The sequence below is a fragment of the Tigriopus californicus genome, chromosome 4, assembly GCF_007210705.1.
Source record: "Tigriopus californicus strain San Diego chromosome 4, Tcal_SD_v2.1, whole genome shotgun sequence".
In the NCBI taxonomy this organism is placed as follows: domain Eukaryota; kingdom Metazoa; phylum Arthropoda; class Copepoda; order Harpacticoida; family Harpacticidae; genus Tigriopus; species Tigriopus californicus.
Window position 1 is genome coordinate 1,248,994 of NC_081443.1, and position 71,318 is coordinate 1,320,311.

Sequence of the window (71,318 nt, forward strand, 5' to 3'; positions counted from 1 at the left end):
TTTGAATAGCGATATCAGCGTACAAATTGCCAGCTACAGAGATGCACAAAAGCTTGAAGACCCTGGCAGTGGAGATTGATCGGGACAATTCGATTTTCCTCGCTTATTCGAAGGAAACCACGCTTTTCGAAATCGATACTACTTGCAGTTTTGAAATGACTTGATGCTTCTTTAACAATCATTAGAGGCAAATCAAACGATAAGGAAAGGCTCTCACTCTCGAGATCCAGAAACTCAAACGTGATGCATGATGATGCACAGCAGAGATGAAAGGTCTTTGCTTTCTCGCTCTAAATTTGTTGAGAATTTACAACTCATTATCAAGACTTTCCATCGATTTTCAGCCTTAAAAGCCGCTGGGAACATCGTCTTGGGCAGAGATGCATTGGTAAGTCAAAATATTTTTTTCCAAGATAACTCCATCCATGGTTTAAGGCTTTGAGATTAATGACGGTTCACTTACGAAATCTGGATGTTAATTTCATTTAATCTTATTGTGCCATTGCACAATCAAACCATGTACAGCCGTTGAATTCCTTCCCAATGGCTGCTCGTTTAATCGATGCTGATCTAAAAAATGCTGAAATTTATTGTTTGACCTTCTGAATATGCAAAGACAATGATCCCATCAATCGTTTCTGATATTTTCAAGATAATCATCTGACAAACAATCAGAGGCAAAAAATACTTGTAAGAACGATATTGAATATGAAAGAATATATATCTGCGCGAAAGGCTTAACTTTTACCCCAGTTTAAAATGGAACTAGTTTGGTTTTTCTTCTTCGGGAAACCAAAGATTTGATTTCCAAATTTGGAGTCCCTGCAAGCATACTGTAATGGTGTTCGAGGGATATCTAAGACATCTAAGACTGATCAATTTATAGTACCGTTTTGTATCAACAATACAATGATATCATTAGTTTGCTTGATCTCTATCCAATTTCAACGAGTTCTCACCAATTCCTCATTTGTGAAGTTCAAGAGGTTCTGAGAGTACTATATTTATTACCGACCAATATATCAACTTTCGTAAACAATAGAAAAGGGAAAAAACTGGGGCTCTCTAGTAGAAGAGTACAAGCATGTAAAACGACCCATGACGGGCACAGCCTCCAAGATCCAAGAAGCCAAATTTTATAAGAATGGAAATAGTCGGAACCAGTTTTAGGTGACAATGCGTGCTCTAAATCCTGCCGATATATTTTTTCGGAATTTCGCAACGGAAAGTCCAAGTAAATCATCCAACTTCAAACAATTGTTCCAAATTCAAACGAAAAAGTAAGAAAAAAAACACACTGGAGCAAGAATCTACATGACATTGCCTCTCCTTTTGAAAAAAATCGTCGGCAGGATTAGAGCACGCATTGTCACCTAAAACTGGTTCCGATTATTTTCCTATGTTATAAGATTTGGTTTCTTGGATCTTGGAGGCTGCGCCCGTCAGGGGTCGCTTTTCATGCTCGTACTCTTCTCCATGCTAGAGAGCCCTAACATGTTTTCTGAGTTGATTGTGCAAAAGTAAACTTGAATCATTACAAAATCTTGAATTCGTAACATTAATATCATTTATATTTACGTTATGTATGTTACATGAGTATAATTGCTGTAAAAGTGATAGAATGACTAAACGGCAATTGTTAGCTTGTACATTGATTAAGTTCATTGACCGGTTGTATCAAAGGTTATGTCAATTCCAAGCTCAGGACAGAAAATGAAAAAGTTAGCCATATTGAGGTTCAAATATATCGGAAAAGGCTCGTTCATTTGATAAACGGAGTTGTGGTGATGTGGGACTAACCTCATTTGAAAAAGAATGCAAAACATTGCCTCGAGTTTTGGTTATATTCTAGTTCCCGTCCATGTTGCAATTGTTTAAGACGAAAGAATCGAACACTGACGGAGGAATATATCATGAAGAAATATGAAAAGGAAATCACAAAGTGAGAAAAAATATACAACACCTAATATTTACTTTTCTACATGAACCGCCATTTCCATTGAGAGCACTTTTTAAGGTATTTTTTGGAGCATTACTTATGAATTTCCTTTTTTAAAGTATCGCTTCAAATTTGCAAAGTTAATCAGAACAATAAGATGTCAGAAAACTAGATTTAGCTGTGGAAAATGCATTAGTCAGACTCACAAAAAACATTGACAACACTTTTGATATAAAGTAGTGGTAAGCTGAGAAAAATCAAATCCCGTAGAAAATTTAAAGTGTTCAAAACCAAACAGTTTGATACAAAATTTTAATATGAGAATTGCATCTGAGTCTTTTTTTTGTTTGCTTGTCGCCTTTCAAGGAAATTTGTCTACTAATCATGTTTTGGGGGGCTTCCTTACCGTTACTGGAGATGAAACTCTCAGCAGTTCAAGAAGAAAAGCCTAATTTATTTCACTTAACTTTTTATTCATAGATTGTTTGATTCTCCAACGATATAGGGTTGGCGGGTCTGGTAACTTTTTACAAAAGTTGTCCAAGTCAGACTTAAAAGATTTTACTCGATCAATTCAACACCCTTCATAGTCCCTAAGAAAATTAGAAGTAAGCACATTAAATAATGAAGGAGCCCGAGAAAGAAGAGGTGTGGACTTCATTGTTTTAACTAGCCTGGATTCTTGAGGGCTTGAAGGTGCTCTCAAAATGCACATTAAGGCTCGATGGTCACTAAAATTGACCCTAAAACCAGGGTGGGGACAAAGCTCAGAAATGCTCTTGAAAACGTACAGGATCAGATACCTTTCATGCCCTCTCTAGATACTGTACAATCCCAACCTTTCTAGCCTCTTCCAAAGCGAGAGTTCTCTCATAACTTCAACGTTCCTGAAAATATGCCTATGGACCTGCTCGACCTTATTTAATAGGAGCAATAAATCCAAGTATCAAAATCAAAGTTGTTCCTTATAGTTTAGCACGTCAGCAAAAGCCAAGAAAGCTAGCTGTATTTGGGTATTTCCATCAAAACTTAAAAAGTCATTTTAACCACTGCGTCTGTATATCTTTTTTTTATGATTATGAGACCCTTTTGGCCTAAATATTTTTATCGCAGTTGGGAAAAATGCAAAAAAGTTGAGAATATTTGTATTTCGGTGCTAGGGCTGGAGGCCTGAGCCTCGCCCGGCCAGCAGAACCAGACAACTCATTGTCCTTGTACGTATTTCCGATAAGCATTGTCGTTTCTGTATCAGTTTTGCTTCTTCGTTTGTGGGTGTTGTTAACCTCTAAAAGTTTCCTTAAGAAATGTTGGGGAGGAGAATAGAACCAGCAACGCCTCTCATGATGGGAGGCTAACCATTGCACCACGTCTAACGTTTTTTCCCCTTGTAAAAAGGACAACTGCTTTTTATAGGTTATCCATTGAGGTTTTTTCTCTTTATTAACAAGAAATTAAAATTTCTTTCCGGCACTGTTTGACATAAGGACACTTTACAGTATTTATTGGTACGGATATCATGGATTTTCTTCTGGAGTCTGGTGATGCTGCTATGGGTGCTTTTGTCCACACGTGGTTTTGGCTTTTATCTGGATCAAGCCCATGATGTTTTCATAAGTTTTCATGAGCTTTGTCCAAACCCAGGTTTTAGGTTCAATTGTAGTGATGGTAAAAACATACGAGCACCTTTAAGCCCTCAAGAGTCTAGGTTCGTCAAAGTAATGAAACCCTCCTTTCTGATTTCTTGGACTCCATTTTTGTTAAATTTGCTTCCCTCAAATACTCGACGGAAATAATTTGTCGCTAATGCAATAACATAACGGGATCACCCAAAAAGCAACCTGCAACAGTTGCCACCCTTGATATTTTTTATATGAATTGACAAGGATGTCTCTGCAAGATGCCACTTGTGATGTTATATCCGCATCTTACTACTACTAACTAATGGCATTCTTAAACACTTCTTTCTTCATGCCCGTTGTTGTTTAAATCTTTCCTAATGGATTCTCATAATGTACCTTTGGGTAGTGCTCAGGTTAACGGAGACAATAAACAATATTTGAAGTCAGACTTGGACAAATGTTTGATCAAAATTCCAGTTCGACCCCATATTCAAGCGCTAGCCAGATCAACAATTCCAATTCGTTGGTGAATCTGACATTTTATGAATATAAGGCTAAATCAGATTTGTTATTTTTTGAGGATTTCATTCCCATTACCCCAGATATTGCGTTCATGTTAAGACAAGGACACTAAAGCAAAGAAACGCCACCTTTTTGTGATCACCAAACCTTTCCCTCCAAGTAAGGCCTAAACTTTTGCTGCTGAAATTTTTGAATGTCAGTTATTGGCATAATTATTGAACAAAATATGTGACTAATATCATTTTCGTAACCATTGATGGTATGTGCTTAAAACCAGGCATTCAGATAAACTTAAAATGACTTTAAACATGTCTTAAAGTACAACAACTGAAAAGTGCTAATTAGCTTTTCTTGATAAAACAAGAATTTGCTCAAAACACAATCAATAAATTCTCTTTTGCCAAAAAATATTATTTGCAGAAAATTCTTTCAGACACATCTTGACCAAATTTCAAGTAATTTGACGCATTTGTTATGAAACTATGGTTCTCACTCTAGGAATTGCCCTCAATCCAAAAGTAGACATACTGTAGCTCTGAGCTACATATTGTTCTAAACTCATTTGGATGCTTCATAATTATGAAATAATAATTTTAAGAGATATGGCACCTGTTTTATTTGACTATTTTGGTATTTTGGATGCTTTTGCAAGAAAAACAATATATTGGAGTCCAAAGTACAAATTGAGATCTAGTCTACTGTACTTTGATATTTCTCTGTGCCCCTTAATTAATGCCTGCCTTTTATGCAAACTTCCTAATAAGTAGAAATTTAAACTCTACAAAAAGATAACTCATTCATTTCTCACCAATGCAGCCTGATGTTTTTTGTCAAATGTGTGGGTTTAGACAAAATTATCAATTGTCCATCCAAGATATTCTAATATGTTAACATTTATGTACATGCACTTTTATTGCTTATTCCATACATTTTTTTTTATATTTTGTCAGTGTACATTACCCATCAATTAATAAAATGACTCTTGATGATTTTCTATCTATGTGTGTTTTCGAGCCAATTTTGCGCAATATTTCACCAATTTCAATCAAAAAACGATTTGATTGTTTTTTTTATTAATTTGATGTTCATTTATTCTTCTGACTTTCAAGATTAATTCAGAAATATTTAGTATATGGGCGGAAATATATATCAAGGAGATCATTATTTAATTAAAAACACTTTAATCTACAATGCAGTACGGACAATCTTGTTTTTTTCATACTGGAGTTAATGTCTTGATTCAACGCAATGGCCTAAGTTGGCGGTGAGGGGAAATCCGTGTCGTTTCCTCTCTATACTCGTTTGGATTGTCTGAGTTGGAAATAAGTGCCCCTATGCCTAGGGAGCAAACACAGTATTGTCAGATCATTCATATATTGTTTTGTCCAGGCCTAAAACTTCAGGACCAGCAGTTATATTGTAATCTTTCAAAAATCTTTCAATTGGGGATTTTCAGCGGTTCTCGATGACACTCATGCATGATCTTTAAATGAGCCGTCTCTTCGTTTGGAAATCCAAGCTGTAGAAGCGAAATCAATCACCGGGTGTCATTTGAGTACGTGTAAGGTAAATCACCTTTGTTTTATTGCCAGCTACAATGATTATAAATGCGTTGGAAGAAAAAAAAAGAAATAAGGATACATTTTTTGTTGGTTTCAAAATTGTCGATATCACTCATGCTAGTCGTTAAAGTCGTATTACTTCGTCAAAGATTGTTATGTTTTAGTCGAACCGTTAACTTAGGATCTTCGTCATTCCTTTGATTGGAGTGACTATTCGTGGTTGAGTCCGTGTCTCTGACATTATTTAAGATGACATTCACGTTGGGTTTGTTCAGTTTTCGGTTTAAGTCAGCCAATTTGGCATTGTTTCGCTCCTTCGTCGGGGAGAACTCTTGGTACACATTGATATCGGCGGGTTCATGGTGAAATGGAATGTCTTCAGGTTCCTCTCCATTATCTGACACTTCATCTGGATCGATTCGGCAAGCTCCATCCGCCCAAGAACGAGCTGCTCTGGGTGTCCCTTGTGCTTCCGCTAAGAGTTCATCTTTACCGAGTTTAAAGTTATCAATATTGGTATTCTTCTCGGGTCGTCCGGCTTGGCTCCCGGAACCACTCGGCATATGGATGGCCGTGGCGTTATTGGGCAGGTTTTTGATTCCATCGTTGTCGCTCAGGTAAGGATCGGCATTGGTGACGACCAAGTCATGTTTCTGAGCCATGTCCCTTAAGGGTGAATGCATGCTGTTCTCGATGTATTTCACGGAGCGGTTCTGCAAGTCGTCTTTGAGACGTCTCATCCGTCGGCGATAGTAGATGGCCACTAAGATCGCCATGATAATGGCTAAAATAATGACCAAGGCCACAATTAGCCCCAAGGAGCTATTGGAGGAATTCGGGTCCTGGTTTGACAACGAGGCAAAATTGATGATTTGGGTCCCGCCCTCGCAATCCAGACCGTCCTTGCAAACACATCCGAGCTCGGAGTCGCACCGATAGAGATCCGAGGCGCAATTGCACTCGCCATCTTGCATCTCTTGGAGACACTTGCCGTTGAGATAGCCAAACGGGCAATGCATCTCGCACAAACGTCCGTAGAAATTGGTCTGGCAAAAACAGTTTCCATTCTCGTGGAAACACAGAGCGGTGCCATTCTTGGCACACTCGCAATTCTGGGCGCAATCCTGTCCGTATGTTCCTTGAGGACAATTGATACACTCGCCCGTGACGTGATGGCAGGAGCTGCCTGGCCCGCACTTGCATTTCTTCGCACATCCTTGGCCGTACTTTAATCCCGAGCATTTTTTCTGACAATGGAGACCTTCATAGCCGGGCAAGCATTGGCAAAGGCCGCTAGTGGGCTCACAATGACCGTCATTTTCACAATTACATGGCTGGGAACAATCTGGTCCCCAATTGCCATTGGGACAACCGACCAGATTGCAAGCTTTCCCACTGAACCCCGGCAAACAGGCACACGTTTCAGGTTCCACGCATTTCCCATTGAGGCACGATTGCGTGCACACGGGGGAACACGTGCTTCCGGTCACCTGGTACCCTTGGCAGCACTTGACCACATTGATGACCCGCTCAATGGTCTCCTCCCGCCATTTTGGCATGTGCTTGGTGACCCATTTGGGGCACTTGGGCGGGATATTGAAGCAAAGCTCATACTCCAAGAATGAGGCCGTGGTCAGGGTGGAGATGTTAACTTTTTTCTGCGACACTTCTTGCTCCGTGCACACATTGGGCCCGTTCAAATTGAGGGTAGTCTCCTGCTCGGCCGCAAAAACGGCTATGAACCAACAAAGACAGACAATCCAGAGAGAGAAAGAAGCCATTTCCGCGCAAGATAGGGGTTGGTCACGATTTGATCACGATTTTGATGTAATGCGAGAGCATTTTGTGTTGTTGATACGTGTGCAATTTTTCCAGCAATTCCGTGGAGAGCAAACAGTCACAGGGCAATCAAGTCAATAACGTTGAGATTGTGGCCAACGGACAAAAAATGAAAGCCTTATCAGTGCCAAAAAGAACCGAACTTTTTACCAGTTCGCGTCTCGTCCAAATGAAGAGGAAGAGGCTTTGACACCTAATTGGTCACGGCACTAAAACCGTCCTGGAAAGTCACCAACGAACCAAAACTGGCCCGAGAAATCTTTCAATCCGTTTTCTCTTTGTGACGCAGTCCAGCAACATGATGATGATGATCTTCACTGACAGAGTCAAGTCCCCCAGATCGATCGTCAGCAAGTGAGGACGCGAGACGGGAGGACGGGTTGGAACGAACAAACGAACGGGCCCAACGGCCAAGGCGGATGTACCCCCCAGATCGATCGTCAGCAAGTGAGGACGCGAGACGGGAGGACGGGTTGGAACGAACAAACGAACGGGCCCAACTTGTCAAGCAAGCCCTTTTCCTGGCAAAAGCTGAGGAGCAAAAACAGAAAGAAAGAACTGAGATCCGCCGGACTGGAGCGGAGAACGAAGGCCATGCCAGTCTGGACTGACTGGACAGATTCGGGGGTAGGAACGGTAGGAGGTAGAGCTTAGGAGTCCTGCTTGCTTTGCTTGAGAGAATCTTTGCCTTGACGAAGGAGTCGAAGGGACTCTATCCGTGATGCTGACTGGTTGCTGGCCTGATCGAGGGCTGCAGTGGATATACTGCAGAATTGAATGCGACGTGAATTTGAAGGAGTGGCAGGATGGAGGACATTTGCTTGACAAGCACTAACTAATAGAAGAAATATGAGAATCTTTATGCAATAGCATTGGGGAACATATGCCCTGTAGCTAAGGGAAAAGAAAAACCACCACGGCTGTGATTCAACAAGAATATTTTTGTAGACCTTGGAAACAACTGCGAATGAATTTGATGATGTTGCATTAATTTTGTAGATTTAGCTCGGAATAAAAACATGTCGAAAAATATAGCCACTTCAGCAAAAATTCAAAACTAATAAAACGAGATTAGGAGTAGGAATTTCTGTTGCTCAATTTTCGCCGATTTCAGCTTCAAAATGGCCCCTATTTAGCTGAACTCAAAACCCCAACCACTACTCACAATTTTAAGTCACGTGGCCAAGAAATCAGTTTGGAGTTGCGGGCATTACGGAATTATGGAAAAGAGCTCAACGCTAAATCAATCGTCGTGTTTATTCTGATTAACATAAACTTTGGAACCATTGAAACAACTCTATCACGCATCCTAAATGATGATCCCCCTTCATACATTTTCATCTGACTTCGACTGAATGCATGGCCCATTGTACTAACTAATAATGTAGCCATAATATTTGTTCAAAAATAAATATGTTGATGCCTTGATTATGTGTTCGGCGTCGTTATGTTTGCGTACTTCTAACGTTCTTCCAGAAATCCTACAACACCCTCTATCAAAGATGTTGAGAATTATCGGTCGTTTCTAAGTAGTATGTAGGTACATAGGTAGACTAGACGCGATAACTCGCCTGTTTGACCAAAATGACCTAGATTTAGGTTTTGCCTCCGAAGGTGGAGTTCGAACCCACGCCCTCAGGGAAACCGTGTCGTGCCCCTATTGGGTACAATAGACCACTCGGTTACCATGAATTTTACGCGTTGTGCGATTTTTTGCTCTCTAATCAAGTAAAAATGATGTTCCACGTATTGTTTGCGGTACAAGAAGACAATCATCTGTGCCGGAACCAGGCATAGACCAGTTTCCCTTTTTGTTTCTCTGTCTCTCAAACCACTATTGCAGTGGTTCTTGCTTTGTCCAGGGGCATGCAGAGAGTTACCGCGACCTTATATTTAAATGAAAACCTTGTTTAGTCAGGCCAGCGTGAGTGCAAAGAGCACTTTGGCATTGGCATTCGGTGCCAAAGTCGCTGACTAGATAAAAAGTGGATTTGCCAGCGCTCAGTGTTTACGCTTTCAGACCACGTCATCTTTTGATAGGATCGAATGACAAGAATCCTAGAAGCTCCCGATGCAATTTCCTTGACTGGCTATGGTTACAATCGAAACATTTAGATTTGAAGGCATGGCGAGGAAGTGAGTCATCCTATGAAATTTGGATTTTTCCTCAGTTGACTGAATTCTCGGAAAACAGCTTTGGATGCGAATGATTGAGTACGTCCAGATGCGCACACTTCTGATCCTCACCATGGAAATAGAGACTGTTGACATTATCCTCATTTATTACATCACAAAGACATTTGAAAAATCATGTACACGGATCTCCTCCAAAATCGGTGAAATAGGAGTGGCGAGGACGAGCACCACCCTCTACTTGATGTATTTGTCCATGAATTTCCGATGGAATGTACTACGAATGGCGTCGTTAATAAAGTTCTTCTCTTGTTTGTCTGGCTCAGCTCTAGAGCAATTCTTGAATACCACATCGTCATCCCATCGACGTTTGACCCTCAAATCGGATTTTCCCGTCGAGTCCGTGTAGCGCTCTTTTAAAAGCGGATTTCCGGTCAGAATGTTTTCCATTCGAATCTGTTCGTCCTCAACTCGGCGCTCTTCTTCCTGAAAATATTTAGCTCAAGCTTAAAAATATGCCCGATTTGATCAAATTTGGAGGCACTTGTGCACATGTTATTCCAATACGTTCATACGTAAGAAATTATAGGGCTCAATGAGCGATGAATGAATTATCACAAAAAAAATGGGGGAGAGCAGACATATACAGTACATGTCCCAATCTAAACATTTGAATAAGAAGATCCTGGAGCCGCGACTGTGTGCCAGTTACAAAACACATTCAAATTTGCCCGAGTGAACCGAAAAAAAAAGAGCTCATACAAGCTTATCTATACGACCCCGATGAATCTGACTGTTATTTGAAGCCTCTGGACAGTTCTTGCCAGTACATCTAAGCCTCCTTGCATATAAGCCCTGGTTAAAGCAGAGAGCATGATATTCTATAACCAGTAGAATGAATGAAGCGGGAGCATAGAAAAGAAGACTAATTCAATTTAAGAGAGAAACACGTTCATTGGACTCGATTTTCGGTTAAATTTGCGCCCAGCATCTTTTTTTTTCTAGATTTACCTTGCCATAGGCACGGACGCCTTCAAAGATGGGCTAAAGACGTACGTGAAAATTTATTTATTTCCCGAACCGTTTACTGAATCCAAATTGAATGCATCACACAAACCAAAGAGATGGCCAAATAAACAAACTTGACAAAATTTGGGCCCAAAGTTTTGATTAGGGAAGTCCAAAGAGACTCAGAAGTCATATATTAATTACTACATACCGGTAGGATTCGAATTTTCTGCCCACCCTTGGTCATGTGCGTACGATTTTAACGATGTAACTTTTGAACAGATGATTTTAAAACTAAGTTGCAGCAAAGTGACTCTTTTAATAAGAACGATATGAATTTCTTGAACTCACTTTCTTGAATTTGTGACAAAAAGAAATATCGAAATATGGCCTTAAATAAAAAATGTTTTTAAACGTAGTTTTAGATTGAAAAACCTCTAAGGGTAGGTTTGATTTTGCTTTGCAGACTTATAAAAGTTAATGTTCATAGCAATACAAGCTTAATTGTCACCGTGACATTGGTTTTAGGTCAAAAATCATGCTCCCTTTAAAGTCGACTTGGGTTTTGTTTCGTGAAAATTACGTTATTTTTTCTACTGCATTTCTTGTATTTTGAAGACATGCTAAAATATAAGTTATCCTTTTCAGTTAAGTAAAAGGAATACTTGTTTCGTCTTGATCTTCCATTCCCAGTGGCGGTAAAGAAGTCCAAAAGGAAGGTATTCATCTATAACGATGAATGTTCTTGGCTCGCATTTCTTACATTTTGCATCACAATTTACCAATGAAATAAAACTTTTCTGTTATTCAAAGTCATTTTTTGCCATGATGCAGTTTTGTTGATACGATAGTCGAGTCAAATGACTGCCAACTGATACACCTTCAAAGAATTAAAAGAATATTGCATGAAGAAAATGATGGATCTTTATGCATTTATAATTTCCCGCAATTCCTTCATGCTATTCGCCATTTTAGTTGATACTGTGGTCTGTGATTATCGAGCTATGCATCCAATACTTTTACTGAGCTTTCATGAAATTGCTTAGGATGAGTTTAATGAACGAATCAAGGTCTCGGAAAGAGCAAAATTAACTGACCTGTTCTTGCTGTTCTTCAGCTTTCTCCTGTCGGATCTTGTTCAACTCGGCCATCAACAGGGCTGTATCATCATCCGAATCCGAATCATCTGAATCGGAATCCTCCAAGGGATCATCGGCATCAATATTTTGCGGGTCCAAACGCGGCTTCTTGGACCTGTTCCATAGAAAATAAACTAAGTTAACAACGTTCCCTCGGCTTTCTCGTATAACAAACGCTTCAATCTTGTTACCCTGAGCTCGAGGCCTCGAGGGCCTTGGGTGCACTCCGGGTTCGATCTTCCCGACCTTCCCGGCCTTCGCGTTTGGCCAAACGCTCTCGATCTTCCAATTCTCGACGGAAATCCCGACCACTCAAATCGTCGGTGGAGCTCTGCCCACGATCACGATGCTTGAGCGAGGTATGCGATGGCCTGGTGGAAGTAATATGAGAATCTTCAGGAGGGAATAACATGGGCAACAATAGGGGCACTACTTACATGTCCCGAGAGGAGTATTGCTTGGTCATGGCGGACAAATCACGCTCCCGGGCTCCGGATCCGCCCCGGGCCGTGTTGAAGGTTGGTCTGGCCGCTGTGGTCATGATGAAACACGAATGAGGAGGTCAAAATCGAAAAGAGATCGTGGGGACAATCCTTCTTCTAGGAAACCCAGAGAACAATCAAACAATCAGCTGCGTTTTTGTTTATGATGGATTTTGGCAGTGATGCTAAATTGGAAAAAATAAATGAGTCAGTGTTTTCTTGTTTTCTGTCTTGGTAACTTTTTCTTCTGAAAAAGAGTCTGGTTTGGTTGGTTTGGAATCGCTTTCATCAGCAATATTATTATGATGAAGTATGAGCCAAGTTGAGGCTGGTTAGCTCATTCGAAAATCAACTCAACTTTGAAACTGACCTTACCAAGATTGAAACATGAGCTTGGAAAACTGGCCACGGTGATTCTTTGGCAATTGTCTCGTTCAAGGTCATCTGTAACGTCTCTCAAAGATGGACAGCCGGGTATTACAAACTTCGACATGGGAATGTTTAGGAAGTAAATTTGTAATTAATGAATCGATGGGTGGATTACCTATAAAACTACGACACTTGGCTGTCCCATGGCTAGCCTGTTCAAGGCGGGGATGGCTTATACAGGAAAAGATGGGAGGGTGACGCAATGGTTGGAGTTCAAGCTCGATAAACTTTCAAGTCTGTGCGGAAAAAATATTCCTTTACATTTATTGTGCGGTGAAACGCACTTGGGCATTTTCAACCTTCCCATTTGTGCATACTAAAGTTGTAGGCTTGGAGTGACTTTTTTTAAATGGCAAACAGTATATTAGGTTTGGTCCGCCTTAGGATTTTTCCGAAATAATGAATATTCTACTCTTGAATATCTTAGAGTGTATTAAAGCTTAATCTATACCGTGGTCACACCAAAAGCCAATGTTGCTCTGAATTACTGCCCAAGGTTGAAGAGTTTGTCCGTATCAAAATATAATGCTTCCAATTTCAGTCACTTTAAGCCGGATTTCGAGCATGAGTGTATTGTTTCAAGGTGACTAAAATTCACGGAATGTTCTTCACTCTCATTGATTTCTCACGAATAACATAACAGAAACCAGGAGACATGATTTCACTTTTACATCGCTTAAAAACCTCAATTTTGTTAATCATGAAAATCAGGCTGCTTATTGTAGTATTTCATCGCCAAATGAATTGTACTCAAGATAATCCCTCCTCTGAAGACAATTACTCACCCTGATGATGAGTGGAAATCTCCAACAAGGCACTCAGTGATTCTATATTTGGCGCTTGTAAATGAAGTTTGCGCTTTTTTCTCAGTCTTGTGTCCTGAAATTATGAGCCTGGGTTATTTCTTTAAAACCCGGCGCTTCTCACATCCTTTATTGAAATATGCAACTCATCTTACTAAACTTTTACGAACTATGAAAAAAGTGACAAAAAAGGTCAAGTGATCATCTGATCATCTGAATGTTATAAATGAAGTTTATTATTGTAGTGGTGATAACTAATAAGCGAGAAATTAGAGTTGAAAACCAGACACAGCAAGTCAAAACAGGCTTCCATAACGCATTTCACTGTAAAATTAGCTTACAAATCATAAAATTTATATTTAAGCGTCATTTTTAAATAATGTCGCGCTTTTGGGCAATTGTTGTGCGCTTTTCTCCGCACACCTTCTGGATGGACTGACAGCACTTTTCCTTCTCATATGATCGGCCGTCCAACTGACTCAGTTGCTTGAGCAGGCGTGAAAGAGAAAGACGGACCAGGGAGTCCCCACCGCCAAATCCTCACTGATCTCGATCATCCCTGCGGTCAAACCGGATCTCGAGCTGGCAGTGTTCTCGACGCAAGTCGGCTCATTGAGTTTCATCTGCCATTTTCCATTGGTTCGCCATTGAAGGTGATTCGGGCCTCCACCCCATCAAATCGGCACTCCATTGACTGACTGAGTGAGAGGTATTGCATTGGTTTGTGCCCATCATGAGTCCTACGGCTGCATCTACACCCTCACCCACGCCCTCGGGCTCAGGGGAAGAGTCCTGTGGGCTGGTGCCCACCGGCACACTGGTACCCGCAGGCAAATACACGGTGGTGTCTTGGGATATGGATACTACGGGCCGTCGTCTGATTGATGAGATCTGTCAAATAGGAGGATTTTATCAGGGTCCGGCTCAAGAGGGTGAGGAAGCTCCGGGTTCATGCTCGACGGTGAGCTTCTCGCAATATGTGATGCCATATAAGAATCTGAATCCGGGGGCTCGGCGGTCATCTGGGATCCGGGTGGTTAATCTGGGTCGATATCGGGTCCTGCAGCATGTGGAGTCCGGTGACATTCTCAAGACCAAGTCGGAAGTGTTTGCGCTTCAGGATTTCATCCAGTGGTTGACTCAAGCTCAAGCAGCCTGTCAGAGTGAGGGTGTGTTGTTGGTGTGCCACGAACCCGCTCGAAAAGTACTGGTTCCATTACTCTTGGAGGCCTTGTCCAAGTACAAGCTCACTGAATCATTTAAAGCCGTGGTGAAAGGCTTTGCTAATGGCAGTCACGTCGTCAAGGCCTTTGGTGACAAGGATAAGATTACTTCTTATAGTTTACGCTCGCTCTGTAAAACTGTGCTCAATGATACTAATCCCAATACTAACTCAGCCTCAGATCGGTGTCAAGTGCTCTTCCGCATTCTGAATCAGGTTGCTTCAAATCAGTCGAATGAGCCACTTGCGCGCCACCAAGTGAGTCAAGTGGCTGTGACTGTTGATTCGGAGGAGGAGGACCTGGTGTTGCTCAAAGCCAAACTGGATACATTGGCCAAGCTACGCCCTATCTTTGAGTCTCAATTGAAGCAACGACGGAGTTTGAAAGAAAAAGCCATGACCTTACGGTCCTTGGTCGCTGATGCGGGCGTGGACATTGACGAGCTAACCCGAGTTTATCATGAACAAAAGGACGAGGCCAAGAGTGTGTTGCAAAACCGCATCGAAAAGGCCTCCGAGAGTGATATTGACAAGCTGGTGGAGCTCATGAAATCGCACTTTCAGATGGCAAATGGCGAGACGGCCAAGCCAGCCTTTCGCCAACTCAAGCGACCGCCATTCAAGTCAAACCATTACTCAGGGCAGGGTCCGCGAATGCCCAGAGGCGGTGGTATGGGAGGTCGTGGGGGCTCAACTCATCCCCGGAAGGAGAGGCCCGTCAAGCGGCATAAAGTACCCTCCACCCCTGCTCAAAGTGAGGCACAAGCTGGAATGGCACAATAAGATGACCCTCCTTAGACCCCTCCTGACGCCCGTGAAGTCAGGGTTAGAAAAGAAAAGAAATCAAGTTCTACCTACCCCCTATCCCCTTCCCTTCCCTCCCCTCCGTATCATCAACCTCCTTCAAAAGCTTTGTTCCTTGTTATGTACTGGGCAATCCAGTAAGACCAGAAGGACCAGTCTGGTCTCTCCAATCTTTGTTGTTTTGTATTTTTCCAAAATTTAGACAGCCCACCAGGCGTTAATCACCAATCCAATGAATGAATGATTATCCTGTTCACAATGGCTCGTTCGATCAAATTATCTCCATCATTAGTAATAAATGTATTCTATATTGAGATGTCACATCCAGGGCTTGAATTGTTACCGAAAAAAAAGTAACGCGATACCGTTACTGTTACTTTTTAGAAAAAGTGAGGCGTTACCGTTACCCATTACTTATGCAGAAAGAAGAGGATCTAAAACTGCGAAAAAACGCTTATGCAATTTTTTAACGTTTAGTAAATATGGCGTGAAACAAATGAATCCTGAGATTATTTATGTCATCCCATCAATGGCAAGCAAGCCATTGCATTTGAGAGGGATTTTAAAAAAAAGATTCGCTCGTTAAGTAGAGAAGAAAGTAACGGTAATCTTACTGTAACGGCGTTACTTCAAACCCTAGTCACATCTACGAAATCATGGTAACTAAATTCCCGGGAAAATGGCCCTACTGGCCCTCGCTGTCAATGCCTGTCAACCATCCGGATTGTCTGAAAAGAGCAAGCAAGCCTGAGTGTGGTACTTGGATTGAACTAAATTCAAACTCACCATTTTTTCGCGAGTTCCAATTCCGAAGTTGATTTCACCCCCACCCTGAGCTTCATACAGATAAAATAAGGGTTTAACAACTTTGGTTTGAGACGCTCACCAGAGCTCTGGCAAAGGTAGTTCTCCATTTTATTCTCTTTGGTAGTTCAGCTCGAGGGGAAATCAGATGAAACTATTGAATTGGGACTAATGCCCTGCCGAGAAGCTTATGCCCTAGCTAACCTTTCTCTGTGCAAAATGAAAGCTTCTTCAAGAGAAACTGGACACTAAATCCATCCCCCAATCTTGCAATAGGTTGCTTGCAGTTATTGCACCATGTCGAATATTTCAGAGCATACTTTATCAGCAAATATTTAGCGATGTCATGCGAGGCTAAGCCCAGCTCTCAATTAAAGATATCTACTCCAGATACCAGACCCTTCCATCACCCCTCCCCGTCGATTTCATCCCTGGTTTTGAGGGCTATGCCACCCTCTGGCCTTTTAAGGAACTCTATATTTTCCATTAAAGACGTCCTCATTGAATGTTGTCATTTTAAGTGGGTTCCAAGCATCAGTTTCCTTTGTAATTCCTCGAAAACCTCTTCAGCTCCAGGCATTAATTGCCTCATAGTGGAGTATTTCGAAACAGGCATGGCGAAGCGGTTTGGGCTCGTCTGCTTTGGAACATTTTCCGAATTAGTCTTGTCTGAGGAAGTGGGTATGTCCTCTGGAGCAACAGGACCATTCGTCCTAAATTCATCATCTTCAACACATTCCGATTGGTTCTCGGTAGTGCCTTGGGTGGCTCCATGACCTGTCGGGACGATGCTAAGAAAAGACTCGCTCATTCCTGTCACATGGCATATACACGAATGGCAGTCTTTTCCTTACTTGACCCTTCGGCAAGCACAAAAGATCCGCTCAATCGTGCATGTAATACATGTACATTTGAAACCCATACTCCTTAAGTTTTTTGAAGGTCGTCAGGTATTTGGAAAATACTTAAAATATTTAATCAAATAATGTCGAAGATTGTCATTTTGACACGCTTTCAAAGACAGTTTCAAATATCAGCGAACGTTTGATTTTTCAAAAAGCAAAATTGAATTTGCACCGAAACCTGATTTATGATATTTTAACTTTGTCCGGATTCGAAATCCCTACCCTGAATATATTGATTTTGACTTTTTGAGTATGCCTTTAGCCTCTCAAGTATCAAATTTCCAAAAGGCGTGAGGCATGTTTTCCACGGAAGATTCATACTGTTGAACTGGTTCAAATTTGGAAAATAAATCGCTTTCCAATTATGCATTGGCATTGGCATGGCCAAACGAGCATGGCCAAGAATGCGCGTAATACAGTGTTAACTTACATACATACATCGAGGAAGGCACTTACATACTTGAACAAAAACAAAACGAAAGTCGATCAAAAAGAAGGAATATCCTGAAAACTGATAGACAAATTGATGTGTGCAGGTATAGAAATCTACCACGTAGACTCGATACAAAGAATTTGGTACGAAGGAAAAGTGGACACAAAGAAAGACTGGTTAAGGCAGATATCTTATTCCACGATAACCTTTTGGATGTTGAGTGTCGATGAAAGAAATGTTTTTCTCCGACCAAGATGTTTAACTGTTCAATATAAATGCTACAACACAGCTATAGTAGTCAAACGTGCTAAAAAGATAATTTTCGGTTTGGGGTGCTAGGGTCGGAGGGTAAACCCCGCGCTGCCAACGAAGCCAGCCATCACATCATTCAACTTCAAATGTCGATGAGTGTTTGTTATAACCGGTATCAGATTGGTTCTCAGCCTGAGGTTGTGGATAACGCCTAAAGGTTTCCTTGACAAAAATTGGGGAGGAGAATCAACCCGGCGACCTTTATTATGCTAGAGAAACGGCCCTACCCACTTCGCCATGTCTCGACATTTTTGTTTGTTTTTTTACAGCCCCCAGTTTTAATGCCTCAAATTGCCGTTGTGGCGAATTGTCCTAGAGAACCAAAATGCATTTCTTTAGACCTTGGGCATTCATATTGGCTTTGCGTAGCCTGCACAAAAAGATTATTTTTGAATTCCCAACCTTAACTTATTTTGAAACCTATACTGGCACATTAAGGATTGTATTTCATATTTTATCAGCAGATATTCATTCATTCATGATTCGAATTATCTCGAAAATTAGAAATCAATGCAACACACATTAGATTGCTATTTTAAACTCTAGTTACGTAAGTTCCCGGAAAGAAACCTTCTTGACCCATGTTATTGATGCCCCTCCACCAACCGGATTCATCTGGAACAAGCAACAAAAGATGTATAACCCACGCCTAAGTCAACAAGAGATCAAAGCTCTGACCCCAAAGGAGCTCACCTTCTTCGACTAAATCAAACTCTTCTCCAATCGAGATATCAATTTCATCCACATCCTGAGCTTTATACTCGTACAAGGCTCGAACTTTGGGCCTGGCATTGATTTGTTTCAACTTTGGTTTTGGCCGACCACCAGCCGGTAGAGGTCTTTGTCCTATGTTTGTTGGAATGACAAGGGCAAATTAACCTCAAACTTTTTTTACCCTGATATGTAAAGCGTTGTCAAAAGTAAACAAATCATCGCTAGATGTATTCTTCGTAAATGAATCTGGTTACTTATTTGGCGTCTAAAAGTTTTCTTTCGAGAAAGGTCTCGGCAGAGAATCGAACTAAAGGCCCATTTCATCTTAAGAGACTGCAATGAACCCCTACCCCTCATATCCTTCAACCAAAAGACCAACTTGACTCGTTTTTTTTTAAGGAAATGTAGTACTTACATTGAAGTGAAATTTTTGTCTCTGATGCTTTTGTTTTGGAAGTTTTACCCGCGTACTTGGCTTACAATATGAATTTATGTATGATTTGATCCCTTGTCTCACCTTTGATACTGTCTCTCAATCTCAAAGCTTGGCCACCCTCTGGAGTTTGAAGGTAATTCATGTTCTGATCGGGGAACGGTTTAGAACTCTCCTGGCGTTTGATCTGGGATGCGCTGCTTTGAGACCGCTTTAATTGTGCCAGAAGATCCGTGGGACGTTCCGTTGATTGTAACTTAACTGAAGGCCTAAATCTGGGCTGGAACGCAGGAGCAGGGTGGGACGGAGGTGGGACCACTGGAGCATCTCTAATCACTTGAGACTGTTGTGATGGAGTTACTCTCCTTGGATTGGTTGGTTGTTGCCCAGTTGGGGGAGTAACCAGACTCTGAAGACCCATTTTCGGGGCGACTCTGACTTGAGCTCGGAGTCTGATGACCGCTTGAATCGGTTCTGAAATGGTATATCTTGTTAGTCGACTTTTTCCACTTGACATTCATATCGATATGCTTACTGGATGTGTTTGGAAGACCATCCTTTACAGCCACTCGAAGTTCACCTTTCAGTAAACCAGGTGCACTCACTTGTTCTTGGTTGGAAGATCCGTTCTCGAAGAAGATCAAACGCTTCTTCCCCGAACCAATCCGAGATTTATCGGACGTAAATTCCACGCTAAGCAAGAAACGCATGCCTTTGCATTGAGAGTGATGGTGCAATTACTCACAGAGATGAAGTACATTACCGATCAGCGAAAACCACTCGCACATCTCGTTGAACCCGATTTTGAACCACACGCCTCAATACGGAGATGAATTCGGTTTTGAAGGGGATTTGTAAAACCGAGTCGTAGCTGTTAACAACGTGCAGGATCACAAAGTCGTCTTGTCTAGTGGACAAGGACACATGACTCAGTTGGTCGAAGGCTATCATCCGACTAACTGTTTCCACTTCTTGACCTTTGTTGGGGCCTTTCTTTTCCAATTCGCGTCCAACGAGAAAGATCCCACGTCCATTAAGGATGAGATCTCTTTTGGCCGTTTTAATGCCCTAGAACGAGATGAGACGCAATTTCTTTCTCTGCACATGGATTGGTATTGAGTAATACTGAGAATATCAATAAATTTGCATTTTGTCTCAAAATTCTAGCTTAAAATCATGATGGAATGATGTGTCCTGCGCCATGGACGTGTAAAAGTATCTGTTTGAATGTCCCTGACCCTTGCCTATATTCTGACACTTTAATGGAGCATCAGCTTTTCGTATCGTTTACCCCCTAATTCAATCCCGGGGCAGATGGGGACAAAGTTGGGACAAACTCCTCAATAGCTATTTCCTTGCGCTTTTAAGAGATCTTCGACTTTAAAAACCTGATACACATGATGTGTCAAACCTTTACAACAATGAACCAAAGGTTTCGCTTTCAGTCTTTTTAACCAATGATTAGAGGGGGGATTGGAAAGTTTAAAATATACTGTTTCGGGACATTTTGTTTAAATACCAGTTTTTTTCCTCATTTTCAACCAAGAAGAACACTATGGCACCTACATGGATAAATAACATTTTCATATTGGGTCAAAGATGTTTTATTGGGTCTGCTGCTTTCCAAAATTGGAACATCACCATAAAATTTAAACTGAAAGCAAGAGATCGGTTCTGAAATGGTATCACCCCAGTGTTTTCCAAGAGATTGTTTTTTTTAATGAAGGGGGGGTAGTGGACGAAACTGTATTATTAGCTCACTTGTGACGCAGCTCTTTTCGGCCATCAGGATCAGAATTAGGGCCCTTCGATTTTTCTCTTACATCGGAAGAAGTATGGCCTAGGGTTGGTTTTTTGAGAAGGATCATGTGAGTCAAACTTGTTGAGATTCTTGAAGTCAATGTAGTCCGCCTCTTACCAGCACGGTTTCCGAGCACATTTTAGCATGGTTACCCAACGAATTGAGCATTTAGAGGCAGGTCATTGAGTACTGGAAAAGGCAGCGAGTCATTTAATTTTGTCTATCTTGGTTTAGCCAGGCCTTTGATAAAGTAAATCATGGCCTATTGTTGAAGCGACTTCATGACATTGGATCCAAGGCAAGTTCTAAATTGATAAAGAAGCTTCATTCAGGATAGGAGCATTGTTATGGTCGAGGGTTTGGTGCTGCTGTATCAAGAGATCAGATAGCTCATCCCCTTTACAGCACTCGAAGTTCACCTTTCAGTAAACCAGGTGCGCTCACTTGTTCTTTGGTTGGAAGATCCGTTCTCGAAGAGATCACGCTTCTTCCCGAACCAATCCGAGATTTATCGGACGTAATTCCACGCTAAGCAAGAAACGCATGCCTTTGCATTGAGAGTGATGGTGCAATTACTCACAGAGATGAAGTACATTACCGATCAGCGAAAACAACTCGCACATCTCGTTGAACCCGATTTTGAACCACACGCCTCAATACGGAGATGAATTCGGTTTTGAAGGGGATTTGTAAAACCGCAGTAGCTGTTACTAACGTGCAGGATCACAAAGTCGTCTTGTCTAGTGGACAAGGACACATGAACTCAGTTTGTGCGAAGCTATATCATCGCGACTAACTGTTTCCACTTCTTGACCTTTGTTGGGGCCTTTCTTTTCCAATTCGCGTCCAACGAGAAAGATCCCACGTCATTAAGGATGAGATCTTCTTTTGGCCGTTTAATGCCCTAGAACGAGATGAGACGCAATTTCTTTCTCTGCACATGGATTGGTATTGAGTAATATACTGAAGATAATATAATATATGCATTTTGTCTCAAAATTCTAGCTTAAAATCATGATGGAAATGATGTGTCCTGCGCCATGGACGTGTAAAAGTATCTGTTTGAATGTCCCTGACCCTTGCCTATATTCTGACACTTTAATGGAGCATCAGCTTTTCGTATCGTTTACCCCTAATTCTCAACTCGGGGCAGATGGGGACAAAGTTGGGACAAAACTCCTCATAGCTATTTCCTTGCGCTTTTAAGAGACTTTCGACTTTAAAAACCTGATAACATCATGATGTTCAAACCTTACAACAATGGAAACCAAAGGTTTCTTTCAGCTCTTTTTACACAATGATTATTGAAGAGGGGGGATTTGGAAGTTTAAAATATACTGTTTCGGAACATTTTTGTTAAAATACCAGTTTTTCCTCATTTTCAACCAAGAAGAAGACTATGGCACTACTACATGGATACATTATTACATCATTTTGGGTACATATGAGATGTTTTATTGGGTCTGCTGCTTTCCAAAATTGGAACATCACCAATAAAATTTAAACTGAAAGCAAAGATTGCTTATTTTTTAAAAATTTAGCGTTTTGATATTTAAGAATAAACTTCTCTCATATTGGATAGTGCCTCCATGCGTATGCTTTGAGTTTGACATTTTAGGCATTGTACCATTTAAAAAATCCATCAGGATGGTAAAGGTACCTTTAGCTAGCAGCTGACTGATGACGTCATCTTCAAAGCAAAGGTAAACAAATCTCTTGGGTGGTCACTTTTCCAGCGTACTTGGGAACTTTAGAACACATGTAGCATTCATTTCCTCCAAATTTCCAACGAACAATGTCGCCAGCCCAGCCAGGTAGTCCTTACTGTTTAGATGTTGTTTGGGCCATCAATGATCAAAACTCCAAAAAGAATAATCCACAATGGAATTCTATGGATTGAAGCTGTTCTGCCATTATACATCAATCATGTTCAACGAATTCTGGAAGGATGGATGAATCGGCATCCACGGGAGTCCTTACAATCAGTAGACTCGGGCAAATTTTATTCAGAGGCCCATTGCAGTGGCCAACTCTTCTTAAAGATGATGTTCACCCACCCTTTTAGCCGTCCGCTTTTCCGGATTGGCCGAGGATAGGGATCCTCTCTTCCCAAATTCCAATTGATTTCCAGACCAGCCCGCTCTACCACCTCGAGGTTATGTACTCTCTCTCCTCTCTAAAATTGTCCAATCTTTGTGGAGTCTCTCCTCAAGCACCTTCAACCCAACTTTCCTCCACCAACCATCTCAAATCATCATAGTCAAATAGGCTAGGCATAGGATCCGAAAAACTTATTTCCAATCGACTTCCAATCAAGGGTCTTCCCTCTCCATAGTTCTTCGACTCTTCCGGACCTACCTCAACCCATTTTTCTCTCTTACTGCCGTTCCGCTCAATCCGCCCTCAAATCCGCCGATGCCACCTTCACAACAATTTCCTCAAACGATTTCTGTGCGTTCCCCCAAAATGCCAAAAATGCATGAGAAGTATTTTTACAGCCAAATATCGGGCTGAACAGGTTAGTGTGCCCAGTGTTGGCGAACCTGACCTTTTCGGAGGTGATGTCCGGACACAAGTTGTCCTTCGGTCAAGGACGTACTAACACGCCCTACTGTCCTTGGCCTGACATCCCTCGGAATATTGGCGGTCACGCACGTTTTTCCGGCTCCGGTCCAAATGTCATCAACGGCGGGAGCTGAAACAGGATCTGTTCAATCTGACCCCCACCCAATCTTCTGCACATGCAAGATTTTCATCGCTTGCTCTCTACCCAACTGTTTATGTACTGGCTGTTGATTTGATTCTCCTCTTCACTTTTTTCATGTAGACTAAGCTCAAGTATGGAACCCCTCCTAACCAGGGATATGGCCGTATAGACAAAGTGCAGAAGAATCTCTAAGTGGTGGCACAATTCTTATCCGGGCAGAATATCTTCACTTCTTCAAACATTAAAAGAGAGACGTACTTTCTTGGACTTCCCTCTTATGTTGAAGGTGTGCTTAAGACTGTTAACAATATCACTTCTTTGGGATCACCAATCTTTGCAATCACTTTTCTTAGCTCGTGAAAGATCAGATTAGATGAAGACGCGCAAATTAGAAAATGGGCCTTTTTGGAATGAAATGTCAAATCTCGTGCACAGTTACATTCTTTTTATGCGTTCTGCTTGTATGGTAAATCTATTGTGCTTGAAACATTCTTGAACAGTGAGTGCGTTTAAAAAACTTTTTTCCCAGCATGGTTCCCAAATTATTAGTTCCATTATTAAACCCCTTCTGTTATCATCAATTCGATGTTTGAGTAGTTCAACAATACAATTCTAGTCATAATTAGTGTGATATCTCTCATTCTAGTCAGAGTTATTTTATCGTTCTCACCATTTAATTCAAATTTTCTGGAATCGATTTCTGCCTGCAATGTGCTCATCTGCTTGTATTCATGTGGAAAGGTGTAAAGAAACAAATTCAGCATTTCAAGATATTCGACTTCACCGCAAAACCTTTTGCAACATAATGACATAACGGTTCAGCTTGCTCAATTATTTACATAAACTAACAAGATTCGAGTCTGATTAATAATTGGTTGACAATAAGTATTAACCTAAAGATTCCAGTCAAGATGGAAGACGACTGTCCCAAGAATCTCCGTCGATTTGATTATTAAGCTATTGTATTAGGAAATGAGATGTGACAAGTGACCGCCCAAAGAACGAATCAAAATGGAGGTTTCGTGACCATTTTTCTCAGAAGGTTGAGTTTGACATCAGCTTAAAGGTCCCTATATCAACAAGATATTGTTTTCTACTCGCAAATGGAGGCTACTATAATGACCTTAGGTTCTTCCTAAACGGCAGCACTGTCCATCACCAAAGAGAGGAAAGACTAGGTAAATTACCCACATTTCGTCATACTTCACGATTTTCGTTGGATGTGAAAAATGTATCGGTAGAGGTTTGCGAAACTCAAATCAATTTTTGTCGGAATCTGCCATGAAGCGTTCGCTTTAAACATATGCCATAATGCTTGATTAAGAAGTCACTCCGACAGTAATGCAATTATTGGTTTAACCAACCCGCTCTGCACCAACAAATTACATAAAACGATGCAATTGGCTCTTTTCTTGACCAGAATATATCGACACCACCCACAGTTTGAACTGCCTCTCTGAAGTATATAAGTGATGATCCTGAAATCTGACCATAGAAACAATCTGTGACATTGACCTCCCTGAAATTTCTGACGTATTTTGAAGTCTAAAGTCGAGACCCGTCGAGACCCGTCGAGACGTAAACTGATCGAGGTTAGTGTCGCCAGATACGTAGATAATAAACGAGCCAAAAAGATCTGAGAAGGCAAAAAGATGAGCCCAATCTTTCAGAGCAATTCTCTAGGTTCGAAGGCTTGATTCCTTTTAGTTCTTCAATGATTTGGGTCATGACCTATACCGAAGAAATGCTTTTATCTCCCACATATAGGTCCATTCTTTCAAAGAATTTTGAGCATGCAATGGCTCCTGCCAATTCAAATCCCCAAATGTAACGAAGACTTTAAAAGACCACATTGGCTTAACCCAGCCTCTAATATGGCGGCTCTGATGGCTAGCTAGGCCCTCTCTGGACGGCCCGGACGGCCTCCCGGTCCTCCTCAATGAGTCATTAGTAATGACACTCATTTCCGAATGTTCAATCCTCCCTTGTTATTCACTCAGAAGACCTGTAGAACGAACGAACGAAGGAAGAAAGGAAGGAAGGAAGGAAGGAAGGAAGCACTGAAAGCCGATAGTGAGCGCACCCAAACTGATCATCAGTGTCCTGGGGGCCTTTCGATCCCAACTTGAGTACTACTGCGTCAACGCGACATGGGAGGCGACCGAAAGCGTAACAACCGGAACAAGGGCCCGCCCTCGACTACCGACCCGGCCAAGGGCGGCCCGCCCCCACCTTCGCGCCCACCCCGTACTCCCACTGTCCGACCCGAACCCGTCGCCCAGCAGGCTATGGCAGATTTATCCTTGGCCGAGACCCGCCCACCCACAGCCCCCCCGTCCCAAGCGCCAATTCAAATCCAGATGAATCCGAGCACGGCTTCAGGTCGGGACAATACGGCCTGGCGCGTGCCGCATTACACTAGCTTAGAGGAGAAGAGAAAGCATCTGGGCACACTGGGGAAGAAAGTGCGGGTGCGGGTCAACCATTTTGAGATGAGAATCAACTTGAAACACGTGCACCATTACGACGTGACCATCACGAGCGAGGTGTGGAAGGGGCAGGAAGCACGCAAAGGCGACCGAGACTTGTGCTTCCGCGCTTTGGATGCCTTCAAAAAGAAATACGGCCAAATGTTTCCCAAGCCGTTTGGCGTGGCTTACGATGGGTTCAAGCAAGCCTACAGCACCCACGTGTTGCCCTTTGGCCCGTCCAAAATCTTTGAGGGCTTGGTCACCGTGCCACGGGTGGCTGATTTACCGGACACGATCGAGCTCAAGATCAGACTTAAGCAATTGGAGAAGGTGGACATTAGTGGCGTGCTCCAAGATTACATCCGCCATGGCACGACGTTGGACCGCCCTCAAGATGCCATCAATGTGGTCAATATCATTTTGAGCCACCTACCCCAACTCACCAAGATGACCGTGGGGCGAAGCATCCTCAATGAGGAAAGTCCCGGTCGAGTGGCCGAGATTGGCGGGGGCAAGGTGCTCTGGACGGGCGTGTTTCCCACCTTTCGACCGGCTTGGAAGTTCTTCCTGAATGTGGACATGGTGAACAAGCCGGGCTACGAACAGACCGACACCTTAGAATTCATTCTGAAGTCCCTGAATGGTATGCGAAAATACCAAAAGAGGAACATGCGACAACCCCGAGACTTGGAGGACTTCAAGGACAAGTACATGAAAATGGATGCCGAATCCGAGATTAAGAATTTGAAAGTGCGCTTTCACCGGCCTGACAAGGCCAAGCGTGATTACAAAGTCAACAAGTTTGGCCCTGCCGCCAACAAACCGAACGTGATTGACAAGGACGGCAAAAAGATGTCCATTGAGTTCTTTTTTGCCACCGAGTATAAGTGGAAGCTCAACTACCCCGGCTTGCCCACTTTGCACGTGGGCAATCCTAATGGGTCCATTTACCTTCCCATGGAACTCACTGAAATCAAGAAGCAAGTGTGCCCCATGGCCAAGAAACTGAGCGACGTGGAAACGGCCTCCATGATTCGTCACACCGCAGTCGCTCCGGATATCCGACAAAAGAAGATTAACGAGTCCTTGACCAAACTGAGCAACCATTTCTCCCAGGACCCTTATGCTAAAGCGTTTGAGGTAGAGGTCTCCAAACAGATGTCTGTGATTCCAGCTAGAATTCTTGACCCTCCGGGATTGCTGTACAAGTCTGCATCGGGAGACATGACAGTCAAACCTGCATTGGGAAAATGGGATGGCAAGTATAACTTCCTTACTAGCGTTTCTCTCACCAATTGGGGTGTTCTCAATATGAACCCAAGGTTGACTAGACAGGCCTTGTCGCAATTTGTGGAAGTTCTTTATTCTGAGGGCCAAAAACGAGGGCTAAATATTGACTATCCCGAGTATCGCAACTTTGCCAGTAACGATCGATTCCCCACACCGGAAAAAATGGAGAGCGAATTTAAGGCTCTGGTCGATACCGTGGAAAAGGCGAAAGGGAAGAAGCCTGAGCTAATCATGGTGATAATTTCTGCCCGAGGAACCAATGAGTATAGCATCATCAAACATTACGGGGATATGGTACTCAATATTCCGACCCAGTTTGTGCTGACGAAGAATGTCGAACAAGCCAAACCTACCACTCTGCACAACATCTGCTTGAAAATAAACTCCAAATTAGGCGGCACCAATTTGTCTCTGGACAAAAAGGCGATCCCACCTTGGATGAACAAGCCATGCATGATCATGGGAGGTGATGTGACTCATCCCTCACCAGATAAGATGAATGACACGCCTTCGATTGCCGCCATTGTGGGCTCTCAAGACCCGAAAGCAGCAATTTACAACCTGGAGCTTAGTCTTCAACGCCGTGGTCAGGTGGTGGAAGTCATTGAAGAAACAGAAAGAATGGTCAAGAGTCTCTTGCTTAAGTTTTTTAACTCTTCTGGAAAGAGGTACAAGCCTTTTACGATTGTTTACTACCGTGACGGAGTGTCTGAAGGGCAGTTTGATGATGTCTTGAATAAGGAGCTGTCCGCCATTCGACGAGCTTGCACCTCTCTCGAGGCTGACTACAAACCTCATATTGTCTTCATTGTCGCCCAGAAGCGCCACAAGACACGAATGTTTCCCGAAAACCCCAAGGACACTTTGCTAAGAAGCAAGAATGTAATGCCCGGCACTGTTGTGGACCAAGAAATCACTCACCCAACGGAGCACAACTTTTTCCTGGCCTCTCATGAAGGCATTCAGGTGAGTGAACTACTTTTATAATTTCTTCATAACCGGGCTTCAATCAATCGTATTTTCTGTTTTGTTTTTTTTATAGGGGACCACCAAGCCCACTAGCTACCACAAGTTATGGGATGATTTGAACATGAGCTCGGATAGCCTCCAACAGTTGACCTTTTATCTATGCCATCTCTACTCGAGATGCGAGAGAAGCGTGAGCTATCCAGCCCCAACTTACTACGCCCATTTGGCGGCCGAGAGAGCCAAGTGCTATTACAACGCACTCATTGACAAAGGCCAGAACGCTGATAAAGAGGCCTTGAGAAAACTCACCGAAACCCAATTGAAGAACAATTTCATTTAAGCTCATGAGGGCTGTGATTTTGAGAGCTTGTCTGTGGTAACTTACCTTCAATTTCTTGTCATATCGGTTGACAGTCTGAGCGAATTCCACTTTTTCACGTTTCCCAACCAATGACTTCAGACTAGGTTTGTCTTCCAGGCCAATGTAGTCGGCAAAGAAATTTCGATTCAGGGAGTGAGCTCGTCTCTGCTTCTTCTTATAAGAGAATTCTGTGAATGAAATCGAAACCATTGTCATGAGCGAATACGAAAGTCAATAAAAATACATTTTATTTTAATCCACAATGATTCACCTGCTGCTTGCTCCTTTTCTCGGAAGAACTTTTGTCGATTAAAGTAACGTTGAAAGGCCTTTTGAATAATCCGAGCGAAATGGTCAAACTGCTTTTCCCGGCTCTCTTCCAGCAAGAATAACTAACATTAAAAGATAAATAATGACATGAACGAACAGAGAAGTAGATAAAAATGTATTCAATTGGGAGCAGGGTGGGGTACCCACCGATTCGGGTGCCTTAACAAAGACTTTGGTTTGACCCATTTGGAATTCATCTTGGCGGATCTTGGCGGATTTCATAATATGGAGCACTCCATTTTGTGGAGATCCACTCCACTTGTTCCACGTATCTTTCGTGAGGATGGCATATCTGTGGAACGCATCAAAATGAAACATTTTTCTTTTTTGTAAAAATATTAGTTTTTGAGAGTATTCATCTTATGTTCAACGGGAATCAGCTTGAAAACAAGTAAATAAATGAAACCAAACCATTTGACTCTTTCTTTTGTTGCTCTCTGTTCACTAGTGCCTGGAATTTTTACTTCCATAAACCAAATTTGGTGTTGCTGACTTTTGAAAAATAAGTCCCTTGAAAACCACTTGCTTTTTTGGAAATTGGTTAGTGCAAGGGCCACATCGTCCAATTGTTGCAAATAGGCAGTCTCTAAGCCCGTATCAGAATGGTTCTCTGTTCAAGGGTGTGATTAGGACTTTAAAAATCCTTTTAAGATAGGTCGGTGACGAGAATCGAACCAGTGACCTCTCCTCCTCTAGGACGTTGCGATAATCACTACATCATGTTTCCTCTGTTAGTACAAAAGTCTGTTTCCTTAAAATCAATATGGTCCTAACCATACTCAAACAGTGGTTCATGCACTGAGATTCAGAATCCATATTGCTATTTTTTGTTTTGTGTAATCCCGTACTGAAGTAGGGTTGAAAAAGTGAGTTACTTTGAGCAAAATCTTTCAAATCTTAGGTTATTTTAATACAAAATCTTAATCAAAATTATATTAATTTGTATTCACGGTAAACCTGTGCAGAAACTTCTCAAATGGTCGACGATAAGCGAATCCAGCCCTTCGCACACGAATGTTTTCTTTTAAACCGAGATACTCCACTTGATGAGCTACCCGCACACCTTCCCAATCTAGGGGCTTTTTGGTCTCGTTGGGCTTGATACATCGAATGTAATGAGGTGTGCAGAGCATAAGAGACTTCACCAAATCGTTGGCCTAGAAGAAGATAATTTTAAATTACAAAAAAAGGTTTAAGGGAGCTTCACGCGTCTTCATATTACTTGCGACTTAATTTTGGCCCCTGCAGTTATGGGGCGCTTTTTCGAGGATCGATCGACCACATCGGGGAACAGGTTCTTGATAAAAAGGCATCTCGAGCTTTGCATCAATTCGATCAGGTCCACATTGAATACATCCTTGTTTCTTTCGCAGAATCCTTCCACGTTGTAACTTACCACTCCTAGTACGTATCATGCAATAAGTCTTGGCAGGTGAATAGATAGATTATTCGTGAAAATGTGAAAACAGGTTATCATTGAAACTATCGTTTCATGTCATCCTATGTGCCAGGTGTTATGGATATTGTTACGTCAGGGTCTCCAAGTTGTTTCACATCTATCATTGATAAATTATTCCCAGGGCATTACAGTTACGTTGCATTAGTTAAAAATAGTAATTCATTGCACAATCATTACTAGAAAAAAAATGTAATTTGAAAATTTGAAGCCTCATATTCAAGCCAAGGAGATATTTTTCGTGCTTGAGTTCAACGGAATTTGATTGAGAAGATGTAAACACTAAAGCAGCAAATGCAACAAGATTCAAAACCAATAACACCTTCAGAGCGGTTAAGAGAAAAAACAATTTTCAACTCTGACTTTCTTTGATCAAAATATGCTAGATGGAATTAGTAAAAAATGCAATTCAAGTTCTTCAGCTGTCACGAGATAAACGAAAAATTAAAGGCCGTTCTGGAAGCTAAAAAAGGAACGAGTAACGAGAAATTCTTGTTGATTTTGGGTCGTTAAAATTACACAAATTTAAAATGTAATGCAATCGCACTTCTTTTTTCGAGAAAGGAACGAATCACTCTAATTTCGTTACTTGTAATTTCGTTACTAATGCTCTGGTTATTCCAAGCTTCCCTAAGTCAAGCAGTTTTTGGCTTCCCTGCTTCACTAAAATCAACATCTCCCCGACTTCTGATCTTGAACACTCCAGGAACTAGTTACCACTACTGAAGGTTAGAACATCTTGGAGGCCCTCAAGAGCTATGCAGATCCTTGATCCTTGGCCCACAGTTCTCAATGAGTGCTGAGCAGATTGAAATAATCTGCGTCACTGTTGTTATAACATCTTCAAAAAGTGAAGGACTTCGATATGATGTGATAACTTTAGTTATATATTCAAAAACCCTCGTCGAAAATAGATAATTTGATATACATATTCACGAGTCATATGTCTTACCATTTGATATGAATCTTATTGTTCTAGCTGAAGTCCTCAATAACCAAGGGACATGCCTTGTAAGTACAAAATATAACACTTAGAATATCTTAAGATCAGTTTCTTCAAACTTTTTCGTGACGTCAGAATTGTGAATGTGAAATAATCGAATTTGAAAGCGGCTTTTGAATGTATTTGTTGCAGGTTAGCTTGCCAGAGTGTACATGTAGCTCATGTAATCCTTAATTCAACGACTTGAATTAATACGAAAGTTAGAATGCCTGTTCAATTTAGAATTATGAGCTTGTGTGAATGCTCTCTGGATAGCTGATAGAAAGAATTAGTACGACATAAGGCTCAGGTTTTACAGAATGATCCAAAATGATGACAATCTTCTTCAAGACCTATGTTCGTCAACCGATTTACAGTTGGGAAATCAAGAATACACCCGTGGGAATTAACATTAGGAAGATCTGTGAAGATCCATTCGTTTTCAGCAAAATAGATTATATTTTGCTTACAATTTACTTGAATTTTTCTCGAGGGGAAACTGCTTAAGCTGAAACCGCTTTCGTCCGTGAATTCACCATAATAAATCAGTTACATGTACGTAAACTATCAAAGTGGCTCTATTCTAAAGCTGCAATATTTGTTGCTAATGAAACGGACAAGCGTCTTTTTGCACTTAGGATGCTTTTCATCCAAATCACACATATTATACAGAACACCGTGTAAAGGCTCTAGAAGTAAACCTTATCCATCTATCCAGCAAAAGAACTCAAGAGCACGAATACCATTATCAACTCCAATTCTGCTCTTTTCTCCGATTTGCATGAGCCTGATCGATAAGATCGAGTTTTCATTACATATTCGTATGATATCAAACCTGCGTAATGGTGAATGGCAAAGCCTTGGGCATTATCCTGAAAGTGTTGGTTTTTTCGGCAGTTCTCCATGAGTTTGGACTTGAGGTTGGTATCCGCCCCCTCATTGACGCCATGTTGGGAGCTGCACACGTCATCGAGGACAGCCATCACACCCGGAGGACGTTTCTCCTCGATCAATTGACAAACGATGGCATTGTTGAAATACTCAATGGGAGTCCATTGAATGCCTTCTTGGACGTACTCCTCCTATAAGTAGAGAGAAAACGGCGGTAGAACTTTGGAATAGATTCGCATCGGACTAAATTTCGCAAGGGCCTCCTTGCGTCATCTCTACAATTCCCTGAAATGGTGTTAAGAAGCTATGGAGAGTGATAATGAGATGGATGAAAAGGGCACTTCATATTGCCAGTCATCCAGCTAGCATGTCACCAGATTAATCTAAAGCTTAAAAAAGGCGACATGCAGGCAGGCCACATTTCACACCGAAAGGGATAATGATTCTCGTTGCAAAAAAAGTAAAGGAATCATGATCTGCTTGAAGTGATAGTTTCTACCATTTTGTGTTGGATCATCCATGGTTAGAGACAATTATGAGATGGATTGACTTTCGGAATTGCCTCAGCTTACTTTCATTTGCACCGCCACCACTTCAGTGTACTGTATGTAGCGACAAGGATACGAATTTACCGTACTATTCCGCTTCATTTCTACTACACAGTATTCCACTGTACCAAGGTGCCGCCTTCTAGCACTACACGTCTATTATACGGTATACGCTTGGGCTACCTCTGTAACGTGTGTGCATCGAATCTTGGTGCGCACGCACACTCTCAAACCAACGGGAAATTTTAGTATAACTAGGGGAGTTTTCACTTTCTTTCCTCAGTCATCTCAATCCTCTCGTAGTGACCACTTCGCTTTGCAACTTCAAATTTAAGTACATCTCAAAATGGTGCGTTTGTCCTCAAGTCTGATTGTCCTTTGTTTGGCCTTCTCATCGTCCATGGCCTTCCATGTGGGTGGTTTGGGTTTGGATGAGAAATCCCCTCAACCGGTTTACGACCCCGCTGCCGAGGCTGCCGAGCCTGTCAAAAATCAAGAGTATGTTGTCGAGGAAGGCCGAAGCTTATCTTATGACTCTGATCTGAGTGCCGTGGACAATCCCGACAAGGCCGCGTTCATTGCTTTGGTTAACAAGCTTCTGTGGAACCATGGCGAGGAGGTCCATGTTGATGCCCGTGGGTTCGAACATGTTCATGTTCAACAAGGTCTTTTGGGCCGAAACATGCCTGAGATGTTCGCGGATCCCAACTCCTTCACCGGTCGCATGTACAACGAGGCTCAAGATGTGTGCTACAAAACCCTTTGCAGCTACGGCCTTCAAGGCTTCTTCGAGCAAATCGGAGACGTGTTCAACCAGTTCGGTTAAGTTTGGATCAATATGATCAGAGGATCAAGCCATCAGCCAAGAGAAACATCCATCCCACGCGGGACTACCTTTCTTGGCATCCAAGACTTGTCCATTTTATCCCACAAACAAAAACACCAACCTTCAAAAAGAAAGACGCACCTTGGCTGACGGGGTGTTGAACGTTTCGTTACCTGTTCAGCCTTGAGAGTGAGTTCAATGAAGATCTGCTGAAGTTTCTCGTTCACGAAATTGATGCAAAACTGCTCGAAGCCATTCTTTTGGAATATCTCGAAACCATAAATGTCCAAGATGCCAAGGTTCAACACTCCATTGCTCTTTGTCTTCATTTTCATGGCCTCGTTGGTTTTCTGTAATCAATGAATCGTCATTAACTTTTGCCATATCGTTGGCCGCAACAGTAAAACACGACATAAAACCAAACAAAAACACAACATTTCGATCATTTTCACTTTCAAATTGCCCCCCCCCCTTGCCCATTTTTTAGACATCATATTTTGAGTGACATTCACACAACCTGTCGTTATGTTAAGTTCTAGGTCTTAAACTGTCAATAAAAACCGAACACATCTGTTGTTCCAAAACCAAATCCTCATCACGCGTGCTCTAACTTACTTTCACTAGATAATCAAAGAGCCTGGCATAGAGGCCTTTGGCGAGAGCATCTCGTGTGGTTTCGGCTTGTTGCACATTCGATGTGACGTCCAAGCGCTCGGTTTTCGAACCCCATCTGGTCTCCATCACACGAGATATTAGCTTCTTTTCCAGTTGCGCCTTCTCCACTTGTAAAAGAAAGGCCGGAAATGCAAGCCCTGAAACCGAGATGGAATACTCGTTAGTTTGGTATTCAAAGCACATAGGTGTCAAACGTTAAGGAATGAAATGATAACCCCATGGAGGTGACACAAATGTAGCGTGTACTATAAAGACTGGACTAAAGAAATCTATGAAAGTAGTACTGATTTTACTAGAAATTGGGCCAACCTTTACTGAATGAGATTAAGCACCATAACCTGTCACCCTCACTGAAAATTATCAGTGAGTCTGCTTCGAGATTTCGTTTTTTTGGTTCTTTTTATCACGGTGTTAGAAATGAGTTTAGACAATGAAAGTATAAAGGAAAGTATAAATAATCAAAAGCTTACCAAAAGTCAACAAAACTCGAACGATGATTCCCCAAAAGTCTAGATCATGGTACGAGAATGGTCAGTGCAAATGCATTTGCTTTTATTTGGAAAAACGTCCATCATTTCTTCCTTAGTTCTAAACCCAATTGCTCCTGGTCGGCATTTCTGCTTTCATTCTCATGCAAGCTGTAGACATATCCTGGTTTGACCCTCTTGCAAAGGCATGCTGCATATCTGCCCGGCATATGTGGCTTTTAACCGACCATTACGGAAAGTGCATAACTTCAGAATTGAACGCATGGCCATTAACCGCGACCAAAAGATTACGAAAAAGTGTATCTTGAGGGAGAACAAGCAAGTGCAGTGAGTGATTTTTTCTCCTTGAGGTGATCAATATTCGAAAACTGCGGTTGAGACGTTTACACCTAATCTTCAAGTAATTAAAGGGTTGTACTTTGATAATGCATCATTCATCCACAAAGCCCATCTTTAACATCATTGTATGCATTGATTGTTCGCATAAAACTTAGAACACTTGAAGAGCTCTTTTCGTTCTGAATGATACCTCACAAACATCTTTTCTTTCAAGCATAATAGTCTAGTTTGATCGATTATCTAATCTAATATGAAATTTAACCTCACATATATTGACTGACTGTCCTTGACTTGGATTTAATAGTACCATTTGAGTGGATTTCGTAATGTACTAAGATGTGGTTCAATCTCCTTACACTCCTGGTTTTCTACAATGGCCTTATCGTTGCCTTCTTCTGTAAATATGATGTTGCCCAGATGAAGAATGGCCGCCACAATTTGGACGATATTGCCTTGTTCTTCCTCAATCAAACCAATAGTAGTCATAGCCGTAATGGTTTCCGCATAATCTGCCACATCATCGGTTCCATCCACCTTTAAAAACAAGAAAAGAATAAGTGAACGCTTAGAAAGTCGGAGTGACTCTTCCAATTGCCATCCAGGGATTGAGTCACCAACCGACCGATCGACCGACCGACCAACCAACCAACCAACCACTTTCACCGCAATTTGGACACAGAGGCGATCATTGGCAATGACTCGCATCCAAGCTGGCCAAAGAGTCCAACTACCTACTACTGTTCATATAGAGGTGATTATTAGACACAATGATAGGATCGGTTGAACATTGAAAAAACTCAACGGGAACTGATATTGTTCTTTTCCGAAACAAAGCTCCTTTACAAGAAATCTTGAAAATGAGGCCTTGACCTAAAATGAAGCCAGATTGACCTCGCCAAAATAAAAATTGCAAGGCCACTGCAATCTAGGGAGTGCATGAGCGTTGAGTCTTCAACTAGAGAATTCGCTCATAAATCAGCTGAGGGGGACGAAACTTGCATGATGAATTACCTCATAGCATTGATGAAGATTTAGGTAGTTGAAATAATCTGGATCCGTGAGTCCAAAATCCTCCCTCATCTCGGATGGCATCCCTCGACAAAATTGGTAGAAGATGTGGAACCCTCGTTCATTGGGATTTTGCGTCACAACCCGGGACTTTTCCAATAAGAAGTTGGAGATCTTTCCGCCCACCGGTTGTCCACTATCAAATAAGATCTCGACATATTTTCCCTGAAAAATACATATAACCATGCTCTTTCAACAGTAAAACTTTCCAAAACTTGCCAAAGTCTAACGCCTTTTCCCGAAAGTGAAACTGAAAAGTGAAAACATTAAGATACACTTCAAACTTCAGTCTAATCAAGGAGGTGAAGGGGAGAAGGTGATGCTGCTCCGGCTTATTTTCACAATGCGATTCGTTTCTAGCGGTAACTTTTTTTCCTACTACATTGCCTTTGACTCGTTCGGCGGTAACCAAGAGACAACCAGATGATGTTCTATATTGTGAACGGTCGAGGAAAGACTTCATTGGTGGGAATTAGACCCAACTACGCTAAATCAGATATGAAGAAGACGTTCGGAAGAATCGATCAGACCAGAGAACGCACATGCATCCCAATTGGCAAATTCCAATGAAAAAAATGACGACTCTTTCACTGACGCAACCGTTGAGAACTTGACAATCATTCAAAGACTTCTTTCCCCCAGGTCTTATGCACGGGAGAAATTGTCGGTCACGCAAACTGTCGGTAGCCGATTCAAGGGTATTCTTTTTAACTGCACGTGAATGACGGAGACGTCGAGGATCTACGTACGTACGTATGTATGAACGTCCGTACAACAGTTGAGGCACAACGCAGATTTCGAGGAGAGGGCAATTATGTTTGCAAATGTACAAAAACCCTGACACAACAGATGGAGTTCACGTGAATTTCAACCTTGAAGACAATGGATTGAGGTGAATTGTCTCATTGTGGAGCGGAAGATGAAAGTTTGTTGGTGCGCTAGGCTCGCTTTAGATCCTTTCTGGCGGAAAGTGGGATGGAAGGAAAACACTCAGATCTCTATTCATTGTGTTTTGCATCAATTTGCCCAGAGCAACTGAAGGAAAAGCTTGAAGACGGAATGTTCACATAGCGTTACACGATATTACAGATATAACATTGCTAACAAAATACATTTTCCCTCTGCTTTCACTTCTGGATTTACTTTGTTATTGAATATATGTTTTCATTGATAGGTATGAGAACACTAAGAGCGGACAAAGTGTCTTTTTCCGCTACTACGGTACATTTATCCTTTAATGGGTTACTTTGGTTTAAACAATTGTCAATCTTTTTCCTATTGAGGTTTCCTTTCCCTTCACTCTTTGATATTGAAGTAATATTTTATCAAACAAACAGGGTTCGGCTTGTTTCATCTGCGAAATTGCCAGATTGATCAATCAACAGTGACCTTTTATTGGTTCCAACTAGAGACCCTGGATACAGAGACGCACGAGGTTTGGCAAATTGCTCCTATTCAAAAATGTAAAGAAGAACTAAAAAGTTTCCAAAGAGAATCTGAATTGATGCGCTGTATAAGAAAGAGTACTATTATGACAAGCATTATGGAATATTTTCTTCAAGGACGCTATTAAATTGTACTCGAAGACAAGCTGATGAGCTTTTGATGTGTGAGCTTTTAGATTGTTTCTAATTTGTTTATTACTTTCTAAATCTTTTCTGAACCCGTTTTCCATAAGATTAGATTGATAAAATATCTCATTAGATTATTCAGATTAACATTGACACATGTGAACTTCCTGGGCCTCTCAAGAAGCAAGTCACTTTAGACTATACAATGTAATTTGTTAAGAAGGTTGTAGTCTCTCTTTTGAAGCACTTTAGTTCAACTTGATAGTGGCAACGTACAAGAGATCAGTGTGACAACTACATTTTAATGAGAAATGCCACACTAATCCAATTCTAATGACAACTGTGGAATAAGTTGCTTAAACCCATGGTGTATCAACTTTGTCATAAACCATTCAAAGCTTTACCTTATGCAATACAAGCGTGTCAGTTCTTTTTGGAAGTGACTGACTCCCTGTTGGGAAAGTTTCCAAACAAAGCCCACGTTCGAAGACAGTTGACAGCCTATCAGATCGGTCAATTTTGATGATGTATACTCAACCTCGCATATCTCTACTTGGAGCATCTCTAATTCCGACCAAAATTAGCAATGAAACGATTTAACTTTTTTGCAAACAATGCCCATCTTTTTCCTGTCATAGTCCTTTTCCTCCTCAATCGTATTAACCAGACAATGAACCGAGCCGCATCTTGTCACAAAGCAGAATCGCTCTTTTAGCTGTGAAGTATCAACTAACTTCTGATCGATCACAATTTGAGAGAAAATTGGAAAGGACCGATGTGAATCAGCAACAAGATGGTGAAAGATAACTTTCCTAAAACAATCTCTCAAAAGTAGTTTAACTCAATGCCCAGAAATGTTTGTCAATCTGATCTGATTGGGATGTTATCTGAAGGCCACGTTGAAAACCGTCCTTACAAATCTGGACGAGTTGTTGTTCCGCACAGTCTTGGCATTCCCAAAGGCCTCCAAGAGGGGATTGGATTGCAAAATCACATCTTTCACCTGTTGAGCCGTTTGACCACCGCCTGACACTTGAGAGAGGTAGCTCATGATGTATTTCGCCACGAAAGTTTTCCCAGCACCCGATTCTCCACTAATAGAGAGAGAGAGGGAGAGAGAATAATTGCGTTCAAAAAGCTGTCATCATTTCCAATAGAATTTGTGATGGTCATAATAAAGGGGGTGTACCTGATGATAACACATTGATTTTCATTATCAATCGTCATGTTTCTATACATTGTGTCAGCCAAGGCATAAACATGAGGAGGATTTTCATACTGGGCCTAAAGATAAAGAATCGCATGTTAGTTCGTTCCCCTTTTAGAGTGGATTCAACTTTCTGAACTTACCGCTCCTTGGTACAAGTCAATTTCTTTATGTGTGAAATATTTCATTGGTTTGAAAGGATTCACCGAAATCAGCACTGGTCCAATATAAGTGAAAATCCAGTCATTCAAGAACCGTTTCTTCAGATTTTCCACAATGGCAGAGTCTTTGATCTCGGATAGTAACGTCATATCATCCACCCCACTGCGGCTATATGCCGTGGATTGCCAAGCGTAGGCCTTCGAAAACCAAGAACAAAAAGAGGTTTAGTGAATTCTTTAAAAAACGTATCGCCCAGTTGGAACTAAATTATAAATGTAAAGATCTATTTGATCTATTCTAAACAGGTCTTGAGCTTATTCATTTGACATTGGAAAAATTCAAACGGTTTTTCTTGGTTTGTTTAGTTTGGGTTGGTTTTTCACGGGCTTTTCGAACCCCTACAAGGAATGTAATCCTCAGAACTATAGTCCTTTTCATAACCCCCTTACGCTGCCCGAAATATGTTTTACGTTCTGCACTCCAGAGGGTGCTTTGTCATTCAGCCTCTACCAAATAAAGGGCCGATTGGGCCAATTTCTTGTTATTGAATTATAATGCGTTTGTTTTGTTTTTGACTAATTATATCAAATCTTATTTTCAATTAGTGCCTCGGGTCACATAATGTCCGGAAAAGAAATTGTGTTCAAGGCAAGACAAGAGCAGTTTATGTAGCAATCTACCGTGAATCTTCCCGTTTTCTTTGGGCCGTGTGACGTTGCAAATAAGGGCCCTTATTGAGGGAGACAGCGCCCTCGGCTTCGTCTAGGTGCGGACAAACAAACGTAGAAACGAGAAAACACGCTTTAAAATGCCAAATTTTTAAAAGGGATTATTAGATGAAAAATGTATTCCTGAAATGTTGTCATACAATGAATAACCCTACAACTCATCTGGGAGACCTTTCAAATCCTCTATGGGTAGAATTTCAAATAACTATGACATGTAAATAATCATTTTAAAGGAGGTTGTATACTGTATTATTGACACTTTTGCAATCATCATTTCTAACAAAGTAGAACTACAAAAAGCACAGCTTCGCAAGTTTTTGATGAGCAGCTTTTGCAACATCACTATCCCTAGAATAAAAATTTAGTTTTTTAGGGACAATTTCATGGAAGAAATAATAATTTCAATTTAGAGGTCGAAAATGTTGATATTTCTACTTTTTTAGGATTTGAAAGGTCTTTCAAAAGAGTTGGTGGTCTATTTATGGTGTTAGAATGTATCAAAAATAACATGTTCAGCAATAAATTCCTTTTCAATTCAGGCAATTTAGAGCGCATTCCCGTCCTTTTAGGTTCGTTGTCCGCAAGGAGAGAAAGCAGAGGAGAATGAAAAGGACTATTAACATGAAAGGTTATAACTCGTATATTTATTACCTTTCAATCTTTATTTAATATTTGATCTAATAAATCTTCAATTTGGTCTAACAACGAATTTGAGTTTGCAGACTCAACTAGTCCTTGAATGTAGGGTTAGTTAAAAATTTGTCCAAGTCTGACTTGAAAGTTGCTACCGGATCATCAATGGCTACATATTCCCTACGTATGTTAGAGGAAAGCAAAATAAACAATGAATGAGCCCGAGAAAGAAGAGATGTGGACTTCATTGTTCGAACTAGCCTGGATTCTCAAGGGCTTGAAGTCAAAACGCAAACGTGCAAAGAGTTTGAAGTTTGAGGGGCGTAGTTCGAAAACTAACACTGCGCCATGTTATGTGGGCGTGATAAAGATCAGGATGAGAACGATAAAGCCAAATGATGTATCCAGATGAAGAACTAATATACGAGTGATTATTGGGAACAACAGAAGCACAGAAATACAGGCGAGACTAGAGAGTACCAAATCCATAGAAGACTACACTCCTGAACCACTCTACTCTCCGTTTTCAAATGGTCATTTTTGATAGAAGCCTTAATCTTACCCTGAATTACCTCCAATTTTATTGGAGACGAGCCACGATTACAGGATTGTTAAGAATCGACCATTGGGTACAAGCCTCCAAAGTACACTATTTATTTCTCAGACTTGATTTTACTCCCCGAGGTTAACTCTCCATAGATTTCCTCCAAACATTTAAGATAAGTACATCACATCCCCTTCCCCAAACGGATAAAGCGTTAAAATTTGATCCGCAATAACAGGCGAATTGGTCTTGAATTAAAATTGGGGGCGTAGGAAACGTCTGTTGCGCCACCACAAGCGACCACTTGACATCCGAATTCCAAACCGTCTGTGACTCGCTTTGCTTTCCACCACGCCGTGATGTTCCCATCATTTCCAATGTCGTCATGCCGTAGTTTGACTCTGACTCACTCAACCACCTCGAATTTGCTTCAATAAGTCTCCAACATCCGTCTTTTCCTCTTTGCTTCAGGATGTACCCAAACCCTCGCTTTTTTGCTGCATCAGTCTCCACCACCGTTTCCAATTCTGGATCATAAGGAGTTTTTCTTGGAAGGTCAGACATTGCAGCCTTAACGTCTTCAAAAGCCTTGTCGTGTTCTGTTGACCATACGAAAGCACTTTTTTTGGACATTAAAGGTCTTAATGGGAGGGATACTTTGGCAACTTCCTTTGAAAATCCTCCTAAATAGTTGACTAATCCCATGAATGATCGCATGTCCTTTAGACATGTGGGTTTTGGAAACTCTTTGAGGCCTTTCACTTTGGTGGGATCGACGGCAATTCCCCCAACACCTACCCGGAATCCAACAAAGCTCACTTCTGGTCTTGCAAAAACAAATTTGTTCTTGTTCATGGAAATGCCCATGCGACGACATCGAAGGAGCAAATTCCCCACCTGTTGGACGTGTTCGGGAAAATCTACATCATATAGGAGGATATCGTCAACCAATTTTCTTATGATTCCCATGTCGTGAAGTGCTTGGTCCATTTTTAGGTTGAACACGTCTCCTGTGGCATTGAGCCCCATTGGCCACCTCAAAAAACGATATCGACCCCACGGAGTAATGAACGTTGTCAGGTCTTGACTTTCAGGGTCCAATGGGATTTGCCAGTACCCCTTTAGCGCATCCAAGGTGGTGAAATATTTATTTCCTTGAGATATGTCGCTCAATAGCGTTTGAGGCGCAGGTAATGGATGGGTGGGTCTTTTTACGAACTTATTGAGCTTAGTAAGATCCACTGTTATCCGAACACCTCCTGACTTCTTCTTGACCACCACCATAGGGTGACACCATTCACTTGATTTCCCCATAGACGATCCGATAATGCCTTTCTCAACCATTGAATCAAGTTCTTTCTTCGTGTCTTCTTGCAATTGAAACTCTGTGCTCATTTGCCACCATTCTTGATGACGACGCTCCCCTGCCGTCTTATTGCAGAGAACGTGGGCAAAAAGAATAGAGCTCTTGCTTCATCCATCAAGTCGGGCGCTTCGCCTTCCACCAACATACTCATTTAAGGCGCCAATTCTATGGGGGCCAGGCTTTGTGTGGAGGGGAACCTTCTCCTTGCTCTTTGTTCCCGCTCTGGTAGACACGCCATCCTTGACCTCGTCCATGCCTCACACTCCAGAATCAACAAGACATACGAGGTGGCCCACTCTCCACAATAACATCCGCAACAAGATTGCGGCGTGTCCCAACTGCGTTGGTGTTCCTCCCCTCTCAGGAGGCAGAGCCAATCATCCCTGAGGTGTCCTCCTTTCCCTGACCTCAAAGGTCAACCGCTTTATGGTGTTCCCTTTTTGAAGAAGCTGGCCTCTATGTTGACTGAGGCTTTTGGTCGGCTCTTTTGTCCTGGTTCACGTTGGTGGGTTCCACGTGCAAGTTAAGTCTGATAATGGGCTCAGTTTCATGTCCACCCCTCTGCCCTCAGCAGGAGGCCGGGCTGGACACGAACCTTCTCCCTCTATCACCCGCCAACAATTGGGTGGCGGAAGGTGGCGTCAAGGCCTTGAAAGGCCTGCTTGCCAAGACTGGAGGGCCGTGATTGTGCTGCCTCCCGTGCGATGGTGCTTGAATGGAGCTGCACCCTGCACGTCGACAGCTATTCACCAACTGACGCTTTCCACACCCCAAAGTTCGATCCCGGTTGCCCACACCCCGCCAAGACCATTCCCTTGACCGTGAAGGCTTTGAGGCCGCCAGGTCCCGTTACCATAAGGACATGGTCCACTGAGCTCATTGTTGTCCCCTCAAACCGCTCCAGCTGGGCAAATGGTTCATATGCAGTATGACGTTACTGAGACATCCTGGAGTTTTGGCTCATGAATGGGTGTCGAAGCGCTCACAAAAGGCCATTCATATTAGTGTGAAGACCGACGTGGGCTTGTTCTGCTACAATCGGCACCGCCTGTGCCCTGCACCCACTGCCGCTGTTATTGCACCCACACTGGCCATACCAGCGCCGCGTCAAGCCCCTCCCCCCAGGGTATTTCAATTTTAAAAGGGAGATGTGGAGTGTATCGAGGTTCCGTATTAACATGTTTGACTGTGCCAGTCTCATCTGTTTTTCCTTTGTCTGATCTCATGTGAACTTGGATCTCTGATATTTATACCCTTCTAGTCCATTACTTAAGGTCTCCGGTTATAACCCTAATCATGGCATAGAATAAAAAATTCGAGTTCCCTTTATAAGGCCTCAACAATCATCAATTGACTAAGGATACAAATCGCTAGCTACCTCTACTCCCCCGGTTACAGATCAATTTAGGTTGTCTGGCATACACCTGGGCCAATCTTCAGGCTAACTATCCTGCAAAATGTGGTCACTAATCCAGTCTAAATGCGTCTATAAGCCGACCTCTCCTCTAGAGTCTTAATACTGATTTTTGTTACAAGAGTGATGAACTTTTAGATACAGTTGAATACAAATCACTTGCTACCTTTACTTCCTACGATGCCAGCACGATCTCGGTCGTCTGGAAAATGTAGCTACTCTTCAAGGCAAACTGTACATTTCAATCTACTTTATTCATCAAAAACACACCGCCAATCAGCCCTGAAAGAAAAGGGGAATTGTTGGGCCAATGCAAAAAGGGACGTACGCATATGAAATCAATAGGCCATGTCAAGTAATTCAGAGTTCCCCCAAATCATCAGCTGATTGGAGGGCATGGCGAAAACTTTTGAGACAAACATTCACCTTGGTAATCACGCGAGACAGTTGTTGTAATGGTTTTATTGTTTGGCGATTCCAATATGGTATACCATTGCGCTGGGGAACATGCAACAGCGACTCGAGGTACCCAAATTAGGTGTAATGTTTGTCAAGTTTCCATTAAAGAACCGTCTGCGACTATCGCGTTTGGTTTTTTTGTGTGCCCGAGGAGACAAGTTCAAGATAAAAACTGTGTACTCATGACTTTGGCTGTCTACAACAAATTTGTTTACCTTGTAAAGCTAGTGAGTGACCAGCACTAAGATTACACACCATGTAGGAGTAGTGATTCTATGCTAGTTAATGGAAAAGAGCAATAATCCAGAGCCAAAAAAGGCACATGAAATGAGAAGTACATTGAATATCAATGTTTTGAATTAGGGGGGTTAGTTTTTCATCACTGCCTGGTGTTTTTGTTCCTTTGTGTTGTAAGTATAATTGAATGCCAAATGCAAGGAACATAGTCTCAAGAAATTATCATGGAAATAATCAATCCAATGTTAACTATATTTTGTTCAAAGATGGGAACATTTAGTCTATGATTAATCAAAAAAGCTAGGTGATTACAACGAACACTTTCACACCGCTTTTACTTCCTCTGACAGTTTGTAGAAATAAAAAATGTAATTCAGTATAACTTTTAACTTCAACAGACTAAGTGCATGGTGGGAATTAAAATGTACAGATCATAATCAATCCAAATTTTCTGGAGATGGTTGGTTGTCTTATTGTCAAACTTGCTGGTCACCATGCAGCTGTCTCAAATACACCGTAGTTGGGCTACTTCGTCCATTCTCGTTGACCACACGTACGCCAAAAAGAGCAATTTCTCGGAAAATCCCCTACCCAGGTCGACATTGCTCAAAATGCAACATGATTCGGAGTTACTCGGAGAATCTGCCACCAAACTAAATCTTGGATCTCCAGACATGTCCCAAACTGAACTGCAATCGATGCTTGAGCTCGATCCCAGATGTCAGTATGCAATTTGAACAAGGCCACGAATTCAATCTAGAGACATCCCCAATCTGAACTTCAATCGATGATTGAGCTAGAACCAGATGTTAAAATGCAATCTAAACAAGGCACAAAACCTCAATCTCAACACAAACTCCAAGAACACTCTCAGCGATGCTCGAGTCTGAGCCTAAGCCAAAGACCACGCAGTATGTGAATGGGGCACTCTTAATCAAAGAAAGTGATTACCAACCTTTTACAGGCCGAAGGTGCTCTTCATTCAATGGAAACGATGAACCCGATCTCAATAGTGTTATGAACTATAACCCTAAATTGAAAGTCAGTTTCGACAAAGCCACCCAACAGAATGTCAAAACATAAGGAACGTGAATGAGTCGTCATCTCTAGAGAATGGGTTGAGAAGAAAGAACGAACGAAAAAAACGTTTGGAATGGCTTGAAGAAAAAGAATCTCGTCTGAAGTATTACACTGGCTTCAACTTTAGAGAAATGGACGTTCTGCTCGAGTTCCTCGGCCCGATATTGAATCTGTGAAGATGTGGCAAAGTGGATCGTTGCATCCAAGAAGTGGCTCTATTCCTGCTAAAGCTAAATTATACATGACTTAGAGAGAATCCGGCATGTCTTTGGACTTGTTGATCTTGGTGAAAGGTACGAAGTGAGTCGTCAATGGTGCGAATAATCTTCATCACAATGTGTCGTTTTATCTACGAAAAGTTTTCGATTTTGAGAGACGATATGTTTTGTTGCCAAAGAAAAGCACCAACAATTACCCCGTCATTTATAAATGGCTTGCTGCGAAACTTCGTGTGGTCATAGATTGCACAGAAGTTTTTGTTCAAAGCAGTGAGGACTTTAGGCAACAAGGTCATCTCTATTCCAATTACAAACATCACGCCACCTCAAAAATTCTTATAGGGGTTGCTCCATGTGTGCTGCAATGTTCGTCAGTGAGGCTTATGAAGGTGCGATATCCGACAAAGAAATTGTTGCCCAATCCGGATTTTTGTCTTTTTATCGAACCGGATGAAGTTTTGGCCGATCGTGGATTCAATATTCCAGGAAGAATTGGCAGAAAGAGGGGCAAAATTGATAATTCCTCCGTTTTTACAAGGAAGGAATCACTTTTCAGAAGAAGAAATCTCTGCTGCTAAGAAGATCGCTCGAGCAAGAATCCATATTGAAAGGTTTAACCAGAGGCTAAAACAATTCAAAATTCTGTCTGGAATTGTTCCCCTTAATTTGATCCCCTTATTTGTCCCAAATCATTTTCATTTGCTGCTGTTTCGTCAATTTTCAAATACCCTTATGTAATTAGAAGTCGTTTCTAACCAAACAATTGTTCAGCAGTTTTATTTAGAGGTGCTAACTCCAAACACTTTAGTGTACAATCAAAAAAGGTTCTAGATTTCGTGGGATTCGTTGTTCAAAATATTCTGGTACAAAAACGGTTTTATACATATTAAAAGCTTTGAAGACATTATTTGTCAAAAAAGTCTCGTCCCTCTGAATCCTTTGCACTCTAAACCATTTTGGAGTCTACACCATGAAATCTGCAAATTTCCGGCCCATAACAAACATACCGAGCTGTACTTGATAGAAGTACGCATGTGTTCTTCTTAAATGCACCCCATGCTGGTCAAACGTGAATGGAAGTCCAGACTTCTTGACAGCGGGGAGATCAGCCAGCTCCTCAAACTCAAGTTCTCGTAAACTAAAGGGCATTTGATTTCCAGTAGTCCATCAGTTTCGATCAATCCATCTGGACTATAACCAAACACGTAATTTTCCTTGCAAATAAAAAGGCCAGTTTTCGACAATAGTATCGCCTGTAGTTTCCTCATATTCTTTCCTTGCCACAGATTCGTGATCTTGGCCCACTTCAAGGCACGTAAATCGGGAAGGTCTTGGTTTCTCCAAACACTCTTGGCCACAACAGATGGATTGTCAGAAGTAAAACTTTTGAAATTTGAGCCAGTGACTCTCCATTTACGCAGCTCCATCCATAATGGGACATCAGCCTGACCCACTGTACCAGTGGCATGAACGCAGAAGCTGTTACTCAGGGGTCGTTACTAAAACCTTTGGCGTCATTTTCGAGATTGTTCATCAGCTCCATGACATTTGTGATGAGCTCTTGTTTCGTGTAGGAGAACACAAATAGTTTTCATATTCATAGGTTAAAAGCCTGTCCCACATAGATTCCCTTTGAAGGCCTTGAAATATACGTTTCAAGGTGGCTTGGGACGGATTTTCAACGGTCTTGGCGAGAACGTCATGTTGCAGGTAACGATCCGGCTTCCTCTTTTTGTTGTAGCTGAAATGCGTAAGTTACATTTGAAGCACATAAAAGGAATCAATGAGTATGATGAAAACATCATTTTACTTACGTTCTAGCATGAAGAGCAATGGGATCTTTACGCTTTAACGAGCCATGGCCCCAGTATTGAGTTTTTGAAGTGGAGGGACAATACATCTTTGGTTCATTTCCTTGAACTAGGTCTTCTACCATGAGTAATAGAACAGCGACGTGTACAACATTTCCATCTGACCTTGCCTTACAGGTGCACGTGCTATCGCCAATGGCCCCATCGGTCTTAATCTTTACAATTGGTTTGTACGTTACGTTGCTGGTCATGCTTGCCTCACATGATCCCTTAACATAAATGACCCGTCTTCTAATTGATGATACAACGCTGATAATAGCTTCTCTGAGCAATACATCTGCCTACCCTTGGCCAAAGGTTTTTTTACTTTGGAATTCTTCCTCTTCATCCTTAACACTTCTGTTGTACGTAATGTAGTTGCTGATTTCCACAATATCAAAATCCGTTGGTATCGGAATCCGAACACATGGTTGACATAAGGGTTTGTTAAGAATCGACCATTGGGTACAAGCCTCCAAAGTACACTATTTATTTCTCAGACTTGATTTTACTCCCCGAGGTTTAACTCTCCATAGATTTCCTCCAAACATTTAAGATAAGTACATCACATCCCTTCCCCAAACGGATAAAGCGTTAAAATTTGATCCGCAATAACAGGCGAATTGGTCTTGAATTAAAATTGGGGGCGTAGGAAACGTCTGTTGCGCCACCACAAGCGACCACTTGACATCCGAATTCCAAACCGTCTGTGACTTGCTTTGCTTTCCACCACGCCGTGATGTTCCATCGCTTGGAGAGATGATCTTGGACTCTCACACGTTCCCCAATCTTTAGTGAGGAAAGGTGCTTGCGTGGGTGCAATTCTGGGGAGATGAACGTCGAGTGACCATCTCCTCTACCAAGAGTAGATATGGGCGGTAATGATGGAATCACTGATCGCATTTGCCGGCCGAAAACGAGTTCAGACGGACTCAGCCCACTTTCACCTGGAGTGTTCCGCATCTCTAGAATACCCCTGTAAATTTTTGAGTCATCCAAGTCTCCTTCATCCATGATTTTCTTAACCAAGTATTTCAGCTTCTTCACTGCCGATTCTGCCAAGCCATTTGATTGAGCGTAATGTGGTGAAGAACACCGCCATTTGACACTCCAGTCTTTCAGAAATTGCTGAAATTTGCGAGACGAGAGATTCGAACCCCCATCTGACTCTAGTCTTTCCGGAATACCGTAATCAACAAACCATCTCTCAAGGGGCTTTATGATGTTATTTGATGTGGTACGAGATTGCTTGAATTGGTGAAGAGCAATCCACCCTGAATATCGGTCTACGTACACTAGAAAGTTCTTTCCAGATTCAGAAAATAGATCTATCCCGACAGATTGAAATGGTCTCTGACTATCACTCTCTTTCCAGCGCGGCTCTTCCGGTAAGCTGGGTCGGAGTTTTTGACACGGGGCACAACTTCGGACAAGTCTTTCGATATCCTCATCAATTCCTGGCCAATATACAGCCATACGCACACGTTGTTTGGTTCTCACCATGCCTAAATGCGACGAATGCAGTTTCTTCAGGATTGCCCCCCGTTCGTTTTGAGGAATCACGATACGTTTGCCATCTAGCACAACCAATCCATTCCAATTCGACAGGTTATTTCGTTCATTCCAGAAGGGATGTAGTGCAGGCGTTAAAATACTCCTCTTGTTCGGAAAACCTCGACGAATTTGTTCCACCAATTCGCAGTAGCCAGAGTCTTGCTTAGCCTGGGACTTCAAGCCTTCAATTTGCAGGTCCCGAATTTCATTATTTTCATCCAAATCACTTGTAATCCCACAAACTATGGGCCAGCTAATTTGATCGTCATGAAGCAAATCTGAGCGTTCTGGCATTTCCACCGGACACCGCGATAATGCGTCAGATGCATACATATCCTTTCCAGGAATCCACTTGCACGTGAAATTGTACCGTAACTGCATCCGCTCTTTAATTTCTCTTTGTCTTGGGTTTTCAATGGCATCTAATGTTTTTGAGTTCATGATTGGCACCATTGCCTGATGATCCGTAATAATTGTAAAGTGATGTAAACCACGTAGGAAAACATCCAACTTTCTAGTGGCCCAGTAAGCCCCCATCATTTCCAATGTCGTCATGCCGTAGTTTGACTCTGACTCACTCAACCACCTCGAATTTGCTTCAATAAGTCTCCAACATCCGTCTTTTCCTCTTTGCTTCAGGATGTACCCAAACCCTCGCTTTTTTGCTGCATCAGTCTCCACCACCGTTTCCAATTCTGGATCATAAGGAGTTTTTCTTGGAAGGTCCGACATTGCAGCCTTAACGTCTTCAAAAGCCTTGTCGTGTTCTGTTGACCATACGAAAGCACTTTTTTTGGACATTAAAGGTCTTAATGGGAGGGATACTTTGGCAACTTCCTTTGAAAATCCTCCTAAATAGTTGACTAATCCCATGAATGATCGCATGTCCTTTAGACATGTGGGTTTTGGAAACTCTTTGAGGCCTTTCACTTTGGTGGGATCGACGGCAATTCCCCCAACACCTACCCGGAATCCAACAAAGCTCACTTCTGGTCTTGCAAAAACAAATTTGTTCTTGTTCATGGAAATGCCCATGCGACGACATCGAAGGAGCAAATTCCCCACCTGTTGGACGTGTTCGGGAAAATCTACATCATATAGGAGGATATCGTCAACCAATTTTCTTATGTTTCCCATGTCGTGAAGTGCTTGGTCCATTTTTAGGTTGAACACGTCTCCGGTGGCATTGAGCCCCATTGGCCACCTCAAAAAACGATATCGACCCCACGGAGTAATGAACGTTGTCAGGTCTTGACTTTCAGGGTCCAATGGGATTTGCCAGTACCCCTTTAGCGCATCCAAGGTGGTGAAATATTTATTTCCTTGAGATATGTCGCTCAATAGCGTTTGAGGCGCAGGTAATGGGTGGGTGGGTCTTTTTACGAACTTATTGAGCTTAGTAAGATCCACTGTTATCCGAACACCTCCTGACTTCTTCTTGACCACCACCATAGGGTGACACCATTCACTTGATTTCCCCATAGACGATCCGATAATGCCTTTCTCAACCATTGAATCAAGTTCTTTCTTCGTGTCTTCTTGCAAGGGTATCGCAACAGGCCGTGCCTTAAATATTTGAAAAGGAATGGCGTCTGAAGCGAGCTCAATACAAAGAGGATTGCCTCCCATGGCTTTCAGTTGTCCATCATCCCCCACAAGAACGTCGTCAAACTCGTTCAGAAGCTTGCATTTTGTCTGGGTGATCTCCTCTATTTTTGGGTCGCTTGGTATCAACCATGAGGGTTTCCACGGTGGCTCTTCCCGCTCGGTTGCTCGTACCCATTGGTCTCGACCAAGCTGTGATGGATAATTCTGTGGAAAAATCCGGAGCTCTTTGCACTTCTTCCAGGAGATTAGCATTCCCACCTTTTCTCTCACGATTATGATGTCGTCAAACACCTCTGCATCTCCATATAGCAATTTTACAAGAATTTTCCCCATGATTGTGAACGCGTCCCCGGTGGCTCCACAAATTCCACTAACGAACACCGAATCCAGCAATGACTCTTCAATGCCCATAATCCGGGGTAACTCCATGTCAGCTAAACTGACCTCACTTCCAGAGTCGGGAATTGCTAGAAATGAAACCGAATGGGTTCCCTTTTCCCACTCAATATTGACCGCAATCTGGGGGGCCTGATCCGCAAAATCCCTCTGGCTCGCTCCTCGAACGACTACGGAATAATTTCTTTGGGCATCAATCCCGAATCTCGTTTTTTCGCCACATCTCTTAGACGAGGGAACGTGTCCCAACTTTCCACACGACAAACACGTCTGATTCCATGCTGGGCACTCTTTCCTCTTATGATTGCCCTTACAAAACCTACAATCACGAATCATTGTCACGCCAAATCCGAAGCTCGCCAAGCCTTTCGTTCCCTTCTTTTGGCTATTATCGCTCCCCGATTGGACTTCCTTTGATGTGCGATTCACCTCGGCGTTCCCTAATCGTCTGTCGTCGTTCCTGGCCGTCTCTTCTGCCCGACAAATATCAACCACACGTTGAAGTGTGTAGTCATCTTCGGGGATCGCCATGAGTTTTATTCGCGTGTCTTCATAGCGTAGACCCACAATTATCTTGACTTTGATTTGGTCCTCCAAGCATTCCTTTTTTTTGCACTTAGCATTTAACTCGGCTCTTGACGCGTTTCGTTGCACCGATATGTAGAAATCTTCAAAGCGTTGGTTACTATGTTGAATCGTCTTATGGAACTTAACTTTGTCCAAAATCACGTTATATTGGGCACGGAAGAACTCCTGAATTTTGTCCAGGATTTCCTCCACCGAGAGGTCTGTGTCATCCGAGACTTCGATCGAAATTCTCAACTTTTCCCGCATCTCGGAATCAAGGAATGACCTTAGGTTTGCCACCTGTTGCTCTTGGTTGCACCTGTTTACTTCTGCCAACTTCCGGTAATCTGCAAACATCAATCGCCATTCCAGAAATGTATTCAAGTCTGAATCACCTCTCAGTAAGTCTGGCTGGCGGATTGTTATCCTTGGTCTGCCCATAGTCGGGGATGGATTTATTTCGGACTCCAGTCCATCAACTACTCCCGCACTTTCGACCAGTAATCGGCTCTTCAACTTGTCCCCTATCCACTTCATCAGTTGGTCGCAATCCTGGAGTCCACGCTCGACTTCCATGGCGTGCTCTTCTGTGGCTCCTTTGGCCTCCATAGCTTCGAGGACCTCCTCCGCTTTGCTAACCTTGATCATCACTTTGCTATGAGCTTGATCAATCCCAAACGGTAACTCCAATGCAGCTTCGAATTGATTCGTTGCACGGGTGAGATGTCCTTTGAAGGCTACCCACTTCCTTTTTAATTGTTCGTAAGACAATCCGTCGAGACCACTCATTCTGGACTCCATGTCCACTCTGGTATCGCTATTACACTCAGGCGTCTCACTTCATTCACATTACCGACAGCGCCATGTTAAGAATAGACCATTGGGTACAAGCCTCCAAAGTACACTATTTATTTCTCAGACTTGATTTTACTCCCCGAGGTTAACTCTCCATAGATTTCCTCCAAACATTTAAGATAAGTACATCACAGTGTCCAAATACAGGGTCGATCAGGTAAATTTACACCATCTTCAACTTCCAACAGATTGACATTATGAGCATGTGGACATCTCCAAATACCTTGAAGTGCAGGTTGGTTGATATCATATTTTAGTTAATTCCAAATAGCCCACAAACAATCCGGGTCATTCGTGAAGCAGGGACGTCTGGATGTGATCCTTGATCTAGCTTGCGCGGAACATCCAGCCACTCACATGATCAAGTTTCTGAAGCTCCACAAGAAAATGGTTTACAACGTGCACAACAAGTGGAAAGTGGATGACAATGTCAAGAGAAAGATCAATGCCACTCCAGAAGTGGCAAAAGAGACCCCCATTAGTCCAGTTTGCACCAACCACACCCATCCCATGCCTTGCAAAGAAGAGGCCCGTAAGCTGGAGCATTAGTTCTAGCTCCCTGGCAACCATGTCATCTCTGAGATCATGGAGAAGGCCAATTTGGGCAATGATTGTGTCCCAGTAGCACAATGCGTCCCTTCTCAAGTCAAGAACCACGCTGAAGATCCGCAGAGACAACTGGGTGGATTCTGGGAACCTTGAAACCTGGCCCTCCAGCTCACCAGACCTGAATCCATAGACTTTCTCTTCTAAAGGGGAGTTGGAGAAGAAGGTGTGCACGACTACGCAAAACAGCGTCAAGGCCTTGACGGCCCTTATTGCCAAGCACTGAAACAATATCAATAGAATATCACGTGATTTGCCTCTAAAAGATCTTCGCGAGCAGAATCGGGAAGATATTGGAAGAGGAGCATAAACACATTGAGCGGACCTTTGTATTTGACCTTTGCAACGAATGGAGCAAAAAAAGTATACAATTTTGGCTCCCGCTATGGATCTATGGGAGGTTGAAGATGATGTAAATTTACCTGATCGGCCCTATACAAAGTGGGGAACCAAAATTTAGAAAATTCAAGTGGCCTTTAAAATAGGTTAATGGCGGCGGTATGAAGCAACTTCTGAGAGTATGTTCCAAATAAGGCTTGTGAGCCATATTGAGATCTAACTTTTTCATTGAATGTGGTCTCCAGTTTTCTCAATCAAGGCCTTAATTCGAGGCCGAACCGAAGCGTAACTTTTCTTGATGAAGGCCGAGGACATTTTGTACCAGTTCTTGGTGGTGCTGACCTTTAGGGAGTCTACGTTTGGATGGAAAATTCTGTTTGGCTCATACTCCAAGACCACCAGGATTGAAAAATCGAGTGAGTTCGCACTGTGACTTTTGGGACTTGAGGACGGCCCGAAGTTATTAGACCAGAGGGCCGCGAAGTTCTTGGCGACATGTTCAATAAAAATCAATTTGAAATTATAGGCTAAACAAGGGGAAACCAGACCTAAATTCAGCAATCCTGGATGTATATCTTTACTGAAAAATTCAGATTAGACGCTAACAAAGTTTGGAAACAACAAGTGTCCAGTCTAAAAAGCAAAATTCCCAAAAGAACAAAAATTGCAGCCAAATGTATTCCAATAACTTTTCCCTATCAACTATCTTAATATGACTCATCTTTGAGTTTCTGTTCGATGTGAAGTCGTCTAAAAGCGCAAAAAGTGAAGACACATGCTGTAATTGGTAGACTCTTTAATATGTAGTTTTCATTTAAAACTTAGTTATCTCAATGCAGTCGTCTGAACTGTTGGCTTTGGCAATGACAACTGTTTTGATTTCAGGCATGAATTTTTGTACCAAGGTCATATGGTAGCAATGTTGAGGTACGCACAAAACCCGATCGTCCATTTCCACACTGCGAAAAGCACTGCCATGTCTGGTAAGGGAATAAAATAGGCTCTCCTTCATTTCCCCAAAACCATGGGACTTGAGGCAATTTCTTGTTCCTCATGTTCTGTTGCTAAAGAGCTAAAGAGCTAAAGATCTTCAAGTATAAGATAGAAACNTTGAATCGTCTTATGGAACTTAACTTTGTCCAAAATCACGTTATATTGGGCACGGAAGAACTCCTGAATTTTGTCCAGGATTTCCTCCACCGAGAGGTCTGTGTCATCCGAGACTTCGATCGAAATTCTCAACTTTTCCCGCATCTCGGAATCAAGGAATGACCTTAGGTTTGCCACCTGTTGCTCTTGGTTGCACCTGTTTACTTCTGCCAACTTCCGGTAATCTGCAAACATCAATCGCCATTCCAGGAATGTATTCAAGTCTGAATCACCTCTCAGTAAGTCTGGCTGGCGGATTGTTATCCTTGGTCTGCCCATAGTCGGGGATGGATTTATTTCGGACTCCAGTCCATCAACTACTCCCGCACTTTCGACCAGTAATCGGCTCTTCAACTTGTCCCCTATCCACTTCATCAGTTGGTCGCAATCCTGGAGTCCACGCTCGACTTCCATGGCGTGCTCTTCTGTGACTCATTTGGCCTCCATAGCTTCGAGGACCTCCTCCGCTTTGCTAACCTTGATCATCACTTTGCTATGAGCTTGATCAATCCCAAACGGTAACTCCAATGCAGCTTCGAATTGATTCGTTGCACGGGTGAGATGTCCTTTGAAGGCTACCCACTTCCTTTTTAATTGTTCGTAAGACAATCCGTCGAGACCACTCATTCTGGACTCCATGTCCACTCTGGTATCGCTATTACACTCAGGCGTCTCACTTCATTCACATTACCGACCGCGCCATGTTAAGAATCGACCATTGGGTACAAGCCTCCAAAGTACACTATTTATTTCTCAGACTTGATTTTACTCCCCGAGGTTAACTCTCCATAGATTTCCTCCAAACATTTAAGATAAGTACATCACAAGGATGTGAACTGCTTCTAAGCTTTTTTTTTTTGCTAATTCGCAACTCTTTTTTTTATCAAAGTCTTCCTATATTTTGGAATTTTTGTCCGTGTCCCACCTTTCGGAACACATTCAGAGATTGCTAGATTAAACTTCCTGAAAGACTAATGTATCCATGGCTACGTTTATGGACGATTCCTATTTCAAAATTGAAACCAGGTCTAGTTCTTCTAACTTTTCTGCAATTTGTGTCCAGTTTTCGTCTTTGAATATGACCTTAACGAGACCAACCTTTTTGGCCGGTATTAGACTAGAGCACACCGGCGTTTGAGTAATGGTCGATCCTAACTCGAGAACATGATGATCTGGCTGATGTCTGGGTGTCACTTGGACATACTGGATCAGATCAGGGTCAATAGAAAAGACCAAGTCCAGAATGTTATTTGCTCTGGTAGCTACACTAACAAGCTGTGAGAAGTTGCGCAAGATCGCAAACTCCTCCAGCTTTTCGAACGATTGTGATTTTCGATTTCGAAAAGGGAATTTACCCATTGGGACCAATCGAGTTTAAGTCATATTGCTTGATTTTGCCAATACCTATGTCAAAGATTTCTGTTAAAGTTTCAAGAATTTCTTATTCTTCGTACCTTGAGGTACAAGACACATTGTTAGTAGCAATGTTTGCAAAAAAAGTCAGACCACTGAATCGAACACTGTTTTTGAGTGGAATTGCCTAATATGAAGTGGACCCACTTGAATAAGGCGATCGGGGTCAAAAGCCAACAATGCAAGTGGCCATTATTAACACTCACATTAGATTAACAAATCATTTGAAATCGAATTAAATTTGGGTTAATGAAATGGTGTTCTGTCCAGGATTTTCACACATTTTAATTTTTGTCATAAATAAAATAGTCAACAAAATGAAAGACGTCCGAAAGAAAAAAAGGCACATTATTAACGTCACAATCAATTTGATTCTTTGACTGCTTAAAATATAGCACTAATTTTAAAGTTTGTCACATAAAAAACAGTCTAACTCTCGTCCAAAAAAAATACTTTCAACACCTGCTTAACAGACAAATATCAAAATGTTAATACTCCAAACTCCTGGTCGGTCGTTCTTACCAATAGTTTCACCCCCAAAAAAGAACATGTTCCTTACTCCAGGAAATGACGAGCAAACAGACCAATAATGATGGGAGGATGTATTTTTTGGAACTCCCCAACAGATTATGCATTTGCTTCTTTGGTTTAGATTTTCACGGGCTTTAGTAACCACTACAAGAAATGTAATCCCTGGTACTTTTAAAGCGAAAGATTACATTTCTTCTGTGTTTAGCAGTTTAATTCTTTATGATACTTGGTCTAGCAACGAATTTGAACTGCCAGACCGGAGGCCAGTTTTTTAAAGCTCTTATCTCGGAAGTAGGCGCTTGGACTTGAACCGGTGTGAAAATGAACTCCGCAAAGTGGTGAGTGGATGCTTATTCTGCGTTACATTCACGCCTTACTTCAGAGGAAATTCAGCAATCAAATACTCGCCTCGGGCAAGCCCTTCAATGAATGACAGTACCGGATCAACAACATACTAATTATGTTAATCAAGAAATGAAGAATTGTAAAAATGAAGAGAGTTTGACTTCATGGTTTTAGCTAACATGAATTTAAAATTAAATCCCAATTAGGAATTGATGACAATAAATTAGTTTTAAAGGTAAGGAAAATTGATTGATCGACCAAGTACGCCATAAACCAGCTTGTGCATTAATGCCGACATTGCTGGAAAAATATGATCCTAAGTTGTTTAAATCGGATTCTTTAATGAAATATATAAAATGTAATTGAAACACCTGTTCTTTTTATTGCTTTGGACAATGCATTTCTATATCTTTGTTCGTAATTTCAAACACTAATGACTAACGAGTGACAAAAGAGTTCCTTGGGTCAGAGGAATGCTTTTCCTAATAACGAGTACTAGGGAGCGGATTTGAAATTGTTGTATTTTAGTTCACTTTTTCATTTACGGAAATGTTCAAAAATTGAAGGAAAGTATAAAAAAACAGCGAAGGTTAAAAACGTAAAAAGCCGAGGGAATTTTCAAAGGTTACACTTTTGGGGAGAAAGTTGTTTCAAAAATAGCACTGAAACCACATAAACATCAAATCCGAATAGCCCATTAACAGCATGACCCAGAATTGCACAAATTGCATCTTATAAGTACATGGTTGGGTTAGCTTGAAAATTATTGAAATTGGTCCAAAGCTTTTCCCCTTCTTCTGAGCCATTGAAGTCCATGTGATTAAAATCAGGATAAAAAAAAAATCTAGGTCACGGAGTCAATGAACAAGAGCCATGTTTTGGGTTGTTCAAACTTAGATTATCCCTTGAATTGCCCCTTAGGTTGCAATAAATATCCAAAGAGCTGGTTATTGTCTAAAAAGTACTCGTCACTGTCTCGTTTAAGTCTGGCAACTACGTGGCCTAAATTTTAGCTGAAACCTTGGTTGTTATGATTGTTGGCCAAAACACATTGCTCTGATTGCATTCAAAGGACCTTTTTCTGTTATTTGGGTAAAGTGACGATAATTTCTTTCAAATAAGTCAAATAACCTTCAAAATTGTATTTTTAGCTTCTGAAAAATGCCGAAAACTAATTACTGCAGATTATAGTGTAGACGCTTTGATAAGGTACGGCTACAGTGGGAAGTGAGGCGTTTTGGGACCATTTCAATTCTCTAATAATTATGAATTCTTACCGAATCAAAGTGCAGCTAAAAAGATAGCATAGCTCAGTGATTCCCTTTAAATGAATGCTTCTTCAGGCCAAAGTATGAGAAAAGCCGCCATCAAATTTAACAGAAATCAATCTATTGTGTACGTAGTGTTAGCAAAGCAAGAAGAATATTTGTTTATGTGAGACAAAGCAAGCCTTGAAAGGCTATTAGCATTATATTAATAACATTATTGACAGCTCCTTCATTCCATTACATTTACGGTGCATCGACAAAGTGAATTAAATAATTGTTACTTATCTCCTACTCTGAAACAGGAATGAGTCAGAAACGCTATATTCAGGTAATGGCTGATATACAATCACATCCCAAACGCAACTTTGTAATCTTACCATGTTGAAGGTTACGATGATGCCTGGCAACACCTGTCACGGGTTTTAGCACTTCCTGGTTGGGAGGCCTATGTTTTGGCCTTTCTATTTTCCGATTCTTGCTGACATACACTACACGTCGCAGAGAAACGCAATCGTATCATTCATTTCACAAGTTCAGATCCGAAAGACTGGCCTTCTTCGAGGTACCCCTAGTTCCGGCGAACGCCCTTATCTCACTTAGATGACTTTTTTCGCTTCAATGGCACTGTTGTCGATGGCAAACAAACACATGCATCATCCCTCAAAAGAGCTCTGACTTTTGAGAGCGACTGACCTGTACGTGTGATAATTGAGTTTGTTTTTTGTGAAATGACGAAGGTAGATATTCACTCCAGACTCTCATCTTTGATCCATTTGATGCAGGCGAGCCCAAGCGGCATGGAGTTGAGATTTGACGTTCTTTAATTAGTGTTTCGTCACATGCAAACATAAGTACAACAATTGCTTCTGGGTCAAGACATCGATACTCTTCATGTAGAACACTATTTCCAACCAAAACTAAGGAACAACGCGATTGTTGCGTTGTCTTTGAACGACTGGTATGTGTACAGGGCTCGCCCGCCTTGTGAATCATGATGGTTGGTGCATATGGTACAGAGAATGTGTCGGAAATTCAAATGATGTCCTTAAAGAAAGTAGAAATTTGACACTTCCGACAAAAGATGATAAGGATTGATGGCCTTGTCATATTGTCATATATTACTGAGGTTGGTGGGTGGGTGTTTAGATTTGAAAACGTACAAAAAAACGTGCACTATTGCTGTTTGTTGAAACAGGTGGTTTCCACCCACCTACATATTAGGCTGGATTCGTCACCAGGACTCACCCAGACCGTTAAGCATTTATCTATGCGCTTCGTCAAAGATGCTCCACGTATCGCTCAAATTCAAGCGGAATAAATTGAAACCTACTTGTTACTATTAGAAATCGACTTCAGCCAATGCCATTCTTTCAAGTCCATAGTGGGTTGCTGTTGATGGAATTTTGTTTGCTAAAATGTGCTCATTCAACCTCTTCCTGTGTGTTGCAAAATCATCTGTGTCCTAAGAAAGAGATGGCAGGCGGGACCCTGAATTATCGAGTGCGGACATACGTCAGGGGTGCCAATTTCTCATCAAAATATCGAAAATACAAATTTTCGGCCCAAACAAATTCAGTCAAAAGAAGCCAAAAATGGAAACAAATGTGAAATCGTACCAAATATGCAAATGATGCAAATAAAGGTTCAGGATGTAAATAAATATTATTTGCTTGATTTTGAGGACACTATTTTTGACACATTGCTAATAATAGTGTTTTGTTTGCATTTAAGCAAAATTATCCAAATGTGGCCGAATTTGGCGGAATAGGAATGTCAAAATGGCGGAACAACTTTTTGATAAACGGGTAAAACTGGGAACTAACGGCTTGAATAACAGCCCCGAATTTGGTCACTCAATCCGGACATAAAAGTCATTTCACTTGACGGTTTTTTTGAGCGTTTGCCCATGGTCAATGACAACAGAACTAGGTGCTGATGATTTCAATGAAAAAACTGCGACAGTTGTGAGTCCTTGGCTTTTAACATTTCTTATTACGTAACCAACAGAAAATTTAGCCAGCCACGACCAAATTTTTCGAGAATGATTGACCTGATCTGACCTTTTTTGTTTCGTACAGCTCTCTTCTGAAGGGTCGAAAGTCCACTTAACAAAGCACTGTGGCTCAAAAATCAAAGCAATGCTCCAGCTTGCTTTTAATCAGGGCGTTATATAACACTAATGATGCTTAATAAAGACACATGAGAAAAGATCGGCTGATTCTTCTTCTCTCTCTTTAGACAATATTTCTCTTGGGTCCCTCCCCAATTCTTGTTATCGGAGGTTTTTCGGGGGCTACCATTATCTATAGTATTGCAAATTCAAAAACACCATAAATGTTAGAATTGAAAAGGTTCCAAGGTGTTTTATGTCGAGTGAGAGAGTTCGCCTGTTACTTCCAATGAAAAATTTCTGGAATAAATTTTCAGGAAATTGATCTGATAGATACATGTCACAAGTTTTTTTTGAGCATCAAAGGAACCAAAGGTCCAACAACTCAATCGTGTCACATTTGAACGCCAGGAAAAACTGTTGTTAAGTATACCACCAAAAATGAACAAATTTTGATCTACGTTAACGTTCCTACCATTTTACCTTGTGCTTTCTGTTTTTCTCGGACGAACTTACTCCTATTATCATATCGCTCAAACCCGCGTTGAAAGATTCGAACATGATAGCTGATATGTTCGTGCCACTATCCGCTTCTCCGCTTAACTGCTTACCCCTATTCACATAGCCGCGTGAAATGCTTTACAGCCATCTGATAGGGGTACCTAGAGGGCTTGTAGGGGTACCCGATTCAAAGGTTATCCGCTTGACCCTTTCCAATAGGTAGAAGCATTTTACTTTACACATCGAGCTTGTTCAGTTAAATTAGTCAAATTCAATTTCAATCAGTTGAACTAAAACTATGTTTGTGATTGGTCAATACGAAAATGCGTTGAGAGCTTTGATCCAAGAGGCAAAGAAACTCATCAAATCACTTTCAATTAGCATTGTGAAAGACATCACTAACATCTGTCAGTGGATGGTATGATTGTATATTTCTAATTTGCAAATGCCTATTACACATTGAAATGAATGGTCCTTTCTTTGCACTTATATTCAAAACATGAATTTGAAGAGTCACATTCTATGTAAAACTTAACTTAATGAAAACTTAAGCATTTGTATTATGAGGTTAGATAGGAAATTCTTGACGTATTTCCAATGGTGCATAGGTTAGAAAACTAATGAGGGTCATTTTAAAATAAGGATGAGTTCGCAATTTTAAACAGAAGTGGGCAAATTCAGATATTTTGACATCGTTTTGGATTGTTGTCAACTCAAGGTCAGGAGTTAAGCGTTTTAACGTTTCTAATTGAGTATACAGGGCGGAAAGAAATTAAGGACCGCTTTTGATGCTTTCTGAAATTTGCACTGAACGTTTTCGTGAAGAAGGACTACTGAAGGAACTGATGTCAAATTATGAATGACAGAGTTCACCAATTGGTAATAGTAGCCTGCAATGTTGTGGTAGCTGAAAAAAGCAAGGGGAAAAGTACATGTCCAAAAATCCCGGGTGAGGTTTAAAAATCCCGGTCGAGCACAGTCTCGAGGTCAGAGCCAAAGTCATGGGCATGCTGAAGGTCGGTAAGAGGCCAAAGATGTGGTTGAAACTTTCTGTGTCCATCCTCGACCCGAATATAAGTGGAGGACTAAGTATAGATTACATGAGAGCATACACAATCGTGGGAACACAAGCTAATTTGTTCAAAGTCTTGGTGCTGTGTAATGACATTAGTAACAAATATGACAGTGCTAAAAAGCAAGGTCACATTCTTCAAAGAATTTAATTTTCTCAAGTCATTCTTGGCTTAAAAAAGAAATAAGAACATGCAGATGATAACAATGCTTGTCTTTATCAGTTGTGAAACTATTCATGTGATATGTTTGTTAGCCACGTTCATGGTCATTATTAGGGGTGCAGATTTCTGGCAAATTAGAATACCATCTAGGCTCCGAATTTGGTAAATAAACCCAAAGCTAATAAATGAATATGCAAATCTACCCAAAAGTGACACCTAAAAAAAATATTGTGGGTATTCATGAAAGCCATAAAATCAGCTTAAAGTTTGATTGATCTATCATTGTCTTCGCGCACTAGTTTTGAGTTAGTTAAGGATATTTCAATTGATTGCTCGTTGCTCGTTGGGTTTCTTTGAAATAACATAACATCGTGGTGAAAACAACTTGAAACATTTAAAATTATAGAATATATTTCCTTGATAGAATGCGATGCAATATGAGAAGAGTTAACCCAAGGTAATTGAGTGTTGTGGACATTTTCAAACTTATCCTTAAGCCGCTACCCAAATTCACATTTTCTTGCCTTATGTCTTACCTATGTTTAGGCAGAGAGTCCTATAACTAGAGGAGTGGACAAAGAAAACAGGACGGGCGAAGCTAAGCCATTGATTCAACCTATATGGGAGATATCTTACAGTTGCTCTAAATGTGCTGAACTATGGGTTGATCAATATTTACCATTGCATTTTTAAGATCATTTTCGGTCCCTGAAGTCGGTTATATCTGTATTCACTGAAATAAAGTTTAAAGGTAAATGAACTTGTGAATTGTGATTTGTGATAACGAGAGCAAACGATATGTTCTGGAATTAGTTTGAGGTTAGTTTTTCTATTTTCCGAGAGCTTGATGAGTTTTTCGATTCTTTGGGATCTCTTTTGCGTGCTTGATGGATCTTATCATCGATTTGCGGCATTATATTCTTGCACATGACATTGAAGAAGTGTCTAAGAAGCTTTTTCAAAACATTTGCAAACGACTCTCCGCACTCACAGACTTCCTCAAATTCAGTCATAACCTCACAATCATCAAATCGTTCAAGGAAAGCAGTTACGAACACTTTTTGAGGAGAAGCGAAAGCTAGGAACTGTGTTTTGATCTCTTCCTCATCCAGAATCTCTCTCATGAACTTCCACGCCATCAAACTGGCTGCGAGCACTTTGTTGCTGGGAGTTACAAGCCCGCCCTTTCAATTTGATCCATTAGAGTTTGCCTGAATTGGCCAAAATGTCTCTCAATAGGATCCGAAGAGATTTGTCCCAAGAGTACGAAGTCAAACCCATGTTCGTTCAGAAGAAGTCTGGCTAGCTGTGGCATCCCTTTTGAGGTGCTCATTGCACAATTCAAGGTCTCTCTACTGATACTGCCCTTCTTGTCTCCGTTCTCTGACCAAGTTTCAAGCCACTGTCCAAACTTCAAAAGGTATTGAAGGTTTTCGTCGTGAGGGGAGTTAACAGGAGTTTTCGTTGAGTCTCTCTTTTCAAAACCAATTTTGAGAGTCCGAACGTTCAATATATTGAACCATTTCCTGATGACTTGAAGAAAATTGGCCGTCTTTTGCCACTCTCTGAGTCCTCGGTTTGCATGGAATTCGAGCCCAGCGATGGTAATCTCGTGAAATAGACGATCTGCCCAATCTACATTTGTCCTTTCAATTGGTAAAGGCTTCATGACTTTATCGTTGAGTTTGTGAGCAATTTTTACGAGATTGCTATGCTCCACGTTAAAGAAGAATTCTTCAATGTGGGAGATATCGTCCCGAACGTCAAGGCCCTGGAATTTGGGAAGAGTTAGGTTCTCTTTCCTCAGGAAATTTGTATAGAAATTTTTGAAGATGTGAAGTTGGTCAAACAGCAGGAAGACTTTTAGATCTCCATTTGGACCCATGCGGATAAGTGGATCTGATCCAGAGTTCTTCAATAACGAATTGAACAATTTCCTTTTAGTTGAATGTCCGTCCGCTAGAGTGGCCACAACTGTAAATCCTAGATTAATGAGGGTGTTAGTGATTTGGTACCACACCTTTTCCAGGATTTCGGCGGTCAGTTTGGACATGGGGATCATGGCTACAATGTCGCGATATTTACCAACCACCGAGGTAACGAGGAAGCACATTAGAGTTTTAGCCACATGGGATGATGTTGTGGTTTATGTGCACGAGCTTTGTCGAGACCTCGTCATGAGCATTGATTTCAGCTGTACCCTTTTTGTAAATCACTTTCATTTCTACCATCACATCAAATACATCTCTCGTTACTTTACTACTCGCTTCATCCTTACTTTATCACTCGAACGATCATGCGAAGGTGCAGTCGGCACGTACGAATTCTATAAGTACTGTCTTCGGCACATCCCTGATCTGAGACCCGTGGATTTCTTCGATTTTCCATTGGTATTGGCGTTTCTGACCCATTGTGGTTCGTGCTTCAGTGTCCCGCGCGGAAGTTTATGGTGAATCCATCCGGTGTTATCCCGTGGTGTTGAAAACATCCGATTTTCTTCCCGTTTCCGTGGATATCTTCACCGCCTTCGTCTCCGTCTTTTTCACGTGAGCCATGTCCGACCGTGAGGCGATTCAAATCTTGAAGGCTAGTCGAAAGGGCTTCAAAGCCGCTTTGACTCGGGCCAGGAATGTGGCCGAGTCCGCCTTTCAAGATTTCGTCGAGGGAGATGATCCGGTTTTGTTAGAAAACTTTGTAATACACTGGGATGACCGGTTGCAAAAGTTTTTAAACGCTGAAGATCAGGTCATTTGCCATCTGGCATCTGATATTAAGGATTCTGATCCTGCCGTAGACGAGCACTTGCAGGCTTTTATCAAAGCCAAATCGAAAGTAATTGGTTTCAAGAGAGATGTGGAATTTTCTAATTCTTTGATCCGAACTGATTCGACCATTCGACCAGTTCGTGAATCTGGACCTGGTCACCAGAGTCTACCTAGAGTAGATGCCAAGAAGCCCCCGTTGCTTCAAGAGGATACCGACCACAAGCAATTCACTCGTTGGCGTCCTTTGTGGAATAATTATTCCCAATTAATCTCTCTGGATCAGCGTGAACGTATTATCCAGGTTGGATTATTCTGGGAATGCTGTAGCTCTGGATTTCTGAGGATTATTCATCACTCCCTGGGGATCAAGATGGAAACTGGCCGTCCTGTCAATGAGATATTGGATCTTATTGACGACTATCTTCGCAGTCTCCGCAATTTCCATTTGGATTTGCGGGACCTCTTGTGTGTGCATCAAAAGGAGGGCCAAAATTACTCTTCTTTTTGCAACACCATTCGAGAATTGGCCGATTATGCCGATACTTCGAATATTACAGAAGACTGTGGCAGCCCTGGAATCGAAGGCTGACGGGGAAACGGAAGGAGGCAGCTGGGGGAAAAAAAGCGCACATGGTACGAGAACTCAGACTGAAAACACGTGAACTCGAAATAAAGATCTCAAAGAAATCTCGTGTTAGGTTTATTGTTGTGCACCTGCCACATTGGTGACCCCAAACGCTTAAGGACGATTTCCTCAAGAAATGAACACGATGGATGACGTGAATACTCCCGAACCAACGGTTCAGGCTGTGAGTTTGAAATTGCCCGAATTTTGGAGCCATCAGCCGCGAGTTTGGTTCGCCCAAGCGGAGGCGCAATTTTCCCTCCGGAACGTTACTGCTGACGCGACCAAATTTTATTACATCGTCTCAGCTTTAGACCAGGAGTCTGCCAGCCGCATTTTGGACCTTTTGGAAAACCCCCCGACCTCCCACAAGTTCGAAGTTTTGAAAGAAAGGCTTTTGGACACATATGGCCTGTCAGATTGCGAACGAGCTGGGATTATTTTACACATGCCAGCTTTGGGCGATTCCAAGCCATCTTTCTTGATGGATCGGATGCTTGCCCTCGTGGGCGATCATGACCCGTGTTTTTTATTCCGGCGCATATTCTTGGAGCGCATGCCGGAGGAAATTCGGGCCACCTTGGTACATTCAGGTACAACTGGGCTCCGCGAACTCGCTAAGGAGGCCGATCAGCTCTGGCAAGCCCGTGGCCCTACTACAGCCAACGCCGTCCGAATAGCCCATTCCCCAGCCCGTGACAAAAACGTTTGTTACTACCACGACAAATTTGGGGACAAGGCCCGTTATTGTCGACCTTATTGTCGACATTTTGCCTCTATGTCTAAGAAACAGCCAGCCACCTTTACCAACTCTGAATCTTTGCCGTTGGTGGCGGGAAACTTCCCAGCCGTCCGCCAGTAAGGGCACACGCGGGCGGCATGTCGCTCAACAGCCTCTTTTTTGTTCAAGACCGTCAGTCTGGACGCCGTTTCCTGGTTGATACAGGAGCAGAGGTGAGCGTTTTGCCCGCCACGACTTTGGATGAACATTTTGGGCCATCCGGCCACTCCCTTTCTGCTGCCAATGGTACTGCCATCCCAACGTTTGGTACGCGCACCGTGCGTATTCACCTCGGCCAAACCAAAATCGACTGGTCTTTTGTCCTTGCCAAGGTAGATCGCCCTTTGTTAGGAGCCGATTTTTTGCGACATTCCGGATTACTTGTAGACATCCGAGGTCAACAACTAGTAGACAAGGACACCTTTGATACCGTCCCACTAACGGTTTCCCGGGAGTTTGTAGCCCCGTGTTTGGGTTCTCTCGCCGCTTCCGACAGTGAATGTGTTCGCCTTTTAGCCAAATTCCCTTCTATCACAGTCCCCAACTTCTCCAGTGCTTCGGTTAAGCATGGAGTGACTCATCACATTAAAACAACCGGCCCCCCCCTTCGCGCGCGAGTTCGCCGGTTATCACCGGAAAATCTCCTTGTCGCTCGTGCCGAGTTCGATCGTATGGAGGACATGGGGGTAATCCGTAGATCCCAGAGTCCATGGTCCAACCCCTTACATGTCGTGGAAAAGCATGACGGAAGCCCTAGAATTTGTGGTGACTACCGTCGTCTCAATGACGTGACAATTCCTGACCGATACCCCATCCCACAAATTCAAGATTTTGCTGCTCATTTGTACGGAAAAAAAGTTTTCTTGAAAATCGACCTTATTCGAGGATATCACCAGATCCCTGTTGAACCAGAAGACATACCCAAAACGGCCATCATTACACCCTTTGGGCTTTATGAGTTCCTTCGGATGCCCTTTGGGTTAAAAAATGCCGCCCAAGCTTTTCAGCGTTTAATGGACATGGCTTTTGCGTCTCTCACTTGCACATTCGTTTACTTGGACGATATTTTAATCGCAAGCTCTTCAACCGAAGAGCATTTCAGGGATCTGGCACACGTGTTCCAATGCTTAACAAACCATGGTTTGGTAGTTAACCCATCCAAGTGCGTTTTTGGCGTGAGTACCATCGAATTCTTGGGCCATCGCGTGGACGCCATGGGCGTGGCGCCACTACCTCACAAAGTGCGCGCCATTCAAGCTTTTCCACGGCCGATTAGTGTGAAAGGTCTACAGGAATTCATCGGCATGGTCAATTTTTATCATCGTTTTGTTCCTTCAGACGCCGCTATCATGCGCCCTTTGCATCGTGCCCTCGCAGGAGTGTCTAAGACCACCCTTTTGAGTTGGTTCCCCGAAATGATTAAGGCGTTCCACGTGACCAAGGACGCTTTGGCCAAGGCAACGTTGTTGGTGCACCCTAAAGCGGGGGCATCCCTCTCCCTCCATACTGATGCATCAGATCTGGCGGTTGGAGGTGTGTTACAGCAGTGGGTTAACGAATCATGGCAACCATTGGCGTTTTTTAGTAGGCAATTACGGAAACCTGAGATCAACTATAGCGTGTTTGATCGTGAACTTTTGGCCATGTACTTGGCAGTGAGACACTTTCGCTATTTCCTCGAAGGCTGCAGTTTCATTGTCTATACTGATCACAAACCCTTGACATTTGCCATGTCCAAAGTGTCGGATCCGTGGTCAGCACGCCAACAGCGCCATCTATCTTACGTGTCAGAATTCACCACTGATATCCAGCATGTAGCCGGAGAGTCCAACCCAGTGGCTGACGCTCTTTCTCGCATTACCATCGACCATCTCACTGCTGGTTTGGATTACTTACTGATTTCCAAAGCTCAGAGCAGTGATCCCGAAATTCAAGCGACGAGGACCGCTACTACGGGCCTCCGCCTGTTGGACATTCCTATTAGCCCCGGGGGACCAACTTTGCTGTGTGACACATCTACTGGCCGTCATCGGCCTCTAATACCAGCCGAATTCCGTAGACAAGCTTTCGATATTGTGCATCAGCTTTCCCACCCAGGCATCAATGCATCATGTAAACTTGTATCGGCCAAATTTGTATGGCATGGCCTTGCCAAGCAGGTCCGCAATTGGGCACGATCGTGTATAGATTGCCAGCGTTCCAAAATTCATCGCCATGTACAAGCGCCATTGGGCACCTTCCCCCTTCCTAACCGGCGATTTGACCACATTCATCTTGACCTTGTCGGGCCTTTGCCGCCCTCGCAAGGCTTTACCCACCTTCTCACGATAATTGACAGATACACGCGATGGCCCGAGGCCATCCCCCTTGCTTCTACGGACGCTACCTCGTGTGCCCGGGCCCTCATTGCTAATTGGATTTCACGTTACGGCCTACCTACTGTCATCACCTCTGATCGAGGCCCCCAATTTACGTCGCTGGTATGGTCGGCCATGGCGAAATCGTTTGGAATGAGCCTACATCACACGACGGCCTACCATCCCCAAGCAAATGCGTTTTCGAGAGGGTCCACAGGCACCTCAAATCATCCCTACGGGCTCGCCTTCGCGATTCGAACTGGATGGATCAATTACCATGGGTAATGCTGGGCATCGCACTGCACCAAAAGAGGATCTCGGTACATCATCGGCCGAGCTCGTTTTTGGAATGCCCATAACAGTTCCTGGGGACTTCATCAGCACTCCAGGTAGTACCATGGTACCCGGACAGCACTTGGATAACCTTCGACACGCCCTGGAAGCTCTTGCTCCTGTGCGACTTCACGTCATGGACCTGCCGTTGTTTTCGTGCCCCATACTCTCACAGTCGCCCCATTTGTCTTTATCCGACGGGACGGACACAAACACCTCTTCAGGCCCCCTACGATGCCCTTTTCGCGTTTTGGAGCATGGGCCCAAGACATTCCGGGTCCAGGTCGGCACCCGTACAGAAGAGATATCATTGACCGTCTGAAGCCGCTCACATGGACCCTACAGCGCCCGTTCCTTTAGCTCAGCCGCCACGACGAGGCAGGCCTCCAGGTCCGCCAATTAACCCTGGTCTTACGCCCTTACAGGCCTTCTGGGGGGGAGGTGTGGCAGCCCTGGAATCGAAGGCTGACGGGGAAACGGAAGGAGGCAGCTGGGGAAAAAAAGCGCACTTGGTACGAGAACTCAGACTGAAAACACGTGAACTCGAAATAAGATCTCAAAGAAATCTCGTGTTAGTTTATTGTTGTGCACCTGCCACAAAGACCGCCTTTTAATTGCGCTTCTGTTACAGGGAATGCGAAATGACACGGACAAGGCCAAGACTATGGAACGGAATCCCTCTACTTTCAACGAGGCCCGGAAGTATATTCTGGAATTGGAAACGTCCCGTTCTGGTGCGAAAGAACTCGCATCATCTCCGTCTGCCTATGGGGTGAGAGCCATTGATCGATCTGTGAATGCCACCAAGTCCAACTACAAGAAGAATGGTGGAAAGTCTGGCAAGATGGGTTTCAAGAAGTCTGGATCATCCGAGAAGTGCCCACTTTGTGGAAATTCAAAGTGGCATTCTCGTGAGGAATGTCCCGCTGTGAAGTCCTCTTGTCATGGTTGTGGACGTACTGGTCATTGGCTACCGGCATGCCGCCAAAAAGGCCAAATGAAGAGCCCATCCGGTAAGGATTACCATGAGGAGAAAAAGGCAAGTGGTATTCATTTTCACATAGCCTCTACATCTCGTAAGAACCTCATGAATAGGATTGATGTTCTCGTGTAACCTCGAGGATCACATAAGTCGGCTAACCTCCGTTTTTGTGCGGATACAGGAGCTGATGTGACAATTATGGGGATGGATCAATTCAGGGATTCTGATCTTTGTCAGATGGTACCAATTCAACCATGTTTGGCCAACACCTCTATTTCGGGTGTGGATGGTCGTTCTCTCGATCTTTTTGGAATTTTCCAGACAGATTTGTCTTTGGATGATACCCATGTGGCCCGTGATGTAACCATTGTTGTGAGTAATGATTTGGACGATGCTTATCTAAGTTTGGAAGCCTGTCAGGCCTTAGGCATTGTCGGCCAAAGCTTTCCTCGTCCCATGGTTGCGAAAATCCATGAAGAAGTGGAGAATTCCGATCCGGCCTCCGTTTGGCCGTTGAATGAACGAGACTCGTGGATTTCCTCTTTACCTTCTTCACCTTCCACGGAAGACTTTCGACAGGTCGAGACTAAACTAAAGTCTATTTATAGATCAACCTTTGATGACTCTCGTCTCAAACCCATGTGTGGACCAATTGTGGGCGATCCGATGGTTATTACCTTAATGGAGGGAGCCAAACCATTCGCGATCAATACGGCCTACCAAATTCCACTTCCACAACACGCCTTGGTCAAGGAGATTCTTGATGGGATGGTGGAGAGCGAAATTATCACCCCCACTGGCGACACTCCAACGCCATGGTGTCAATCTCTTGTAATTGTCCCAAAGCCTGATGGTTCTCTCCGGCTTTGTGTGGACCTGACACGTCTGAATTCTCAGGTCGTGCGATCTATCCACCCTATCAAGACCCCAGCCCAAGCCATTTCAGGCTTCAGATCAAGTGATAAGTATTTCGTCAAATTTGATCTTGTCAAAGGCTACTGGCAAATGCCTTTGGATGAAAAATCTCAGGATTTAACGACGTTTATTACGCCCTTTGGCAAATATAAATTCCTTCGATCTTCAATGGGATTCATCTCAACCGGGGATTCATTCTCATATAGAGGTGATGCTGCCATGTCTGGACTCCGAATCCATAAGGTCATCGATGACCTTGCACGGAAAACGTACTTCGATCGGACCACCCGCATTAGGAAGCGGATCCCCG

At 42.4% G+C, this 71,318-nt stretch overlaps 5 protein-coding genes across 6 annotated transcripts; 2 read left to right on the forward strand and 3 right to left on the reverse strand.

Annotated features, from left to right (window-relative positions):
• Positions 1-5,627: 5,627 nt before the first annotated feature.
• On the reverse strand, positions 5,628-7,852 carry LOC131879299 (multiple epidermal growth factor-like domains protein 10). Its single transcript, XM_059225576.1, has one exon. It carries the CDS (start codon positions 7,421-7,423, stop codon positions 5,786-5,788), a length of 1,638 nt encoding a protein of 545 aa, XP_059081559.1. The 5' UTR covers positions 7,424-7,852; the 3' UTR covers positions 5,628-5,785.
• A 1,893-nt stretch (positions 7,853-9,745) lies between these two features.
• LOC131879301 (protein CWC15 homolog) lies at positions 9,746-12,403 on the reverse strand. The gene is made up of 4 exons (XM_059225579.1): positions 12,199-12,403; positions 11,953-12,132; positions 11,720-11,876; positions 9,746-10,100 (listed from the first exon to the last, which is right to left on the reverse strand). Exons 1-4 carry the CDS (start codon positions 12,300-12,302, stop codon positions 9,852-9,854), a joined length of 690 nt encoding a protein of 229 aa, XP_059081562.1. The 5' UTR covers positions 12,303-12,403; the 3' UTR covers positions 9,746-9,851.
• Positions 12,404-13,955: 1,552 nt separating this feature from the next.
• LOC131879300 (maternal protein exuperantia-like) lies at positions 13,956-15,822 on the forward strand. Its single transcript, XM_059225578.1, has one exon. The coding sequence runs from the start codon at positions 14,209-14,211 to the stop codon at positions 15,478-15,480; it is 1,272 nt and encodes a 423-aa protein (XP_059081561.1). The 5' UTR covers positions 13,956-14,208; the 3' UTR covers positions 15,481-15,822.
• A 2,556-nt stretch (positions 15,823-18,378) lies between these two features.
• LOC131879296 (unconventional myosin-If-like) lies at positions 18,379-59,205 on the reverse strand. 2 transcript variants are annotated; one of them, XM_059225571.1, is made up of 19 exons: positions 58,782-59,205; positions 39,226-39,441; positions 39,065-39,159; positions 38,792-38,969; positions 36,248-36,469; positions 35,593-35,770; positions 34,350-34,546; positions 33,908-34,084; positions 32,305-32,551; positions 30,254-30,432; positions 29,989-30,188; positions 29,179-29,323; positions 28,973-29,093; positions 28,726-28,889; positions 19,866-20,170; positions 19,638-19,795; positions 19,187-19,576; positions 18,649-18,801; positions 18,379-18,570 (listed from the first exon to the last, which is right to left on the reverse strand). In XM_059225571.1, exons 1-19 carry the CDS (start codon positions 58,782-58,784, stop codon positions 18,491-18,493), a joined length of 3,408 nt encoding a protein of 1,135 aa, XP_059081554.1. In that variant the 5' UTR covers positions 58,785-59,205; the 3' UTR covers positions 18,379-18,490. The 2 variants fall into 2 exon arrangements, with proteins under 2 accessions (XP_059081554.1, XP_059081555.1); XM_059225572.1 differs by lacking the exon at positions 58,782-59,205 and adding an exon at positions 41,168-41,273.
• Positions 25,607-28,965, forward strand: LOC131879297 (protein argonaute-2-like). The gene is made up of 2 exons (XM_059225573.1): positions 25,607-28,337; positions 28,414-28,965. The coding sequence occupies exons 1-2, from the start codon at positions 25,761-25,763 to the stop codon at positions 28,678-28,680; spliced, it is 2,844 nt and encodes a 947-aa protein (XP_059081556.1). The 5' UTR covers positions 25,607-25,760; the 3' UTR covers positions 28,681-28,965.
• Positions 59,206-71,318: the final 12,113 nt, after the last annotated feature.

What these genes read in the sequence shown, in the direction of transcription:
- LOC131879301 (XM_059225579.1), bottom strand. Translation starts at nt 12,302, where the DNA reads ATGACCACAGCGGCCAGACCAACCTTCAACACGGCCCGGGGCGGATCC. An exon ending in CAATACTCCTCTCGGGACAT is followed by an intron (nt 12,133 to 12,198) that starts GTAAGTAGTGCC and finishes TACTTCCACCAG; the next exon opens with GCCATCGCATACCTCGCTCA. An exon ending in CTCGAGGCCTCGAGCTCAGG is followed by an intron (nt 11,877 to 11,952) that starts GTAACAAGATTG and finishes TCTATGGAACAG; the next exon opens with GTCCAAGAAGCCGCGTTTGG.
- LOC131879299 (XM_059225576.1), bottom strand. Translation starts at nt 7,423, where the DNA reads ATGGCTTCTTTCTCTCTCTGGATTGTCTGTCTTTGTTGGTTCATAGCC.
- LOC131879300 (XM_059225578.1), top strand. Translation starts at nt 14,209, where the DNA reads ATGAGTCCTACGGCTGCATCTACACCCTCACCCACGCCCTCGGGCTCA.
- LOC131879297 (XM_059225573.1), top strand. Translation starts at nt 25,761, where the DNA reads ATGGGAGGCGACCGAAAGCGTAACAACCGGAACAAGGGCCCGCCCTCG. An exon ending in CCTCTCATGAAGGCATTCAG is followed by an intron (nt 28,338 to 28,413) that starts GTGAGTGAACTA and finishes TTTTTTTTATAG; the next exon opens with GGGACCACCAAGCCCACTAG.
- LOC131879296 (XM_059225571.1), bottom strand. An exon ending in TTGACTTGTACCAAGGAGCG is followed by an intron (nt 39,160 to 39,225) that starts GTAAGTTCAGAA and finishes CTTTATCTTTAG; the next exon opens with GCCCAGTATGAAAATCCTCC. An exon ending in GTTTGATTTAGTCGAAGAAG is followed by an intron (nt 18,571 to 18,648) that starts GTGAGCTCCTTT and finishes TGCTTGTTCCAG; the next exon opens with ATGAATCCGGTTGGTGGAGG.